We start from the raw sequence: 72089 nt of genomic DNA, 5'->3' as shown, positions 1-72089 counted from the left end.
AACTAATGGTCTCATTAATGCACAATGATATTATCCCATCAGTAATGACAAAACCATGTAGTTGATTACTTGTAGTGATACCGCATGTTTCACTGCAGCTTTTTCCTAGTTTTAAACTTTGTACTGCATTCAGTTTCAGTCTTCTTATTGCAACTCCCATATCTACTAAAAATATTTATCATAATTTTTAAAATTATCACTTATACATTTATGAAATTATAAAAACTAACCTGAAGCTCTTTTGTGAAAATCATCTTCTTTGAAATGATCACTACAAATTGTAGACCACTTTGTAGGCCTTTTACTACAATTACTAGAATTTGGGAAAATTACTGATAACCATAGTTTTAAAACTGACTCGTTAAGCGGAAACTTATAAAAAGATATATTTTGGCCTTTGGAGTTACTTGCTTTATTATTACAAGGCAACACCGAGCAGCATCGACTTCCAGATTTCCGCATTTTTTGCCGAATCCTCTTAAATCTTCAAGACTCTATTTCAGCTATAATAGCAGACGTCACACACACCAGCGGTGGCGAGATAAATTCGGCTCCGCAGCGCCACCTAGAGCCGTTTCGGTCGCGTATAGAGAACTCCAAAAGACCCTTGTTAAATGCTCTTTCTCTTTTTATCCCCCCCCCACCCCCCACCCAACAGAATTTTACTCGGATCAAAACGTCACAGAAGGAGACGGCTACCGCCATCTAGTAGTTTTCACTTCTGAATTTTGTAAACCATAGCAGACTGCCAGACAGTTCTATCTCAGTTTATACGACGGTCTTTTTTGTGTTGCGATAATACGTTTTATGATAATTTTTTAGCATTAGATTATTGGGAAAAATGAAAATCCTGAAAAAGTGATTCAAGATACATAGAATTATGTATTTGTACCCCGCCGTTTCGCTAGGCACTTCGGCGGCTTACAAGACTATCCAGTCAATAGTAGACCATAAACAGTTAGATTCGGGAGGAAGGGAGCGAAAATTGATAGAAAGTTGAATGGACAATAGAAAGAAAAGAAAGGGAATTTAGGGAAATTCCCCGGGCATGCACGTATCCCCTCCAGGTCAGATACAAGGTCATAGGGGTCCAGTAAACGCGACGAGAGCCGCACCAAGAAAACGACCTTGCTCTTCTCGCTTCCTGGAAAATTTATAAGGGGTCACTAAATTTGTAAGTTTGAGTGTAGCTACACTCCATGGTTGTAAGGGCCACAAAATTCTTAGGGGCCACAAAATAATTAGCCCACCTAAGAAAAAACCTTAGCGCCGCTACTGGTGAACTATCGTGAACTCTCGAGAACTCTGTAGAGTTCGAACTCCCGGTGTACAATAAAACATAAGTGTCTTACCCCTCAGCTTCATTCCAAATTAAGTCAAACCGTTCAGACCTATTTACACCTAAGCAACGGCTTTCGTTAATACGACTTTAGATAATTGTTTCACCTAACACTTCATCTAAAGCCACAATTTAAGTCAAGTTGCTGAAGCTATTTAATTGGGAAACATACACGCGACAAGTCTCAGCGTCTTTCTCGGGTTATCCGTTTTTAACCATATTCTGCAATTCTATAATTATGGAATCAAACCTATTTCTATTTAAATTAGGACCTTTTTTCTCGCTCCACCATCTAGTGTCGCGGCGTTGTGGCATTTTGAGAATTATATTATAACCCTGATCTTCACGGAGCTCTTCAAAACATTCACATCTAATACCTGAATTGCTTTGAAAGTTGTAGATACGTTGCCGCTCCTTATATATTTTTAGAAATCGCCGCAATGGCGTTGGTTGACTGTTTTCCAGACACTATTTTTTTTCTTTAAATGATTTATCATATAAACGGCTGATTATCGATTCAAAGAAATCGTAGGCACTGCCAATATCGGGGGGGGGGCGTATACTTGTCTTGGCGATAACCATGTCGTTATGGAGAAATCGAGAAAATATCGCCATAACGACATCGCCGGCGAAAACCTTATTCTTATCTCCAAAATTCTCTTCGACATCGCCGTATCGCCATTGAGTTTTATCGATAGGGTTAGGGGTGTTGAATCGCGTTTTCTTGTTGTTATAACGTCATTTATCGCTCTGAATCGCGGTATTTTCAAAAAGGCTGCTTTACAGTTCGAATGTTTTGAGTTCTTGCGTGTTGCGGAGATGGAGGAAAAGTAAAGTTTGAGACGAAAACGCGAGATTGGGAACCATTCTAATTGCGGAATTAAAAGAAATATTGATGTCTAACGTGTCCGGCTCAATAGGCACGGATCTTCCTGTAGATTCCAAAGTAGACTGATTGTTTTAAAAAAAATTGAATTTGTGAATAAAGTTTTATTAATCATATGTTGGTGGGAGTTACGCTGTTGGTTGCTCCCAAAATGCTAACGGCCAAGACTTGTTGTTAGTCAAGGAACTGTCAGCCACTGTTTGCACCAAGTAACTGATGTAAAAATGGATTACAATTCCTCAAAACAACGTGGAAATGGAAGCCGTTAAATTGAGATAATTATTTAAATATGAATTTGGTAGAGTATGGATGCATAAAATTTTTATTGAGCAATGTAACTAGAATTAAAAAGCAATCCAAATTTCCCGAGGCAATTTATTGTACGTAAATAACTATAGTTTCAAGCAGTTTCTATACATAAGTAGAAAAGGCTACCATTCATTGAATGTTCAAATGCTATAAAGATTTGTGATTGTGATTTGGTAATTAGTAACGTGAATGCCAAGCTTCCAGGAAGTACTCATGATGCTCATATTTTTAAGGCATCAATTGTTTCAAGTTACTTTGAAAAGAGATAGCCAGCAACCAAGAATGCTCAAGTTCACGGTTCAAGTAAGTTATCGCTTTTTTAATATAAAGGTAAGTAAGAATAACAAAAATAAATTCTTGCAAAATTTAATAAGTTAAACCGTAAATATTCTACAAAATAAAATCTTACCAAATATATTTGTATTTTTTAACTTACCTTTTTAAAACTAATCATATAAAGTATTGAAATGGATTTGTAAGTCGCGTTTGTAATCACCTTATTAGCCCAAACACATAACGCACCTCTTTTCTAAAAATTGAAGAAAACGTTGTTTTTATTCCTCTCTAATACTTACTTTTTTCAGCTGCTCTAACATAATTTTCTACTTGAGAATGGTGTGAACTTCCTCGGGACTGCTGATCAGCCATTGAGATATTTGGCACTAAGAAATTGGGGATTTGTTGCGTTCATTATGAATGCTGACTAGCGGTAGGGGTTTTTATTATTTTTATTACATATTCATACTATAAAATATACCTTCTTCCATTATTTAACGTTTTTGCTGCCCTTCCTGCAAAAGCATTAAGCCTTTCAACATGCTTATTCCACATGGCGGTAAATTCGTCATTTGTAAATACTGCTTCAAATTTCCGCGTCTTTTTGTTTGCTCGAAGACCTATCGGTACGAGCAATTGTAGTAAGTTTTTAAATTTCTTCAAATTTGTTTAGGGTTTAGCTTTATTATCCCTTTTCATAATGGACTAATTTACTTATTCGCTAATTTTATCACGGAAGTTTATATATTTATCTTATCTTAATTAAAAGGGGTGGGGCGTCGTTTAAATAATTTTTAAGTTTATTTTTTTCACTTTTAATAGATTTTATTTCAGGATTAAACCATGACTCATTTTTAAACCCTTTCTTTAAATGATTTATGATATTCAAAGAAATCGTAGGCACTACCAATATCAGTATATTCAGTTAGAGGAGACCAATCAATTTTAGATAGGTTGTAAACAAAGAAATTTATGTTTTTTGGGCTAAGATTAGTCAATACGGTTAGGGTAAGGGGTCGATCATTTTTAAATCTGTTAAGACAATAATATTATTACAGGTATTGGAGAACACATTGTCCAAGTAAGTGGTATAGATGGAGAGTAATTTCAGAGATCAAAACCAGCAAAGAGTTGGATGAGTTTAGAGGAGCATTGGGTATCTTTGAAAAAATATATATTAAAGTCGCCCATTATAAGTTTATCTATTTTATGGGGTAATTTATCAATAATATTTTCTGAATACAATAAAAACGTGTAAAAATTACTACTATGCGGTCCATAAATGATTACTAATTATTGGTTAAGGGTACCATTTTCGATAACCTAATTTCAATATGGATATTAAATAAAAACTAATATTGTCAATAGGGAGAATATCGAGATCTTTATGACAGAAAAATCCTACACCACCACCTTTGCGATCTCCAATACCATAAAATGAAAAGTTAGATAAATACGGGCAATTTTCATTACAGATCCAAGTTTCAGTAAAAGCAATGATAGATAAGAAGTTGAGGTTGGCAGTGAGAGTAGGAAGATTACAATTAACACTTTTGGTATTTGCATAAATTATAGACATTAAAAAAATAATAAAATCGTTTTGTATCAAGTATAACATAAATGGTTATTCTTTTCGGACAATTGATTTAGATGTTTCATTATAATAGTATTTCTTAGATTCAAACTCAACTATGAAGTTCGATACAAATTTGGCCCGATCTTTACCATTTGCTCTAATAGTTGCTCCCTAAAATTACTATTAACGCTTACCTCAGCAAGCTTTTATGGATAGGGGAAACTAAAAATCCCGGGGGAAAACCCTTTAAACCAGTGGGAAGACAACTTGCAAACTCAACGCAGAAGGAGTTTGTTCGAATTTTAAGCCAATACCACAAGCTGGGATCGCAACCGGCTCCTCTTGTTGCGAGCGAAAGTGCTAACCACTTCGCCACCCCACCTTTTTCACACTCGGTTTGATCACCCCATGCATTTCTATTTAATAATCTATTAAGAAGCCAATCTTGATTTTTATCACAAAGTTTAGCAACAATAAAGGCAAATTAACACCAGCCAACATTTTTGCCAAACATTGTCGGTCCCCACGAATTGGAATTGCTCCTTCTGAATTGTGAAAATATTTCCAAAAAGTTTGCCACAAAGACACATATGTTGGCCAGGTTGTAAAGAACGGGTCTTTTTTTGAGCGAAGCTTAGTTTCAAATATTTAAGTCTTATAATTTCCGTACTCCTTTTTTTGATTGAATAAAACCAAATGAAAATAAGAATATAAAATACCTTACATAATATGAAATCAGATATTTTGCGATAGTTTTTTTTAAGAATTGCCAGTGAACGAAAAAACTAGATGTTTTGCGAACTACAGTATACTATACAACAGCGGTTCCCAAATTCTAGTGGAACCCCAACTAATTTTTTTACTTATCTTAAAAGACTCTTGACACAAACAAAGATTAGATGGCCGAGCTGCGAATTCTCGGAACCCCTGTGATCCTTCCACGGAACCCTAGGGTTCCGCGGAACACCTTTTCGGAACCGCTGCTATACAAAATTGGAAAAAAATTGCTCACGCGAATAGGCGTTAACATGTAGTAATTTAAAGATTTTTGGTTTACATTGAATATAGATCGAAGTGCGCTAATAGCTTTATTTGAACTTAATGTCATTGGTTTTCTGGACAGCCGAGCCGAGACCCAGTTTGAAAATAATTGATTCTATCAACAATTTCCGAATTATCCACGAATTGGATGAATTTCGGTTTTGACCTAGAAAAATTAATAAAGTCCTGTCAATTCGTCACCCTATTTTATTTCAATTAAACCCTGTCTTTCATGAGAGTTCTGTTTTCGATTTTGAGCAGCATAAAAAGTGATAACGTTCTGCATCCCCTATATTTGTTTGGTAATCAATAGCTTCACGGTTTATTACATAAATGTGGATCATACATTCATTAATACCAATCAAATATTTGACAGAAGGATGAACAAGGTTGTAAGCCTAAACTATAAATCAATCTAATAATTTTTTTTGCCAAACCCGAAAACATATCCCTTTAAAAGCGCGGTTTGGAACCCATGCTGGTATCAGTGACTTCCAGTAACACGCAGGAGCTCCTCCAGCAGTTCAAAATGAATCTCACGTTCAGTACTCTCTTTATCCTGTCTGTGGCGTCGGCGTTAGGTATGATTTCCTTTGATTACATTCACTTTTAGTTGTGTTTTCACCTAGAAGGCTGCTTTATTCCATTATAAAATTTGCTTTATTTCCCATTCTTAAGTTATAAGCGTAGTTTATGGTACCATATTCAAGGGTATTTATGTCCACTTGAGGGCAATAACTATGTTTAGACGATTTTTGCCATATCTGCCAATCCCCCTCACGCTGTTTATTTGAAAAAAAAATCAAATCAGAAAGCTATCTCATTGATTCCCTCAAACCGACGTCTAGTGCTGTAGGGGAAATTCTACCGTGATGCTGCGGATTGCCTTTTTTCGAAGTATTAATAAAAACATCCTTGGTAAATTGAAATCAACTTGTTCGGTCATCAAGTGACTTTTAAAGCCATTAAACCAAGTGACCGAGTTACAATGTGTAGTAGGGTGGTAGCAAGCCCTCTTTTTCTTATTACGAACATCGTTCCTTAAAAAGAGGAAAATCGATATAACGTTTGCCATATTGTAAAGCGGCAAGTTAACATTTTAAAGGTTTATTTCAAGGTTTACTGTCGCAGTTTAATAAACAGCTAGGCTAATACCCAAGGCACCAACTTAGGCCTATGTCATCAAGCGACATTTATAGCCAGTAATTATAATAGTTGTGAAAAAGTAGACCCGCCACAAGATGTATGAATCTTGTCGAGACAATATTGAACTATTTGAAAATCGAAATTATAAAGTTGATATTATAAGTTTAAAAGCTATTAGAATAACTCGTAAAACCCGATATAATGTAAGGCCACCACAGATGAAACTGTACAGCATTTCTTTATAAATATGGTAATTTTAAGTTGTGAGAAAGTGGATGCGCCGATGTTTTAAAGATATTAAAATTTGTGCTTATGCGAATAAAAGTGATAAAACGTTATCTTCATTACGTTTAGCATTTCTTAAATATGGCTTTAACTGCGAGACAAAGTCACAAACAGTGGAAACATACACCGTGTCCTTCATTTGGCCCGATCCTACTTACCCCTCCAACAAAACTCACCCCTCATTTCATTTATTCTTTTTCTGTAAAAATTAAATATTTCATTAATCTTGTTTGGTTTAGCTTTATCTCCGAGAGAAAGTCACAAACAGCGGAGAGGTGCATGCTATGATACGCCTTGTCCACCGACTCCACCGAACCCACCAACACCTCCTAATCCCCCAACCCCACCAACACCACCTAATCCCCCAACACCTCCTAACCCCCCAACCCCTCCTAACCCCCCAACCCCACCAACACCTCCAACTCCACCCACACCTCCAACTCCACCAACACCTCCCCCTTGCCCTGCTAATTGTACAGGAGCTATTGTGGTTCCATGCCCTGATAATCCAATGGGAGTCGTTCCAGAGGTCAATAAATTGCTACAACAGATTAACGGCCCACTGCAACAAACTCTTGGAAATCTTTTAGGATCGTAAGTTGTATTTCATTTATTTTTTAGAAATCCAATTTTTAGGCTATTTAATACGCTGGAATTACTTTAGGTACTCTTAGGATAATCTGAATTAAATTAATATATTAATAACAAACAATAATACGCGATACCTCTGATTTTTAGGGTATACCTTTAAAGTAAGGTCAAAAATGTATTTATTTTACGATTTGTTTCCGACATTTTATTACAGAAGCCCTACAATTCAGGCAATTTTGGGTTTAGTGGATCAGCTGCTTAAGGGTCTAACTGGATGTCCATCGAACGCTGGGGACTTTCCTCCAATGCCGATGCCATCTCTCCTGAGTGGAGTTGCAGGTATCTTAGGAGGAAAATAGGATGACTGATGTCTATTATCATTGCTTTCTTCTGTTGGTTCTAGTGAAATAAATATATTGAAGAATTACGCTACTGTGTCTTTACTAATAGTTTCCTTAAAATTGCCTTCAATATCCCGAATTTACTACAAAGACAGTCCAGTAAATGTAAAGGACACATCAATGCGAATTGATAGTTATTTTCCCTGACTGCATCACGGCTGTTTTACATTATGGCAGTCTTGTGGATTTAATGATAGTTTTCTTATAATTTTGCCTGAATCGTTTCTTTATCTCCAATTTCGTGCATTGATAGTCCGACATGGGTGAGGAACCCTTATTTTCATAACGGTAATGGTAATCCCATACTCGTCGAAGGTTTAGGCTAGTCTTTAAAAATACAAAATTGCCAAAAAAAATAATGATCAGTCAAAAAGGACAGTGAGCGTGTGAAGAAGATGCTGCTATCTAAATATTGTAAAGCCTAGGCTATGTCTATAACAGCCTTTCCCTTTACTTCGGAGAGTTATCAATTATTTAAATAATATAATTATTTTTAAATTATTAAATAAAAAATTAATTATTTATATAATAAAATTATTTTTAAATTATTAAATAAAAAATCAATTATTTAAATAATATAATTATTTTTAAATTATTAAACAAAAATTTAATTATTTATTGGGAAAAATTAAAATCGCGTAAAAGTGATTCAAGATACAGCAGTAAACAGCATATGAGTAGAGCTACAAAATAAAACCAATATTACAATAGAGAAATTCTGAAATTATGAGCGATAAAAAGGCTGTTTATTAAGCGTTGGTTAACACATACCAGAAACAAAATTGACATCCAATTCTTTTTTTTTTTCCTTTTTAGGTGGAGAAATGAACATCTTTTCATAAGTTAAAGGGAATAGAACCTCCTACGCGTTCTTTATGGAAGACCCCATCAATTTCCTTTATTCCCTTCACAATCAGCGATTATCAGCGCCGCAGTTGTGAAAAGCCATGGGAGGCAGCGGACAATATTGGAACCCTCGGAGGGCGACAGAAATAACAGAGGTTATATTCCCTTTAATGAAGAAAAATTCATTTCCTATTTACTTCAAATTGAGAAGGACAATTCTAGCTAATTTAAATCCGAAAAACGAAGCTTTACGCGCCACAACATGGTAGCCATCTGGACTAGTTATATGTTCTTTCCCCCTTTTTCTCATCCCCGTTTGACCCTAGTTTTACGTTAGTTCTTAACTTTACAGCCAAAGCGCACATTAAACAATCGCCCGAAGCAAATATTCGGGAACGCGGTGTCCCTGTGCTAATTAGTCCATGCTCGAAGCCTAGGGACCCCGGCATGGGTTAGCACGGCACTGCCGCCGGTACCTGAACATGGCAGGATTCTTACAACTTTCAAACGCCTCGCAATAGTAAACAATATTATTAACCGCTCCAACGGAGCCCTGGCCCCGCTTATGTCCGCCATCTCGTCTTGGCGTCGAGCTCCGCGCGGAATGAAATCCGCGGCCCTCATTCTTCCTGGCTTTTGACTCTCCGTCCGCAGGCCCTCCTTCCTCCCCTCTTCGATCCGTGACTGGAACTCTCTCCCGGACTACCTAAAGTCCATTCCCAACCCCAAACAGTTTCGCAAGGAGCTAACTGAGCTAACTCATTTACATGTAATAATGTTCGACATAACTCCTTTATTTTGTATTATTTCCATTGTATCTCCCTCACATTGTACTGTTTCCCTGTACATACAAACTGTATATAATATCTCCTCTGTATATGTATAATTTGTATTGTCCACTGTCTTAACGTGATGGGTCTTAGACCTCTTGTTGAGCAATAAAAGAACTAAAGAACTACCGCTGGCGGGGCTACTGTGTACATGATCACTTAGTTGCAAGACTCTTGAAACTAAGTGATCATGGGGGACACTATCGAACGCTTTTCTTAAGTCCAAAAAAATTCCCAAACAAAATTCACTCGAATTCAAAGAAAGTGAAATCTTTTTAAAAATCGCCGCAATGGCGTTGGTTGACTCTTTTTCAGACACAATTTTTTTTCTTTAAATGATTTATCATATAAACGGCTGATTATCGATTCAAAGAAATCGTAGGCACTGCCAAAATCAGGGGGTGGGATACTCTTGTCTTGGCGATAACCATGTCGTTATGGCGAAATCGAGAAAATATCGCCATAACGACATCGCCGGCGAAAATCTTATTCTTATCTCAAAAATTCTCTTCGATATCGCCGTATCGCCATTGAGTTTTATCGATGGGGTTAGGGGTGTTGAATCGCGTTTTCTTGTCGTTATGACGTCATTTATCGCATTGAATCGCGGTATTTTCAAAAAGGCTGCTTTACAGTTCGAATGTTTTGAGTTCTTGCGTGTTGCGGAGATAGAGGAAAAGTAAAGTTTGAGACGAAAACGTGAGATTTGGAACCATTCTAAAGCTTTTGAAACCGCCAAAAAGCAATTTAGAAGTTAATTTGTTTCGGTTGAAATAATTGAGGAATTAAAAGAAATATTTATGTCCAACGTGTCCGGCTCAATAGGCACGGATCTCCCTGTAGATTCCAAAGTAGACTGTTTGTTTTACAAAAAAATAAATTTTTCAAAAAAGTTTTATTAATCATGTGTTGGTGGGAGTTACGCTGTTGGTTGCTCCCATAAAGCTAACGGCCAAGACTTGTTTTTAGTCAAGGAACTGTCAGCCATTGCTTACACCAAGTTACTGATGTAAAAATGGATTACATTTCCTCAAAACAATGTGGAAATGGAAGCCGTGAAATTAAGATAATTATTGAAATATTAATTGGTAGAGTATTACTATATAAAATTTTAAATAAGTAATGTAACTAGAATTATGCAGCAATCCAAATTTCCTGAGGCAAAAGAGTGTACGTAAATAGCTATAGTTTCAAGCAGTTTCTATACATAAGTAGAAAAGGCTACCATTCATTGAATGTTCAAATGCTATAAAGATTTGTGATTGTGATTTGGTAATTAGTAACGTGAATGCCAAGCTTCCAGGAAGTACCCATGATGCTCATATTTTTAAGGCATCAATTGTTTCAAGTTACTTTGAAAAGAGATAGCCAGCAACCAAGAATGCTCAAGTTCACGGTTCAAGTAAGTTATCGCTTTTTTTAATAAATAGGTAAGTGTGGGGTTGTATGAATAACAAAAAGAAATTTTTGCAAAATTTAATAAGTTAAACCCTAAATATTCTACAAAATAAAATATTACCAAATATATTTGTATTTATTTATTTACCTTTTTAAAACTAATCATATAAAGTACAGAAATAGATTTGTAAGTCGCATTTGCAATCACCTTATTAGCCGAAACATATAACGCACCTCTTTCCTAAAAATTAAAGAAAACGTTGTTTTTATTCCTCTCTAATACTTACTCTGTGCAGCTGCTCTAACAGAATTTTCTACTTGAGAATGGTGTGAACTTCCTCGGGACTTCTGATCAGCCATTGAGATATTTGGCACTAAGAAATTTGTTTCGGTCATTATGAATGCTGACTAGCGGTAGGGGTATTTAGGGCCTGTGAAAACTCACGATATATGTTTCTTTATTTTTATTTGTTATTTTCCTAATTCTAAAAATAGCTAATATTAAAATTACTAAAGTTAAATAATTCCCTTAATAAATATAAATTAATACCTAAAACGAAACTATTTGATAAATATATATATAATCTAATAAAATTGTATAAATTAAAATGTTCGCGTAAATATCTTTTGTAACAGTGTATAAGTAACGGTCAAAATTCAAATATCAAACTTTATCTCTCTATGCCTATATAAGGAGCGAATTTGTTAAAGAGGATGGCGATATGTTAAAATTATTTATCACTTTTGAAATTGTATATTTTTGTCATCACGAGAAAAAAAAACTAAAAACGATTTCTCGTGCAGTTACGACTTGGACTCTGAAAAAGAAAGGAGTGCAAGATCCGCGCTCGTGGAATTAATTAAAAATAATTTAAAATAAAATAAGTTAGGGTTAACATTTTTTCAGTCGATGTTAGTACCTAAAATATAAGTCTCTCCCATTTAGAGCGCGAACCTAAAAAGTAAATAAAATAAGTAAAATAAGCACAACGGGTTACAACATGGTGCCGAAACCCGGGAACTTCAACTAACAGTACCCAAATAAAAGAAAAGAAGAGAAAGGACGCGTTACAAGCGCGATCGTAAAAATAAATTCGTAAAATAAATCAAGCTGAAAACAATGGCCGAAGCAAGCTCTAATAACAACCAGTTAAAGAAATTAAAAGCGGTGAGAGCACCGGTTAGAGGAAGTATAACCGCAGCGGTGAATACGCTGAATACACTGCTGATGGCCGATTCGAACGACCTAAGGACAGGAGAAGTGGAGGATCAACTAGCCATTCTAGCGCTAAAAGAAGAAGATCTACGACTTGACGGACGCCGACGATGACGATTTGAGTAAGGAATGCGAGGCCGTGGAAAAATACAGACAAGATATCCTGAGTGTGAAGATGAAGGCAAAAAGAAAGCTACGGGAAGCCGGAGTGGTCCCAGATGACAACAGTAGCTCAGTTTGTTCAACCGTATCAAGTGCTGACATTACAAACTTAATAAACGCAGCGAACTCGGACTCTAAATTACCAACCCTGATAATAAAAAAGTTCAGCGGTGACGTAACGCAGTTTAAGGGATTTTGGAGTCAATTTGAACAAATGGTAGAAAGTAAAAAGAGCCTAAAAAAGGTACAATTATTTTTCTACTTGCAATCGTATTTAGAAGGTGAAGCGTTAGATATAATCTCTGGTTTACATCCTTCCGATGCAAACTACGATGAAGCGGTAAAAATTTTAAAATTAAATTATGACAGAGATGAAGTTATTGCTCAAGAGCATTTAAAACGTCTACATAAGTTGGAACCAATACTGAGTTCGAGGGATTTGGTCGCCTTAAGAAATTTTCATAATGAATGTCAGACAAATATTAGAAGCTTAAAATCGCTAGGCTATGATACAGCAAAAAATGGGGCGTTTTTGTGTCCGAAGCTAGTAGCGTGTCTCCCGAGAGAGCTTCGTCTCGATTACACAAAAGAAAGGGGTATAGCTGGTGATCTAGACATAGATGCGTTTATAGAGTTTTTGCGTAAACAGCTGGAGTATAGGGAAACGTGCGAATTAATGGGAAATATGCAACCAAAACAAAGCCGTCAATACGAACCATCGCGAAAGCACGACTGGCAACCCCATAAGCCCAACGTACGCGATTCGGGACCTAGGCTGAAGCAGAGGGCATCTAGCGCGTCCGTGTTCAACGCGAACACCACCGTAATACCCAAAAACATTTTTCGCATTTTTTGTAAAACAACCGCGCATCCCACCTACAACTGTAAAAACTTCACCTTAGATGAAAAGAAACGCATTATAAATGAAGCTAACCGTTGTTACATTTGCACCAGATTCGGTCACGAACAAAATGACTGTCCGTCTCCGTATAAAATCTGCAAAATTTGTAAAAAGAAACATAATTTGGCGCTTTGTCCCGAAAACGAAGCAAATAAGACCAAGCCTTCTCAAAATAGTTGGAAAGAAAAACAAGAAGTCCCTAAAGACGATAAAATAAAGGTTGGAAATAACTTGGTAGCCTGCGGTCAGACGGTCTTACTACAAACGGCCCGAGCTTTAGCGAGACATCCAGATAGCGGAAAACCGGAAGAAATTAGATGTCTACTTGACCCAGGTAGCCAAGCCAGTTTTATACTGGAAGATATCTCTAGAAGATTGAACTTACCTCTGATAGGAGTCTGTCCTATTGAGATTACTAGTTTTGGAAATGAAATTCCAAAAACCGAAGTAAGAAGACTAGTAAAATTAACTCTAGAAAACGTCTCGTATCCGAGCGAGGTCATAGAAATTACAGCAATAGAAGTACCATATTTGTGCGAGGCGGTGACCATGTCTAAATGCAAGGATGTAGAATATTTAATGATAAAAAATGGAATGCAAATAGCAGATAAACCTAGGTCAGGGAATCCAGATGACCCGAGCGTAGGATTTCTCATCGGTGCCGACCGATATTTTGACGTCGCGACGCGAATTACAAGACGATTATCCGAAACTTTAGTCGCCGTACAAACACACTTAGGATGGGCGGTTCAAGGACCGGCACAGACTGGGAAGAGCGTAAATGGTACCTACTCCGTAAGTGTCACGAAAATCAGTGTCGAAGCGCAAATGATATCGAAGGCATTAGAATCCTTCTGGACTCTAGAAGGAATGGGAATTTGCGACGCCTCGGAAAAGGATCCCACTGCGGATGAAATCCTCGAAAAGTTTAAAAAATATATAAAAATCGATAAAAATGGAAGATACAGTGTTCGATTTCCTTGGAATACAGCGAAAAGTAATCTTCCAGGCAACCTGAATGTAGCGAGGAGAAGGATGGACGGTCTGATTAAAAGATTCCAAAGAGAACCAGAACTCTACAAAGAGTACAAAGCTGTAATAGAGGGCCAGTTGGCGGAAGGGAAAGTCGAGATGGTCGAAAGTCCAGAAATTTCTCCAGAGGGAACGCACTATATTCCTCATCAAGCGGTAGTAAAACGATCAAGCTCCACTACTAAGTTAAGGGTGGTTCTGGACGGTTCTGCCAGCGGAAAGGGTTCACCGTCTCTAAACGACTGTATGGCCAGTGGTCCAAATCTAAACCCATCCGTGTTAAGTCTCCATTTATAATTCCGTGGACACAGTATTGCTGTTACAGCTGATATCGAAAAGGCCTTCCTACAAGTAGCCCTAGAGCCGGAAGACCGAAATTCAGTACGCCTCCTATGGACCGTCGAGGACGAGAACGGAAAAATAAAAGAAAACGAACACCAAGTTTTGCAGATGACGCGAGTTCCATTCGGAGCGACTCTAAAGACGCATTTCGAGAAGTACAAACATGAAGATCCAGAAACCTACGACGTTCTCAACGAACAGCTCTACGTAGATGACTTGCTAGCGGGAAAAGATGACGTTCAAGGAGCTTACCAGTTGTCACAAAATTGTTCAAAAATGATAGGAGAAGCAAAAATGCGCCTGCGAAAATGGCAAACAAATTCGTCTGAGCTCAGAAATTTATGGAAAGAAAATTCAGCGGAAAAAGACTCCGTTGTTAGGTTTGAGGGATCAGCCGAATCTGTAGAACAAAAGGTGTTGGGCTTAATTTGGAATCCTGACACCGATGAATTATCGGTAGATTTATCAAAGTTGCTGATCGTTATAGAAGCAAATCAAAATACGAAAAGGTTTCTATTAAGTACGTTAGCGCAAATCTTCGATCCGCTTGGCATTTTAAGTCCCTTCACGATAAGGGCGAAATTGATGTTTCAACGACTTTGGAAATATCAGGAAAATCTAAGAGAAGAAAAGAAGCGACTATCATGGGACGACGCGCTCCCAGAAGAAATTAGTCAACAATTCTAGACGTGGTGTCACGAATTAAGCGAAGTTAAAGAAATAAAAATACCAAGATGTATTTATCAAGAAAAATCAAAACACATCGTTGGAAGAGAGCTTCACTGTTTCACCGATGCTAGTTTAAAGGCCTTCTCAGCGGTCGTCTATTTACGATACGAGACCGATGATGAACAAATCAAAGGCGCCTTTGTTACTTCCAAAACGAGAGTGTGCCCCACAAAAGGACTATCTCTCCCGAGACTGGAGCTAATGGGGTGCCTTCTAGACGCTCGACTGGTGACTAAAGTGCGAGAGGCATACCGAAAAGAAAATATGGATATCAAAATGTGGTCCGATTCGCAGATTGCGATTTATTGGATAAATAATCCTCCGAAAGAAAACAAGCCTTTCCTTCAAAATCGTGCAGCGGAGATAAGACAGTTGGTCGAACCGGCCAACTGGATGCACTGCCCTGGCGCGGAGAATCCCGCCGATTTGCCATCACGGGGAATCAAAGCCAAAGAATTACGTGAAAATCTTCTGTGGCTCGAAGGACCCACCTGGTTGAAGAAAGTGAAAGAAAACTACCGAGCGACAGGATAACCGAAGCCGACGCCTTCACTGCTGTAGGGGTCGACTACGCGGGCCCTCTTTTCGTAAGGAACGGGAAAAAACAAGAAAAAGCGTACGTTTGTCTCTTCACGTGCAACGTTACACGCGCTTGTCATTTGGAACTAGTTCCAACCTTGACAACCCACGAATTTCTTATGGCTATGAGGCGTATGATTGCGAGGCGAGGTATACCTTCGGTGGTGTATTCGTATAATGCAAAAACATTTAAACGAGCAAAACAGGATTTAAACTTAATGTGGGACAATATAGACGAAAAACAAGTAAAGCAATTTTTCGCGAATAAAAACATCAGGTGGAAATTCATAGTCGAAAGAGCCCCGTGGCAAGGTGGATACTATGAACGGATGGTTAAAACGACCAAAAATATTCTTCGAAAAACTTTAGGAAAAGCTTACCTAACATACTCGGAAATGGAGACGGTACTCCAAGAAACCGAAGCGGTTATAAATTCCAGGCCGATAACGTACCTGTATAACGACGCCAATGAGCCGGAGCCATTGTCGCCCGCTCACTTCTTTACAGGAAAGAGATTGACTACTCTCCCACCGCAAAATTTAAAGATCCCGACACTACCAAATACACAAGAAGAATTAGCGAAGAGGGTTCGATACAGAGAATCATTAATGAAAAGACTGTGGGAAAGATGGAGAGTCGAATATCTCTTGGAGTTAAGAACGGCACACCACATTCAATTAGAAAAGCGGAAAACAAATATTAGAGTAGGTGATGTCATGATCGTCTACGAAGAGAAAGTTCCAAAACAAGTGTAAAAGCTTGGGGTTATAGAGGAAGTAAACGTAGGGCGAGATGGAAAGGTTCGATCTTGTTTAGTCAAATTAGGAAAGAATAATGTAATAAGGCGACCAGTCCAACACCTCTACGCGTTAGAAATTAACAGATACACGAATGATTTTTAAATGTATAAATGTATGTTTTAGGAAAATACTCACGTATTTTCGCCGGGAGTGTGAAAACTCACGATATATGTTTCTTTATTTTTATTTGTTATTTTCCTAATTCTAAAAATAGCTAATATTAAAATTACTAAAGTTAAATAATTCCCTTAATAAATATAAATTAATACCTAAAACGAAACTATTTGATAAAAATATATATAATCTAATAAAATTGTATAAATTAAAATGTTCGCGTAAATATCTTATGTAACAGTGTATAAGTAACGGTCAAAATTCAAATATCAAACTTTCTCTCTCTATGCCTATGTAAGGAGCGAATTTGTTAAAGAGGATGGCGATTTGTTAAAATTATTTATCACTTTTGAAATTGTATATTTTTGTCATCACGAGAAAAAAAAACTAAAAACGATTTCTCGTGCAGTTACGACTTGGACTCTGAAAAAGAAAGGAGTGCAAGATCCGCGCTCGTGGAATTAACTAAAAATAATTTAAAATAAAATAAGTTAGGGTTAACATTTTTCAGTCGATGTTAGTACCTAAAATATAAGTCTCTCCCATTTAGAGCGCGAACCTAAAAAGTAAATAAAATAAGTAAAATAAGCACAACGGGTTACAACAGGGCCGGATATTTACTCGGTTGGGGGGTATCGAGGTATGCCTTGTGAATGCTGGCCAAAAGGAGAAGAAAGTGCAGAAAGAGTTGAGTAAGGTGTGGCCGTGATAGAAGAGGCCGCGGAACTGCATGTATAAGTGTGTCAGAATTTATGGCCCGGTGTACCGGTAAGCTTAAAACCACACCACCGGGGGGTCTATCATCATAGTGCCCTACGCCAGCGTCCACCTAGCCCGGACAGGTGGCAAATCCAGCATGGGTAGTAGTACCCTACTACTGATGGTCGCACCTCTGACGCAAGCCAATCACCCAGCAGAAGGTGCAACAATGGGACGACCAACCCCTCACTTCGCACACAGCAGTGGGATTAAGAGCGGATGCTATAGCAACTCCAGCCGACACCCTACTTACGTAGGTAGAGAGTCATACCCTTCGGAAAGAGTGTCTAAAGGGGAACGACGGGCATGTTGTACCAACTTGACAAAGAACCATGTAAGGTTCGAAACGTTGTGTCGTTGCCGCTATAGATGTTTTGTTTTAGCATCACAGCTCTTATGTTTAATTTTTAATTTTATTATTAAATATTAAATGTGTTTTAAAACTCATGAGTATTACGTTATCAAGTTATTTCACTTCAAATTCATGTTATACCAACCAATTTTTCATCCATGCGTTGAATCAACCCTTGAAATCATCCTTCTGATACTTCATTAAGGAAAAAATGTTCCTCCAAGGCCAATAACATTTAGCCGGCGCTCCTCAACCTTGGAAAATTGTCCGGCATTTTGAGCACCTTCTACAGCTTTCTTTATTTTGAGTGCCTTTGCCCTATAGTTAGGGACTTCCAATCCGTTAAGCTATGTAAAATTTTTATTGTTATTATTTATATAAAAGTACACTTATTCATACTATAAAATATGCCTTCTTCCATTATTAAACGTTTTTGCTGCACCTCCTGCACAAGCATTAAGATTTTCAACAAGCTTATTCCACATGGCGGTCCATAAATGATTACTAATTATTGATTAAGGGTACGATTATCGATAACCTAACTTATAACAGTGGGGAGAGAACTTTCAAACTCAACGCAGCAGGAGTTGTTCCAAGTCGTAAACCAGGTGGGATCGAACCCGGCTTTTCTTGCTGTGAAGTGAAAGTGCTACCACTCCACCAACCCAAATGAACATGTCGTTAACGAAATCGTAAAGAGATTTGGCATGTGAGTTACAGTCTTCCCCTGGTTTTTCGGAAATACCGAAAAAAAAACCAATTGTTGCGTCGCACTTTGGTGGCCAAATGACCTATTTCAAACTAAAGGTGACTAATCACTTTATCTTTTTCAGCTATAGTTGCAAATTTACATTGTCAGACATATAATCTATTAAATAAAAATGCTTTTATCAAAGCAGTTGGAAGGTTGATTTAAGGGGTAGTTCGGAGCTATAAAGGCGCAGATATTGGAAATGTTTTAGAATTAAAGAGTTATTTTTTGGAATTATTTTAAAAAGCAAAATATATTTCTAAAATAATTTCAATCAATTTTTCCTCACCTTTTATATATTTTAAAACCCTTTCCTTAAATTTGAGCCTTGAAACTGTAACAGTAAACTGAGAAAATTTTAAATTGTAAAGGAGTACGTGTGTTTAGATCAGAATTATGTATATTCTAATGGAAATATTTAAAATGAATTTTAAAATCGGCCGCCATGGATATAAAATAGGGCTGTGCGATAAAAAATTCAAAAGAGAAAGACATACTACGAGCTGAATTATAGGCACCATATTTTTGAAACGCTTATTTCTGGCATTGATTTTCAATGCTATAGACGCAGTGTTTCCATATGCGGGGAATTTTTCCTTATTCCGGAATTTTCAACCTTTAAAAATGCTAAAAGGGAATAATGTAATTTAAGAGGGAAAACGTGGAAAACGATGGAAATTTAATAAAAGGTCATAATAAAAGTAATGAAAGTCACGATCTAAATATCTAAAGCAACTTTTGAGGATATGTTTATGCAAAATTATTCAAATGTAAGTAATTTTGTAATATATAAAACCTTAAATTTGGATTCATTTTCAGAATTAATCTGAATATCTATATAAATTAGTATTAAGAGCGTGGGATACAAAATGGAAATTTCTAGGTCAAAAACGCGAAAAACGGGATTTTTCATTTAATGAAATTATCGTAAGAGGAAAATTTTAGATATCAAATGTGGAATCCCTGTATAGACGTCTGCTATGCTGTCATAACTGGATTCTGCAGTTTTGGTTCAAACTACTACTCGCAAAATATTATAAAATTAATTAATATGCTGTTTTATATGTTAAATTAAAATTTTTTATAAATACATATGAAATTAAATGGCCAAAGGAGTTTGCAACTTTCTATGTAAGCTAATTCTCTTAATGAATTTAATTAATTTATAAAACAGACATGTACTAAATTCTATCTATTCAAGTCTGCACTTATTATTTTAAACTTCTGGTTTAAAGTAGAATTATTCATCAGTATTTAAATTTGGCATACATCATGAAAAACTGAAGTCAAGTATCCGCTGGTAGTAAAAAAGAGTGACATTAGAGTTACATTAAAATGACCACATTTCTTTCTAGAAAGGCCTGATGAAATGTGTGCAGTTACACTGCAGTAGCCTGTTTGAATTGTTAAAGGGACTTTCAAGAAAGACCTAGTCGAATTGAAATAAGTCATTCAGTCGTAACTTTTTGTTCACAATTTACGGCAACTGAATTACGTATTTTAAATTAACTAGAGCTAGGTCTCTTGAAAGTCTTTTTAATAAAAGAAAATTCATGACTTATCTTTTCTAAGCTAAAGGACAAGACGCATTGTTCTCCTTGCACTTGCAGGCTCTCTCTATAGGTAGAGAATATCATCTGTTGATTGTGACATAGCCGCCTAGATTTAAAAACTTAAGCGCACTATAATTTAGTTTTGCGCAACCCATCCTTGGGCAGACCAAGGATAATTATTTTTAACGTCGACCCCGAGACTTCAAAAGAGGATCTCGTAAGCAGATTAATTGAATGTGAGGAGAATGAAATCACAGTCAAGTATTTTATTCACACTAAGAAAATGCTAGATAAAGAAGCAGGAAAGAATTGGGTCCTGGAGGTTCCTAATACCATTTTAAACGTTCTAAAACAAGGCAAGAAGAAGCTTCGTGTTGGGTGGCAAATACATGGTTGGAGGGAGTACCTTTTTATCCCTAGGTGTTTCAAATGTATGGGTATAGGACACGTTATGGCATTCTGCGACGAAGTTAATACGCATGTTTGTTCTCTTTGTGGGTCTGAGGAACATAAGTTCACAGATTGTAATAATGCCATCAGAGGTTGCGTCAATTGTGTCAGAAGCAACGAGGATAAAAAGACTAACTTCAACTCGGAGCACTCCTCTCTGGACAACCTCTGTCCGCTTTACATGAGGACAGTAACATCAAGCTGATCCAAATTAATCTTGGCAAAGGGAAGCTTGCCACATCTACCAAGGCAGACTTGTCAGGAGGGCGGAATCGAGATCGCAATTATTCAGGAGCCTCAATCATGTGGTGGACGGTAGGTTGGTAGGTCTCCAACTCTCATCCAGGGTGGTGTGCTCCGACGAGAACACAAAGACAGCTATTGCCATCTTTAATACGAAGTTTCACGTCATTAATCTTCTCAATAACGACAACATTACTATTTTAGGTAAATAAATAAATAAATAATCAGCTAGGCTAATACCCAAGGCACCACCTTAGGCCTAAGTCATCATGCGACTTTTGAAGCCCTTAATTCAGGTGGCCGGGTTACAATGCGTAGGAGGGTGGTGGCAAGCCCTGCATGCCACGAGATCGAGCCAACAGCGGGGGAGTTATCTTTTCTAGTGTTCTCCATTTATATACCTCCTAACCCGTCGGAGGTCTAGGAAGAACACTTGAATCTTATCTCTGACAAAATTAGAAAATTTGCTGGCCGTAGAATGATAATTGGCGGTGATTTCAATTAGCTCAAGCACCAACGGAAATAGTTGGATTGATCTAACGCTGGCCACTATGAATATGTTTAATATGGTCACTGGTTGGGAAGTGTCTGAGGACATTTCCAATAGTGACCAATATTTTATTTGCTTTAACATATCCGTTACGGCCTCTGTCCATGGTGAAAGGTAAATGAATTTAAAGGATCTGGACTTGGATCGTTTTCGTGACCAGATCGGTTTGCCTCTTGAGGCTCTTTGTGAGGTAACACTTGACTCTAGAGATCAGATCGATGATGTTGCGTCCTCTATTGAGGAAATCTTTAAAGCTGAAAGTGAGGTTAGTAGGAAGCGTAGTGCCTATGCCAAGACATAACTCGATTCTCTGGTGGAACGAGGGTCTTGGTATAAAGCGAAATTTAGTACGCACAGCGCGAAAACGTATGCAGGTGGCTAGGGATCCATTGGTGAGGGAATGCTACAAACATGAATTCTTGACTCTCCAAAGATAGTACAAGAGCCTCATCAGTTCCTCAAAGCTGGAGTCTGGGCGGAACTTCTGCTCTTCTGTGTCGAGGGAGGATCCTTACTCTCTTCCTTATATATTGGCAACTGGCAAGACGAAACGTAAAAATGCTGTATCCTGTGTGGAACGAGAGGATGGCACGCTGACAGAGGGACTCACTTAAACATATGAGACTATTCTTAATTATCTTTTTTTAGATGACTCGCAGGAAGATGACCTTAAAGTACACAAGGAAATCAGAGAGTCAGTCGAAGCTCCTTACGTCGAGTCGGACGATGTAGAGTTTAAAGAAGATGAAGTACTAAATGTCATTGATTCCTTCAAAAGGGGCAAAGCTCCGGGTTTTGATGGCATTACTATCGAATTTTTTATGATTATGTTTTTGGTCTGTTATTTTCTATTATCCCTGACTGCATCACGGCTGTTTTACATTATGGCAGTCTTGTGGATTTAATGATAGTTTTCTTATAATTTTGCCTGAATTGCTTCTTTATCTCGAATTTCGTGCATAGACAGTCCGATAAGTTTGAAGAGCCCTTATTTTTGTAACGTCAATAGCAATCCAATTCTCGTCGAAGGTTAAGTAACAAGCCTTTTAGAAGGAAAATCAGGGCTTGCTGGGACTTCAGCGGGGCCAGACGAAAATAGTATTTTCGGGGTTTATGACTTTATAAAACTTTATTAATCTGCCTCCCACCTTTTACCATAACAGATTTTTAAAGAAAACCAATATTAATAAACTTCATCATTAAAAACAGTTGTTTTTATTTTGATTAATTTTTGTTAAATCACAACATTAAATTTTTAATTTATAGAATTGGCACCTAGCTCTTTTTGCCGAAAAATCTTTTGTTATGCCATTAAATTCTAATGATTGGGCTTTTCCAAAATGTTTTTATGCATACTCTCAAGTGGTTTTGAAGTAGAAAATTAAATTCGGTAGGGCGGAATGAAATAGTTGGGACCGGATATTAGAGATAGACACGAGGGGTCGGTCATTTGAAAAAAATCCAAAATCCAAGAATTTTGCTCACATAGACTTTGTATGACAAATCCACAATAAAAAATCCTGGATTTTAAAAAAATCCAAAATCCCGTACACAAAACAGGCAAATGTCCGACCACTCGGATAGACATCTGCATTTTCGTTCTCAATAATGGGAATTTCCATAGCTTACCCATGGAAAGTTTTAAAAATTGAAATACGTACGGTGACGACTGACTTTCCACTATTTTAACCCCTCCTACTGTTTTTTTTACTCCGTTTGGTTTGAGATTCGGAATATACCGCATAAAAAATTTCGTTTTAGTAGCTTTTTAATTTCCCGAGGTCCTTAAAATTCCTCACCGGCGCGGCCAGGTTGCGACTGCACTCTTTGAACCCGCTTCACGCCGGCCCTGAGGGAGATAGATGTTATCATTTTCTGTTGCTTCTGGTGTAATTAATGGATTCCTTGAAAAAAAAATGGTTTTGGTTGTTTAGTTTCTTAATAATTGACTTTTAAGTCGTTTAATATCGAAATTTGGAAACACTACAGAAGTTACTTCCAAACCTTTTTTGAAAACTATTTACGTTCATCATGAAGAGTTATAATTTGAGAAGTACAGTTCTAGACAAAAATAAATGCTCAAATATCTTAAATATTCACAAAAAATTAACAAAAGTGATAAGTTTGGAACAACTTTGTGTGTAATGTCATTTGGGGCTTATTGACAAATCAAGGCAAATAGCCCCCACAAGTACAGTTTCATCTCCACGTTGTTCATGGCAAAATCGAAGGCTCCTCTTTTTTAGAAGTTAATCTAGCTTTGGAGTACATAAATCAATCTCCTGGAAACGACATTAGTAAAATTTAAATTTAAAAGACAATTTAATTTATTTTGAAATTTACAATTTCAATATTTAAAATAATTTACAATTTTAGTCCTTGAATTCGGATAATTCGTTTTAAATTACAGTTATATTTTTACACTAAACATTTGATAGTATTTCAGAAACCCTCTTAATGATCTTGCTGAGAAGAATGAATGTAGAAACTTTGTGTTGTGTTAAACTTTATTTCAGTCAACAAGACCTACTTAAAATTAAAAATACATTTTCAGTTTATAAAATCGAATGAAATTGTAGTGTATCAAATTAAAGCTAATTTTTTATTGGTTTTTACAATATAATAAAATGGTCGAAGAGTGGCTGTACAAATGATATTTTTTCTTGAAAACGAAAAATATAGATGGATTTACAATTTTTAAGGGGCAGAGGCAACTTTAAAGGGGTAAAATTCCTTCGAGGTAACGTGGTGATGGCGTTATTTGTTAGTAGATGGCGCTCTGATAGCAACATGACGTCATAATTTTGATTTTCAACGATTGGTTGAAAGTTTTCAGTGGAGAACGGTTTTGTCGAGATTTAAAAAACAAAATTATCTTCCCTGATTGGATAGTTTAAAATTGTATTATTGTGTCATCTATGGCGGAGATTGTTAACTACTGTTAAAATTAATTGTTAATTTAAATTACAAAAATTATATATTTTTAATAAGAAGTTAAAGTATTATAATTTAGTAATTAATAAATAACTTTTTAAAAAATATTTATTTTTCATAAACTTTATAGTTTCGCCATCTACCTCAAACATTATTAAATAGGAAGGTACCTCCAGCGAGATTGTTTTTCGATTGTTGCCACGCCGCCCCGCGCCTCTCAAAAGGAATTTTGGCGCCCCTTTCCACCTGGCCGCTGTCCTGGCGCCTAGAGCGACCGCTCCGCTTGCTCTACCCTAGGGCCGGCGCTGGGTACCTCGAGTGGATTTCGCCCCTTTTTGCAAATTTCCCTGCTAGTTTGGGGTGTCTATGCCCTCTCGCCGATATGGTGTAGGTGATACCATGTCAAGCTTCTTTACCATAAACACAGGGCGACTGTGAGTCAAGCGATGGGATTATTCTGATCATCTTTTGACGGGTAATACCCTCTATCGCAGGGTCTGAGTGAAGCGAATATACTTCTTAAGCCTCTCCTCGACCAAGACCGTCCAGGGTAGTCATCAATTGATGCTGCTTCCTCCCGAGGTGACTCCGGGTAGAGAAAACAATTTATCTAGCTAAACTGGCGGATCTAGAGTAGAGTTATTTACTCGATAAATTTTTGAGCTAAGCATCTCATTAAACTGTCGTGCCCTCCACATAATGTGTTTATGGGACCAACTGCATGTTCGGTCTGTTAGGTTAGTTGCTTCGGCACATAGGTTTCTTAGCTCTTCGGAGCTAGTAGTTCCTGCCAAGGGGGAACCTATCTTCGTTACTTTGGCGGCTGGTTCTTTAACTCCTCGGAGTTAGTAGTTCCCGTTAGGGGGGAACCAGGTCGTCTGCATTCCGCTTTAGTTAGCTCTCTGTCTACGGACATCCCAGCGGTTATGCTTGTGTTTGGGGGCTTATTCTTTAAGTTGAGAGATCTTCGTTTAAGTTACAACGAGGCTACCCTCCGGGATATAAAGGGCTGGCAACCCTCCTGGAGAGGGTGTTGTAAGCTTGTTTTGGTGTTTGGTGCTTATGAGCCTTAGTGTTAGGATTTTGGTACCGCCGAAGTGCCGTCGTTTGTGGTTGGTCTGGCCCTAAGTTAATCCCCTTAAAGTCCACGCAGGGGGATACATGAAGTACTGTTAGTGGCAGCTCCCTTCCTTAGTGTTTCATGGGGAGTTCAAATAATTATGAACACGTTTTTCGCTTTGCCTTTCTGGCGTGACAGAGTTCCCGCCAAGGAATCGTATTTTTGGTTGTTTTTTTGGACGTCCTGTTTCTTACAGGCAATTGGTTGGACATGCTGTTTTCGCCCTTTCGTTTGCCGTGAAAGGCATTCTGTAAGCCACGGAATGGAGTCCCTGGGAGTTGAGTGGGAGTTGCTCTGCGGAACATACTTCTGCAACACGCTTCTTTGGTTCTGGACTGTGGTCCGACAGACGGTGCGTACTGGCCGGTACTGCACCAAGCGGCTCTCTCTTTGTAGCTAAGTTGCAGGGGAGTAGGTCAATCGGTGTCCATGATGGGTTCATGGCGCTGAGTATGCACTTTTCTTATCTCTGGCTTTCGAATGAAAGTCCCCTGGTCGGGCTCCGTGGTGGGTGGGGAGGGAATTGGGTGAATTACTAAGTTTTCATTCATGGATACTCAAATTAACCAGTCAGAGGTCTTACTGACACCTCTAGCTCCTTCGGGAGAATCAAGTTCTCAAAGTTCGAATGAGCGCAAACGCCCTCGCACAGAGGGAGACGTAGTTGAAATAGTAGAAGATAGTATAGAAGATCGGCTGTTGAGTCTCTCCTCGGAGATGGAAGCTATACTGACGAATGCTAGTAGTAAAATTAATATTGCCGTAGGAGCTAAAATACGTGCAATATATAAAAACTTAGAAACTCTAGTTATTAAAAGCCACCTTCAAATCGCTCGGTTGTCTGGCTCCAACGAGCAGAAGGACAACACTATTGCTTTACTCTCTAAGCTAGATCGTCAGATACCGACCTTCTCCGAGATAGCCTCAGCAGCCGATCCGACCCCGGCCGAATCTATGGGCCAAACTGGACGGCAGCGCCTGAAATCGACTACTAGAAAGCCTTCGGTAACTAGTAAACCGAAGACTCCTAAAATTAAAATTCCTCCAAGACAGGAGAATGTAGTATTGCTGTATCCTAAGTATAAGGAGGAAACCTCCGAGCATTTTAGGCGTAGACTCGAAAAAATCTTAATCCCTCGAGTCATAAAATTAAAAACATAAGACCCTGTAAGGGGCAGGGCATGGTCGTTCAGTTGGAGTCCATAGAGGAGGTCGACAAACTCAAATGTTCTATCGAGGCCTCAGAGAGTTTAAAGGACAATGTGGTGCTTAGACGTCCCTCTCTGGGGAAACCTCGAATTCTTGTTTTAAAGGTTGACCCCGAGATCAGCAAAGAAGAGCTTGTTAGCCAAATTATAGATTGCAATCATCTTGAATGTGGGGAGGATGAAATCACTGTCAAATATTCCGTCCACACCAAAAAAATTATAGAAAGGCGCTACGGCAAGAATTGGGTGCTCGAAGTTCCTAATGCCGTACTTAATACCCTTATCGGTCACGTAGTGGCAAACTGCGATAAGCAGAAAAATCAAATATGTTCTCTTTGTGATTCCGAGGAACATGGGTACGCAGACTGTACCAATGCCATTAGGGGCTGCGTGAACTGTGCCCAAAGTAACCGGGATAAAAAGACTAATTTCAACTCGGAGCACTCCTCCCTGGACAACCTCTGTCCACTCTACATGAGGGAACTGCAATTTTTGCGATCAAGAACCAACTTTAATTCTTAGCCTGATGGACACTTTCATCAAACTAGTCCAGGTGAACCTTGGCAAGGGGAAGATTGCCACTTCTACTCTTCGGCAAACTTGCCAAGAGGGCGGTGTTGATATCGCAATTATTCAGGAACCTCATGTGGTGGATAAGAGGGTCGCGGGTCTCCCGCTTTCGGCCAGGGTGGTGTGTTCCGACGCGAACCCGAAGACCGCTGTTGCCATCTTCAATACGCAATTTCAGGTCATTAATCTTCTTAATGAAGATTATATGACCATTGTAGGGTTAAAGGCGGGGGTGCTCTCATTCTTGGTGTTCTCCATTTATATACCTCCTCCCCCGTCGGAGGTCTTGGAAGAACACCTGAATAATACATCAGAGCATATTCGTAAGTACGCGGGGCGGAATATTATAATTGGTGGTGATTTCAATTCTCATCATACTCTCTGGGGCTCGAGAGACAATTGTCCTAGAGGTGCTGCTTGTGTTGATTTTGTGGAGTCCATGGATCTGGTCGTGCTTAATGACCCTGGTTCGGATCCAACTTTTTCAAGTACGAATGGCAGTAGTTGGATAGATTTAACTCTATCTACTTTAAATTTTTTCAATATGATCACTGCTTGGAAAGTCTCTGATGACGTAACCAACAGTGATCATAATTACATTTTCTTTGATATCTCAACGACTATTGCCATTCAGAGCAGTAGTATTATTAACTTGAAGGATCTGGACCTGGATCGCTTTCGCGACCGGATCAGTATTCCTCTTGGGACTCTGGCTCAAGTAGCACTTGAAACTAGGGATCAGATCGATAGTGTTGCTTCGTCTATTGAGGATATTTTCCATGACGCTAGTAAGTTTAGCATTAAACGTAAGCCAACTACTAAGATATATAACTCGGCTCCCTGGTGGAACGAGGGTCTTAGTACGAAGCGAAAATTAGTACGTACAGCGCGGAAACGTATGCAGGTGGCTATGGATCCTTTGGTGAGGGAACGCTACAAACAAGACTACTTGGCTCTCCAGCGAGAGTAAAAGTGCCTTATCAGTTCCTCTAAGTTGGAGTCTTGGCAGAATTTTTGCTCTTCTGTGTCGAGGGAGGATCCTTACTCGCTTCCTTATAAATTGGCAACCGGCAAAGCCAAACGAAAAAATGCTGTCTCCACTGTGGAAAGAGAGGATGGCACGCTGACAGAGGGACTCACCGAAACATATGAAACTATTCTTAATTCTCTTTTTAAGGACGACTCGCAGGAAGATGACCTTGAAGTACACAAGGAAATCCGAGAGTCAGTCAAAACTCCTTACGTCGAGTCAGACGATGTAGAGTTTAAAGAAGAGTAGGTACTCGATGTCATTGATTCCTTCAAAAGGGGCAAAGCCCCGGGTTTCGATGGCATCACTATCGAATTTTTAAGGATTATGTTCTTGGTCTGTCCCTTGGTTTTCGTGCGCCTCTACAATGCATGGCTGACTCTTGGTCACTTTCCAAAAATTTGGAAGGTGGCTAGTATTTCATTGATTTATAAGGAGGGGAGGGATAGGCGTAATGCTAGGTCATATCGCCCGATCTCCCTACTTTCAGTAGTGGGTAAGGTTCTTGATAAACTCTTGTCAAGAAGACTGTACCACTCTCTTCATATGAGAGGTCTTATGAACTCAGCCCAATATGGGTTCAAACATGGCCGATCTACGACGCATGCTCTATATAACATCGTCAAGAACGTTAAGCATAATAAAGAGAATGGTCTGCACTCCAGACATAGAGGGGACCTTTGACAATGTCTGGGTTCCGGGTGTTCTGTCGAGACTTCAACAGGTTGCTTGTCCGAAAAATCTGTACTATTTGTACAAGAGCTTTCTGAGCAACAGAGTCGCTTCAATTGATATAGGCAGTAGTGTTCTTAGTAAGTCGCTCACCAAGGGGTGTCCACAGGGTTCTTGTAGCGGACCCCTACTCTTTAATTTAGTGATGGATGGCGCTCTGAGTCGGGTTTACCTGGCTGCGAGTGCTATTCAGGCCTTTGCAGATGATCTACACGCGATGGTCTGGAGTTCTTCAAGACGTGGTCTTGAGGTCCTCGGTAACGAAGTTCTGGATACTCTCAATAGTTGGAGCACAATTTATAAGTTGAAATTTTGTGCAAAGAAGACCGTTGCTATGACCTTTGCTAAGACAAAGGTGATGGAGCGGCTTCCAATTTTGTCTCTCAACAACGAGATAATCCTTAATGTCAAGACTGTCAAGGTCTTCGGCGTTACCTTGGACCAAACTCTATGTTTCTTGCCTCACTTAGAGGAGGTAAAGAACAAGGTAACTCGTATTGTTCAGTCCATTGCCTGCTTTGCGAAGGTCGAGTGGGGTCTGGATTATAGAGCCTTGAGAGTGGTATATAAAGGTTGTATTGAGCGTATTGTCACCTACGGTGCTGGCGCATGGTGGCGCGAGACAGAGAATTCTTTAATGATTCGAAAGCTCAGGTCAATCCAACGAATAGCAGCTCTTAGAGTCTGCTGTGATTATCGTACGATTTCTACCGATGCGTTATTGGTAATTACCAACTTAACCCCGATAGAATACATTGTAAGTGAGGAAGCAACCATCTTTAGGTCTTTCTACCAACAGATGGGAGCTAAACACTGTGATTACAATGTTGTAGGTGGAAATTTTCTTTACCCAAGTGTCCCTTGGATCCGGCATCCAGCCTCTCGTGTAGAGATTTCTCGTGGAGACGCTCTTCCCACTAATGCAGGACTAGAGACCTTGTCCGATGGTTCGCTATCGGAAAATGCCGCAGCTGCGGCATTTGTGGTCTATCACCAAGGTTTGGAACTGGTGGCTAAGACTTTTCGTCTGGACACCTGTTATAAACCTAGTATTTTTTATATTGAGCTTTACTCCATTTTGGAGAGCATTAAGTGGTTCGCTAGGGAGTGACTCCACGTTGAAGAGGTAGCTATCTTTTCTGATAGTCTATCTTCTCTACGGGCCATTGGAAACTCTTCCAACCTTATAATGGTATGTGTGCAAACATTAGGGATTTGATTCTTAATCATGGCGCCAAAGTCACCCTTAATTGGGTTAAAGCACACAGTGGTATTTTGGGTAACGAGAGAGCGGATGCGTTGGCCAAGGGCGCATTATTAAATCAGGTGGTCCACTCTATTAAACCCGAAAAGGGTAGTATTAAAAGTATTTTGAGGGGCATTACCAAGAGGTATTGGCAGAGAAGTTGGAGCGACAGCACTAAGGGCATTGTTACTAGGAATTTTATTCCTAGAGTGGGCGACAATGGTGTCAACCCTAACCACTTCTCAACGCAGATTCTTAGTGGTCACGGTAAATTCCCTAGTTACTTGCATGGTTTAGGTCATGTGCTCAGTCCTGCCTGTGTCTGTGAGTCAGAGACAGGCGATTCTGAGCTCTACTTAGCTAATTGTCCTCTTACACTCCATCTGGTCCCTAGAGCCAACTTCGGAGATATGAAACTCACAGACAAGATGATTGTATTCGAGAAAATCATGCGCTTTATAATCAGTCACTTCGGGGACTTATGTCCAGGTTGATGACTGATTTCTCATTGTCTTTTAATTCTACACTTCCGTTTTATTTTCTTTTATTTTCTTGCCCTTTTATTGGGCTTTTATAAGTGTTGACTTCCCTGTTTAGGTTTTATCATTAGGCCTAATAAAAAAAAAAAATAGTGGGACTTACGCATTCATTTAACCATTCTTTACAAATGTAATTTGTAAATCTAGTGGTACCCCCCGTAGTGCCTAGCGGGACGGGGGTATACAAATTAATAACTAAATGTAGGCAATATGTGAATGCGTCTATTGTCTTGAAATTTTGTTCTTTCCGATTAAATAAATTGTAAATGTGTCTAAAATTGATGTAACACGTAAAGGTAGAATACTTTAAGCAGCTCTTAAATGGTTAAAACTGAAGTATACGATTTAAAAAAGCTTCGTTTCATTCATTGAAAACGGATAATAATATAAAAGATATCCCCGTCCAAAGGAAGGGGGCCTAGGCCAATTTTACCAGTTTTCACCTAAGTGTATTATCAAATATCTCAAAAACCGGCCATCGTACATTGAAAATATTTCAGAATTCGGCTTTTTCATACAAAGGAACTCCTAGAACCAATTTCTCACCTAAACCAAAAAGTTAGGGTTGACACCTTTGGGCATATTGTCGTGGATTGACCCATCCAACTCTTCACACTTTTCTTATCAATTATAGCTGGAGCATTCACAGCAGCCAAGGTTGGTACTGCATTACCTCAGCACGACTGTAGTATTCTCCTACTATCTAGGTCTTTAATTTAATCGCGTCGGAAAGCGTCAGTTTTAGGGAACCTATGTTAGCGAGGTTGATGGGGTTCTAGGGGTATGCTTAAAATTAAATGATTTAGAGTTGCCATTAATATAATTAACAAAATAAAGTTTAATGATTTAGAATTAAGTTAACTTATTTAAAACTTTGACATTTACGATACTTATTTGAAGGATTCGGTTCGAGGTCCATACTGTCGGCGTTTTAGCCCGCACTCGTCCGTGGACCATACGGTCGCGTTTCAGTCCGAACACCGCACACACTTGCCGACTTTTCTCACTGCGTAGATTCGCCCCTTCAGCACTCGGAGGCCATTTAGGCGCGAGTTAACTTAATTCACGTCGGCGACTTACGGAATAAGTCTGAACGACCGCCACTTGTGGCCGAGGAGTTTTTCGCTCAGGTCACTGTCGTGGTCTCGGTGTCTCCGTGAAACCCAGTCAAGTACTCTCAAAAGGGCACGAACACCCCGGTTTTGTTCATGGCCTCGTCACGTGGTTTTCGGTCGCGCGAACTTTCACCCCAATCAACCGGCTCGAGACCAGTCAACCTGGCCTGACCCAACCAATCATCACGATGGCGACATGATGTTAGTTTTCATCACTTGTTAAAGGTAATGTCAAACCTGGCACCATCAAGTCGCCATGTATTCAAACAATAAACTATCAAAAATTCTTAACATATACAACAACGGAGAATTTCTCCGAACCACATAATTGGCAACCCTCAATTCGGACTGGCAATAAACTCACAGGGAAGATAAAGGGTTAAAGGGGACTCGCGACGGCATAATACAAAGAAGTTGGGGACTCGCTAATCCCAACAGTGAGAGAACGGAGAGAGAGAGAATAATAAAGGGGAGGGGAAAACCCAGGATACCTTTGACCACGAGGTCACCTATGACGAACCCTTCCCAATGACCGTCCGTTGCGCGGTCACTTCAATTAGAACGATGGAGCTATAAAAAGCTTCACCCGGGCGAAGCATCGCCGCCAGAGTAGTCCAAAGCTATACCAACTAATAAATTTCTAAAACAGAGAAAAGGTCGAATTTTGAAAACGTGGAAAGAAATTATATTTAGAATAAAACAAGAAGTTTAAAGGAACTGTAAATAACGAAACTATAGAAGTTTTAAATTGGTCGCTACATGTATTACACCACTACCAACAGAAAACACTAAAAAATACGGAGTACGCTTTCCTATACACTAAATGGCACGAGTGTAGGCTATAGTTTACAATATAAATATTTATATAACTGGGTCTTCCGAGTTAGTCGATATCCAGATAGCAAAAACACATATATACTACGTGTCCTATCGAAAACACGTTTGGTAAACGTTGCTCATGTCACCAGTTAGCACGTGTTTTACCGCATATTTGTGTTAAATTATGCATACCTACCGATTATAAAACGCACCTAATAAGCTAAATTCACATTGAATTTTTAAACTATTCCATGTTTATTTATTAGAAATATACTGTATTAGCAGCTGTAGCATCGCTCCAGATGGACGCAATCGGAGACGTTCTCGATTTTATTTAGAACTTTATGATCTTTAGCGAATTGTAACAACTTTGAGTGTTGAAAGTAGTCGGGAATATCGCTGATATAGAAGTTGAAAGGAGGGGTCCAAGTGACGACCATTGAGGAACGCCACAGAGGACATCAAATCCAATAGGGGTCAGTTAACCGTTACATTAGATAAGGTTTTTCCGTCCTGCGAGATAACTTTCAGTCCAAGTTAAGAGAATCGGGTGTTACACGTGGTTGAAAGATTTCGATAGGTCTGTTGAATTTTGAAAATATTTTGATAGACGAAAAGAATACTCCTCGATTAATGTGGAAAACAGCGATAGTAGGAGAAGCAAAGCCGGGTGCAGATAGTGTGGTACGTTCGTGCGTGGTTCGTTTACCAAATGGTATTCGACTTAAAGGACCGATACAAATGTTGTATCGTTTAGAAATTTCATTGTTGAACCTAGTTCAAGGTGGGGAGAATGTTGAATTTTGAAAATATTTGTATATATATATATATATATATATATATATATATATATATATATATATTAAGATTTCATAATTACTGTAAATAATTTTTATTACCACTCCGAGGGGACTATTCACCGTTTCGGTCGTTGGGTGTGGGTGTGTGTGGGTGTGGGTCGTTGTGTGTGTGTCAGTGGGTCTGTCTGTCTGTCTAGGCTGCGAACGCGTACGCATTTTCGGGGCAAATTGTAATCGCTACGTACGCAGTTTCTTAGAACTAGGGAAAATGTTTTTCCAAAACAACCCTCTTTTTGTCATAGGGTATAGTATAAATATTTTTCAATTTTAGTTAGTACCCTCCTGCACGACAGGTAAGCGTTCTACCACAGAACCACGGATACATGTTACGCGTCACTGAAAATTAGAAACTCCTCCGAGGAGAGCCATATTTTGGCTTGCCAATTTGTTTGTATTGAGCTTTGTGCGTGATTATGGAAATGGATAAAGAAATGTTACGAAATATGGAAAAACCCGAACGGGAAACTGCAGTACCCTATAATGGCCAAATAGTGGACAGGCGCGGATCTTAGGAGGGGTAGAGAGAGGAGAGGGCAGTCATGGAAAGTTTTGGTTTGGTAGGGAGTGACGAGTTGCTAGAAGTCACTAGTTAGAATATAAAGAGAGCTTGAAATGAGCGGAGTAATAATTTAGAACCTAGAATTACCTAAAATGTGTAAAAATAAATTAAAGTTGTGCGGTTTAAATAAAATTGAGCTGGCGCAAGTTGTGCTAAGCTAAGACATGGTTGTCCTTTTTTTCATCAGAAGTCACATACCCGAACAGGGGTGCCCCAACCACGGGGGCAGCGGGGGCGACTGGTTGCCGCTTCTGTTGCCGCTACCTTTTTCAAGGGCAGACTTGGCGCAGAGTTGTAGCTCACTCCGGATACTTATTTTCCATCTGTCAGGCCGACTAAACACGCGACACCCTTGTGTTTGGTTTTCTATCTCTAGCATTTTTTTGGACGCAGCCTATTTAACAAGGTATGTGCTTATAATATTGTTTTTGCCCCGCTGTCGTAAAAACGTTGGCATGCCCCTGTACCGGAACCACAAGTAAATAAAAATGCGCAAAATTTCAGGGTTTCAGTCCGCTAGACGTTTTTAGAAGGTTAGCTCTCCCAACGGATTATTAATCCACATCAAAGTAAATATAAATAACGTCAACTACGAGAAGTAATGGCTAGTTGAATAGTTGAGAAAGGCTTAATTATTAGTTCCACGAAACGTCCTTTGACGAAGCTGTGTTTGGTAAGTGACATGTGTACTTGAAACCATTTAAAAAGGTATCCTTGCAATATAAACTTAAGGCGCAAAGGATTGAAATGTGGCGATAATTCACAGAATGACTTCGGATCAGGGTTCGGCAAACCGTTAAAATTAACATTAAAATAAAGGGTTAACTATGTCTATGATTAACCGCAAACAAAGATAACTTTCATCGTTTATTTATTCTTTTGATATAGAAAAGATAATGTTTTGAGAGACAATTCTTTGAAATATATATTTAACAAATTGGCCAGTCAAAATATGCATCCCCTCGTAAGAGTTTCCCTGAGATACTTTTTATTTTCAATAAAGTGACTGACTCAGCGGTAAACAATCCACCTGCTAAAAATATGACCAGGGTTCGATTCGTGGCTACGATTGTATTTTATATTAAACTCATTAATTTATTTTAACTTAATTTATAAATATTAAAAATATTATAGAATAAATTGACGTTAATACGTTTGTAAAAGCGTAAAAGAAAACAGATTTGCGCCAAAGCGGTTTTTCTACATATCATTGTAGCGTAATATGTGTTCTGTGGTAGAACACTTGATTAGTATTTCACCATATCAATTGAAACCTCCGCTTTCAAGAAGTGAAAATCCATTTCTAAAACCTATAGTACACTTGGTACCTATGGGCTCTAATCAAATAAAATAAATTTTTAATAACATGTAGAAGTTTTTTTGTGATCTTATTTGTAAACTAAAACATTAATGTTACGTAACCTACGCTTATATCACACCACCAAGTAATATCTAGCCCCATACTTAAATACAAAACTTACTTGTAAATGTGACCTCCCGGGGGCTCCTCTCGATCTCTATCTCCACCTCTGGAAGCACGTCAATAGTTGGCGGGCAATAGTTCGCACGCCAACAGTTCAGTAGCTCGCCAACAAATAGTTCGTCTGGAAAAAAGTTCGCCTTGTCAATATTTCGTATACTAAAAAAATCACGTTTATTTCATTAATAAAAATTAAATAGTCAAGATATAATAGTCTTAAATTAAAATGTAAAATTATGAGCCTCTAAGACGTGTCATAGAACATCTAGTGAAAAACCTGGGCACCACTTTCGAACAAAATCTTGTAAATCCGCTAAGTGATCCAATAATGCAAAAAAGCAGTGTACAACAAATATCAATATGCGAGTCAAAGTATACCGATCTGCAATAATTACCTTACTATTTTTCCTATATAATGTCCTATATTTTCCTACAAGTCGCCTATTTAGTTTACAATATTATCCTATAATTCGTCTCTAAAATTCCTATTTTTCCTATATCATTTCCAAAGCCTTCCCTGGTCACCCTGCACTAATGGATATCGTAAATTATTGACGTATCTAGGTAATTCTTCACCAAGTCAATCGTTGGAATTAAAGAAACGATTAACAATTTCCGGCTTATCCATAATGTTTGTTATTGACCTGTAAAAATGAATTGGGTCCTGTCACAAGGTTTACCATGAATAAAAAATAATTTATGACAATTTTTCGTTTGTTATTGGCCTGCATAAAAAGCCATTACGTTCTGACATTCCTTGATTTGATTGAAACCAATAAGAATCTATGATGAAAATTGGTAGCGTCACCGTATACTGAAATGTGGACCAGTGGATCAGGGTAGCATGAAGCCCATCATGAGTATGACAGAAAGTCGTGGTAGTTTGTGAGCTTCAAGTTCAACTAGATATTAATTTTGGTCACCTAGTTTTCATAATTACTAATCATTCCTATAAAAAGCACAGTGCGGGAGTTCGTTTAGTATCAGTATACCTCAGCTAGTAATACGAGGACGTTGAATAGTTCGAAATGAATATCAAGTTTAGTACAGCCTTGCTCCTTTGCGTTGCTTACGCGTTTGGTAAGTATTCAAATATTTTACCATAATACCATAACATAATCATACATAAGTATGCTATGTACATTCTTCACGCGGTATGAAGTAAATTACTTTGTGTAGAAAGAAGCGTTATCAAATTTATAGAAGGGAATCTAAATTTAGCGAATTGGCGCTTCAATAAATGGCTCTCTCTATTTCTTTCGTCTCTCCTACACGCATGCGCGAGTCACTGATTAAATTAGTCACGTGTTTATATTAGATTTATTTGTAAAGGTAAAGTTGATGGCGCATGCGCATTTTCTTTCTTTCAGGAGGCTCGTGCGAAATTGAACGAGCCCTTCAATATTGAAACATTAAGCAGCGCGCTTGAAAATATAACGCGTTTACAAGTATAATAATAATAATAATAATAAGCTAGGCTAATACCCAAGGCACCACCTTAGGCCCAAGTCATCTAGCGACTTATAATGCCTTTAAACAGGGGGCCGGGTTACAATGCGTAGGAGGGTGGGAGCAAGCCCTTCATGCCACGCGAGCCAACAGCTCCCTACATTAACTATTACCGTTAACCTAGACAAGTTTTTATGGAAGGGGAAACCGAAGAGCTCGGAGGAAAACCCCTTAAACCAGTGGGGAGAGAACTTGCAAACTCAACGCAGAAGGAGTTATTTCGAGTTTTCACCCAGTACCACAAGCTAGGATCGAACCCGGCTCCTCTTGCTGCGAGGCGTAAGTGCTAACCACTGCGCCACCCCAGTATGTCCTGGTTCTCAGTATTACTACTTCTAGGCAAATCGCTGAACAGGTTTTATTTAAGCTTCTATTGTATTTTGAAAACCTACGTCTCTGCCTTTAAAGATTTACAGTTTAGCTCGTTCCTTCCAATTTTGTTTCCATGGTAACCTTTTCAATAAGCGAGTTTCAACTGTTAGAATGATATTGGTCGCAATAAAGATAATCTGACGTCGCTAGGTGGAGCCATGCTGATTTTTTTTTTATTATTATATCAACCATTCAGTAAATAGTGTGTGCTCGGCGAAAATAATTCTCAGACCTTGACCTCTGGGGACCATCTCTTTGGATTATTTTAAAACGGCCTGCGCAACCGTGGTGACTGACCCGCCATCTACGATCAGAAAAGAGAAATACTAAGTACCATAAGTTAATTATAATGCCAGTTGATATAAGTACTGAAAGCTATGTGTGGAGTTACGTAGAATAGACCTCATGTGATAAAAATAGTCAACACAAAGACAAATAATCACCCACCGATGAACCCTGCACGAGCTCACTATGACGTCAAGGCAAAGACACTAATAACTTAGTCTGAAGGTGTGGTCATTCAAGAAGTGGCTCTCAATAAATATTTAACCCGTGGAACATAGATAACTTACACTTTAATACGAAAAAAGAATTATAAACTTACGTTAGAATTAATTTAATTCTGTTAAAATCAAATATAACATTAATATATTAATCATGTTTTGTCTAGCTTTAGCTGCGAGTGAAAACCATATTCAGAAGAGAAGTTCTGGTCCCAACCCTGGTCCCTGCCCTGCTAATTGTACAGGAGCTATTGTGGTTCCGTGCCCAGAAAATCCAATGGGAGTCGTTCCAGAGGTCAATGAATTGGTAAGACAGATTAACGGCCCACTGCAACAAACTCTAGGAAATCTTCTGGGAACGTAAGTTTTTTATTAACAAATGAGAATAACCAGGGTTGTAGAAAGATGGTTCGATCACTTAGAAATTCTACCTTGGAGAGTTTGGCTAAAGAAAAAGTGGTAAATAAATGGCGGTCCCGACACTGTGTAGCCCCTTCAGATACTTATGGGCGTTCCCCCAATTCATGGAAGTACTGAGGTGCAGCCTAATTTATAGGAGATAGCGGGAAATTTAAATTTTACAAGCTAACTGCGATCGCTTCAATTTCTGTTTCGTTTCTAAACGTGCGAATTTTAAAGAAACTTACTTTTTTAATATTTATAATTAATTAGCTAAATTTTAGTTTCTCAAAAATTTATTTGAACTGAAATACCAAATTTGTACTAGAATTGATAAAGGAATATAACTGACCGTAGTTTTGCCTTCTGCCTATTAATTAGTTTAGGTTTGCTTAGATTGTTTGCAATTTTCAAAAAAAAATTGTTAATGAGCTTATAACAAAGTGACAATTAATTAATTTGGAGATCATAAAGAACCGAGATCGATGGACACGAAAACTTGGTAGTGTTCCCTTTCCTTAGGTTCTCCAGTGTAATGAGGTAAGATCCACAAAATATCTGGAGGGGCTACGTAGCGTCAGTAGCGCCTTCCGTGGTAGAAAAATATTTCGTCAAATAAAAAATTTAAGTGATCGAACCATCTCTCTACAACCCTAGAATAACTAACTTTTGTTACCTTATTTCGGTAGCCGTATTCACAAACCATTAAAAACACAATAGTTTCAGAGACATATTTAAATGCATTTCTTTTGCGATTGGTTTCGGACATTTTATTACAGAAGCCCTACAGTTCAGGCAATTTTGGCTTTAGTGGATCAGCTGATAATGGGTCTAACCGGATGTCCATCGAACGCAGGAGACTTTCCTCCAATGCCGATGCCATCTCTCCTGAGTGGAGTCGCAGGCACCGCTCTAGGAGGAAAATAGTACTGATATCTATTATCATTGTTTTCCTATGTTGGTTTTAGCGAAATAAATATATTGAAGAAATAACAATACTAATAGTTTTTTTAAAATTGCCTTCGTTATCCCGAATTTACTACATAGACAGTCCAGTAAATGTGAAGAACACATCGATGTGAATTTATAGTTTTCTTCTAGTTATCCCTGACTGCATCACGGTCGTTTTACATTATAGCAGTCTTTCTGTGGATTTACTGAAAGTCTTCTTATAATTTTCTTTGAATCGCTTCTTTATCTCGAAATTCGTACAGAGAGAGTCCGACAGGGACGTCATTTGGGTGGGACAAGGGGGGCATTGGACCCCCTCTGAGTTTTTAAGAGTTAAAAAAGTTCACAAATTTTTCTAATACCAACCGATATCGGATCTTTTGTTCTGTCTATTATCCTGAAAATCCCTAGCAATTATGCAATACCTATTTCGATTAAAAATCTAAAACTAATTAAATTTGACCCGTTTTTGCCCCATAAAAAAAACAGTTTTCGAGAGCTCAAGTTCTGCCCCCTCCTAAAAAATCGTTAAATGACGTCCCTGCAGTCCGACAAGGGCGAGGGACCCTTATTTTCGTAACGTCAAGGGTAATACAAATCTCGTCGAAAGTAAATTCAATAAGTGTGATTGTGTATTTAAGTATTACATATTAAGTAGGACACTAAAACGTCAAATGTGGGTTTGTGACATTGGGTTAAAACTCGGAACAGCTCCTGCGTAGACTTTTGCAATTTCTTTCTTAACTGGTTAAAGGGGTTTTTCCAGGGGTTCTTCAGTTTCCCCTTTCCCTAAACACTTGTAGAGGTTAACGGTAATAGTAAGTGTTGTCTGGCGTGGCATGAAGGGCTTGCCACCACCCTCCTACGCATTGTAACCCGCCCGCCTGGGATAAAGGCGATAAAACTCGCTAGATGATTTGGGCCTAGGGTGGTGCCTTGGGTATTAGCCTAGCTGATTAATATTATTATGTTTTATACGTATTGGGCTCATTAATTTCTTTTTAAAGCGATGAATTTAAGTATTAAAATCGTACAAGCTAGATGTCTCAAAATTCCAATATGATGACTTTCACAAAGCCACTTAAAATACATTTATTAACCTTATTGGAGTACCTAAAGGAAAATAGGATAAATATAATTTAAATAAGGTTGGTATTCTAATTAATCTAGAAAGCGTTTTTGCTTGTGTATAATAACGGCGAAATTATTTGAAAAAACTACTATTACACAATAAAATGTTTGGGCTAGCACGTTTGGCGTTAATAAGCCCTATTCACAAGAACTAAAATTTTTGCAAAACATTGGGGCCGTTGTTCCGTGCGAATGGAGGCAAAATTTCCACAGCGCACCGGCCACACAAACGTTTTGGTAGGATGGTTATTGCGGATAATATATAACTCAAAATATTTAAATCTGATAATTTTCTTACACAATAGCTGGTGGCTTTACCGGGGAGTCGGGGTCCGTCGCACTGGGAGATGTTAGCTCTGATCAAATGGTCCTATCTCCACCTCCGACTTCGGTTAGGTATGGGCTGGAAACTGGGCTTCAACTCAGGCTAACCGAGAGGGTCCAGGCAAACTAGCTGCCTCGGAGGACTGGGTAGCCTGCTGTGGGACGGCGGGTCTGCGTATGAGGGGCGCGGTCCTGTTTCCGGGCCATTTGGGGCAACACCGGGTGTCTGGTGCCAGCTGTGCCGGGTTACTTGCGCCGCTGTGTGCCCGTTGTTCCCCTTTAGGAGCTCTTTCTGAAGGGTATGGCTCTCTACCTACGAAGGTAGTGAGTCGGCTGGAGTTGCTATAGCATCCGCTCTTATTCCCACTGCTGTGTGCGAAGTGAGGGGTTCTGTCACCTGTCCGGCTGTGGACGCTTCGCTGGCGTAGGGCATAATGATGAGGATCTGTGGTGGTGTGCACTCTGTTTGCGGTACACCGGGCTACAAATCTGATACACATTATCCACACCTGTTCTTGGAGTGCGTGAACGAAAATGTACCGTCTTTTGCAAACTCGAATCGAAAGTTTGGCAGAAATGTTGGCCCTTAGCAGTGGGCCTTTATCCACCGTCTCATTGTAATATCATGTCTAAAATATTTATGGTAAAGTTAATCTTTCTCCATTTTCATGCGCTTATAGGTAATAAGAAATCTAAAAGCACCGTCAACCTTCACGCAAATACGGCTATAAAAATGGGGTGGCAGAGTGCTTAGCACTTTCACCTCGCAGTAAGAGGAACAACTCATTCTGCTTAGAGTTAGAAAGTTCTCTCCCACTGTTGTAAGGTGTTTCCTCTTCCATAAAAACTTGTTGAAGTTAACGGTAAAAGTTTGTAGGGAGCTGTTGGCTCGCGTGGCATGAAGGGCTTGCCACCACCCTCCTACTCCGGCCCCCTGAATTAATGGCTTTAAAAGTCGCTTGATGACTTAGGCCTAAGGTGGTGCCTTGGGTATTAGTCTAGCTGATTATTATTTTCATCAAGAACGTATATATGTATAAGAACGTTGAACGATCAAATTGGCGCCTGGTGCCATGATGCAATCGGTTACAGAATAACTCCGCCCAAAAAAACGCGTGCGGAGCGCGCTAAAGGTTAAAACCATAGACATAATAAAGAAATAGACCCAAGATTCTACGGGGGGTAAATACGGGAGCGATAACTTATTTAAAATCTTTTTATAACGAAACCTACAATACTTTCTCAATGGACAATTGCTGTAAATCGCGACACATTCAAATCATGATTTAATTTGTAATGATCACTTTTTAGAACGGGATATACAAATTGTAAATGGCAAAAGGTGGGTCACACCAAAAGCCATTCCAACTCTGGTTTGGTTTCCATAGAATTAAAACAAGTAACAAAAGTCTAAATAATTTTTTTATTTAATTTAAAGAAATTACATCCAGTTGAAAGTGAAATAGAAAAAACCGGTGATGCTAACTTCTCACCTTTAAATTTTGACCAAGGATCATTTCGTGTAGGTTTAATTATGTTATTATAATTTGAGTAAGATCTCCTTGGTTTTTAGCCAATTTTGTTTAGTTGTTATGAAGAGATATTCCTATCTCTATAAAAGAAATGTAGTCTTGCTAGAACTTGCTGTATTACGAACTATTGTTGGCATGGACATCTTACCAGATCACCACGAACATGTTTGATCCTGAAGTTGGAATCGAACATCATCATTAAGAAAGTTATTAATTTATATTGCAAGCTCAGACTCCACAAATTAGCGAAGGACAAAAATCTAGAAATGAAGGGTCAAGCCATCAGACTTAAATTGTCAAAGCTAATTTTATTTCAAGGACAATAGCTACATACCTTTAGTAGAATCATTATTAATCCAAGGTAGAATCATCCTTTTCATCAAAATTCCATTTACTTTTGTTTACAATTTAGAATCTCAGAATATTCCCATAACAAGCCATAACCACAACAAACCGGATAGTTACTTAAGCCTTTGACAAAATATCATTTCGCAATTAGAATTTTTTGTTTTTAATTATAAGATCATCTGCTGCTTTTTATTTGGGTTTTGAAAGAATTAATTGACTTATTTAAAAATTATAATAAAAATTTACCTTATTTTAAATTCTCACAGCCAAAAAATTCGCGAATCACGTCAGAGTACCTAAAAGATTACAAACACGAACATATGTGACGTGTCACGTGATGATTTTGTATTTTCTCGCCTAATCGACAGGCGTCGCTTAAACGTGGTACCACAGGAATACGGAACAAATACCGGTTGTCTGCTAGTTATCGCTCCCGTATATTTTTGGCAAATCAAACTCCGCGTAAGGTGTCTATTTCTTTATTATGTCTATGGTTAAAACCATTTCTAGTTCAAGCACGCGCTGCACGCGGAATTAAGGGCGGAGCTATTCTGAAACCGATTAAATCATGACCCAAGCGATGCCTTTTCTTCAACGTTCTTATACATATATACGTTCTTGTTATCATTAATATCAGCGATTGAAGTCTTTCCCGCAACAATTCGTGATTTATTTGAATAGCTGGAAACATAAGCAGAACCGCATGTAGTGGGGTGTTTGGTTTTCGAGCGTCTTAATAAATATTAAGATCAATAGAGTTAATTAACTAAATTTGATTGATTTAATTACTCACTTTTGAATTAAGTACGTACAAAATAAACCAAGGCTTAGGTCTCACTAAAGATGGCAATTGTCTAAGATGGCTTTTCAGTCAATGTAATCTCGGTAGAAGAGATGGCCACTATTCAGCGTGGGGTTCTGGAGCGAATAGACGGGATACCTGCGGGTGACCCACTACCTCGCTTCTTCAACTTCGAGCTGAGTGGAGGGCCTGTTCTCTACCTTTGTAAGGATGAACTTATAGCAGATTGGTTGAGAAGTGCGTTCGACCAGAATGAACAGGTTCTTGGGGGCGCGCGGTTATCAGTATTGAAGGACAGCGACCTACATACCAAAGTCGTTCTCTCACCTGTTGTGGTGCCTGGTGGATTAGCTCACACGGAGGCTGATTAGGGGGGATGTCACTGATTCGGTTACGCGGCTTACGCCGATGATATTGCCATCATTGTCACTGTGAAATTCCCAAAGACAGTTAAGGATGTAATGAGGAGAGCTCTGACATCAGTCCAGGGATCGTTTAACGGTATTTCTTTATTTGGAGCAAACCTAGTGGAAAGCACAGAGTTGAAAAATCTCGGTGTCTTCCTTGACGGAAAATTAACATGGAAACCACATCTTGACTATTTTATCAAGAAGGGCAAAATGTTATTTTGGAGAATTAAGAGTACAATCAGTAAATCCTGGGACCTTAGTCCCAGATTTGTATACTGGCTGTATACTATGATCATCAGACCCATTCTGTCTTATGAAGCTGTGGTCTGGTGGCCAAGGGTTACTTTAAAAACCGTGCCGTCTAAACTGCGCACCTTACAGAGGCTAGCTTGTGTTGGCATTACAGGAGCTATGAGAACCGCCCCATCTTTTTATAGAAGAACCTGCTGCTTTTGGTGACTATAGGCTTAAACAAAATGGGTGGTGGAAGACTAATAATTGGAAAAATAGCCACACCAAGTTCTACCGAGATATTTCTAGTCAGCTACCGGTACTTAAGATGGGATCTGACATTTCGGCTGCTAAATTAAACTTTAGTAAGCCTTTTGAGGTTAACTTCCGAAGCCGCACGGATTGGTCTAATATTTTCCTCTGTACCAGATGTGAGGTGGTCTGGTTTACCGATTGGTCTAAGACCAATTCTGGTACAGGCGCGGGGATGTACTGCCGTAATAATAGCTATGGTTTTTACACGCTACCGTTTTCCAAGCAGCAATCGCTGCTATTTGCTTCTGTGCTGACTATTGTCTGAAGAAGAAGCATAGTGGGACGGTTATCAAAATCTATTCTGATAGTCAGGCCGCTCTTAATGTTCTTAATATAGTATCACTTCTAAACTGATTCTTAGCTGTTTTCATCTCTTTTTTTTCTTGGGACGCACAATAAAGTTCAACTTTATTGGATACCTGGTCATAAAGGGCATCACCGGAACGAAAAAGCTGACGCAGCCTAGTCTATAATTATATGTTGGATCGTCAACTCAAGCTCTGGCTTGAGATGGATGGTCAAAGGCAGGCGAAAGAGTTTATCCCAGGTCCTTCTAGGCAGAGAACAAAAGAGTTACTTTCACTCTCTAAGACTAATATAAGATTGGTAACTGGCCTACTTACAGGCCATTGCCAATTTAAAAGATACTTAAATCTTATTGGAGTCAGTGATGACCCAATTTGTAGCGCTTATCTAGCTGAAGGGGAAACGGCATCTCACAATCTTTGTATTCAGCTCAAAGGTTTGAGCATCTCGATATGCACCGGTTGGAGACGCATGACTTCTTCAACATCCCGTCCAAGCGGATACTTAGCTTTGTGTCGGAAATAGGACTTTTTACTTAAAGTCAGAGGTTGGGGGTTGCACAATGGTCGAAGTGCGCGGATTTCCACCCCTTTCAAAAATAATAATAATAATAATTATATTGCGTGTGGTTATGGATCGAAGTTGCTTTAGTACAGACATTACAAATATTGACCAAAGATATAAAACGTTTACCAATCTATAAGTTTTTTTCTATCGCGTACCCGGTTTTACTATTTTATTTTCACTTCTGTTATCATTCTCCTTTACAAATCGAGAAATTCAAATTTTATAGTACGATACTGGCAGATGGAACAGATTTAGCTTATAGAAAAGGATATATTAACTTTCAGGAAGATTTAGTTTGTGAATTTAATTTTATCATCGCGTATTCGGTTCTATTATAATTTTTTTCTTTCTGTTGTTATTCATCATTTCCGAACCGTTACTTAAATAACTTGGTAGTATCACATTGGCAGATGGAACAGATTTGTCTTATGGAAAATAATATTTGAAATTTCGGTAAGTTACTTTTTTAGAATCAATCTTTATATGATTGTTTTAATCTGGGAGACAAGTTTGTACATAATTTGGATGATTTTACCAAGGAGATGGTTTTCCCGACCGACTGGCTCTTTTGTGAGGCGTTTCCATTTAATACACAAAGTTTTCGTGAAAGATGCCATAGCGTAGGATTTGTTAGTGTGGCAGGATACGCGAATTAAGTAAATATATGTGGCTTGGACGCTACTAAAGCGAAACATTGCTTTATAAGGCGATAAAATTTTATATTAGTGAAAAATATATTAAATAATTTTTTTTGCTTGCGTTACTTAGGTTTAATTTTTAGAATTTATTTATTAGTATTCCAATATCTTAAATTGTATAATTCCTTTTTTTTAGAAATGACTTCTAAACATCCAGATCCATCTTTTCTCACTAACGTATGGAACATTATCACCGGCAGTTTAGATGTTGTGGAGGAGAACCTCCCTGTTCAAGAAAGCGAGGAAGTTAATGATAGCTCCAACGAGACCAATGAAATGATCAAAAGTGAAATTAATGACGCCTTTGGTTCTCCAAATATTAACGAACGATTAGACTTATTACTGTTTGAACTGTCCGAAAAATCGCGTGATTTAGAAACTCTGAAAAAAGAACATTCCAATTTGATTGGGGCAAATAGTCTTCTTAAAGAGCAACTAGAGGAGGCTATCGACCAGAATAAACTTCAGATCCCTTTAGTCGAAAAATACGAAAACTTAAAAAGAGAATTCGAAGGTTTTAAAGAAGAGGCCAATAAAAACACCGATAACTCTTTGGAAGACTTCCGCGCCATAAACCGAAGAAGAATCGAGAGGCATATCGTGGAAAGAAATTCGGATCGTTGGATTTTTCAGAACCAATTTCAAAATTTGGAGCGCGAGTACGAGAAAAGATTTGAAAATTTGGAGCAAGATTACCAGGAAAAGTGTAAAAGTTTGGAGCTACAATATGAAAATAAGTTACGAAACGAACTAGACGACAGCGCAAGACTAGTCAAAGGGTACGAATTGAAACATAACGACCTGACTATGAGAAACGAAATCCTGAGAAAGAAAATTGAAGAGTTAAAGCGATCCGGGGATACCGCCATTAGCGAACGCAGACAGGCCTACCAGCTGCTCAACGACAAAGCGATAGAACTGTCGCTGTCAACGAGTCGTCTCCAAGAAATGGAAGCCACGACACAATCGAATTTAAGCGAAGTCAAGGAGGCTTGCCAACTCGAAGTGAGCATACTGCGAAGTCGACAGAAAGAAAAGGAAGAAGCCTTGATGGCGGAGCTGTTTTGCCCCATTTGCACCGAAGTGTTCCGTGAAGCGGTGACGCTCGATTGTTCTCACACGTTTTGCAACCAATGTATTTGTACGTGGGGAAACACTAGTCAAAGCGGCGGGATCTGCCCAGTTTGTCGAAAGAAAATAGAGTACAAAGTTAAGACGCTAGTTATTAATACGTTTGTAGACAAAATTTCAGAACTTTCCAAGCAGTAACCACTTGATTGTACTAACGAAGAAATATCTGAATTTACAAATACCCGATTATCTTACAGCTGTAGCGCTTGTTTCTATGATTATAAAACTAAAATTGACAGATTTTTAGGTCAAAAATATTAAAAATTTAATTTTTGAAAATATATTGAAGCAAACCCTTGTCAAGAGCGGTAAGGCATCGGACAAAATGAAAATAATTGAAAAACGTTATAAGAGATTCTCATGAAAATATCTCACTTTGTGAAGTAAAATTCGAGGAATCTGTTTGTAATCTTGTTTTGGTCCTACGTAATAAAGCATTTAATATTTCGCGAGTGGTACAAATTATGACGCATAAGGCCAAGAAGTCCAACGTTTCAAAATTTCATTTTCGCATTTTTCGAATACCTGAAGACATCTGTCAAGTGATATCTGTTTATTTTCTGGTAAATTAAATTTTTAAAGCTACACATTTTACATAATTGATTTCAAATGAAAAAATAGCAATTTTATACACGTCTTTTACCAAAGACCAAACTTATCAATTGATAGATATTCGAAAACTGCAAAAACAAATTAAAGTTGGACCATAATTGTGCCATAGTTTGGGACCCTCTACAAAATATTAAACACTTTATTATGTAAGACCAAAACCAAATTGCAATATTCTGAGCACATCATCAGATTAATCGGAGATTTTCATAAGAACCACTTAAAAAAGCGGGTAAGCTATTTTCATTTTCCTCCGGGACCCTGAATGCTTGTCGGTACCATTATTACTATTTTAAACTAAAAATCTGCCAAATAAGCTCCCAAAATTTCATTGAGATCCGCCGACGCATGGTGGGATGACAAGGTGAATTCATACGACCCAGATTACCTTATTTTCGTTCGTCAATCTGAAACAGGTATAAGTTAACTATAGGCATTGGTCGCTGAATAAATTATTCTTGAAAGCCCAATTGGGGGTGAACCCAAATCCTAAAACCGTTCTCGTAATATTATTTTCATATTTTCTACAAACATTTTTAAACTTTAGAGTTTTTAAATAATAAAAAGTTTAATTGCCGGTGCAGTTCAACGTCACGTGAAATTTAATCTATCGAAAGTAATAAGCAATTTTCTAAAATTACTTTATAAAGTGCCTAAAAAAGTAAAACGACCAAATTGCAACATCTGCATTCCGAATTAATTTCATACACCTTACTACTTACGATACTGGTGTACTGAAAATTCAATTTTGTTTTAAGAGATTTGGAGTCTGAATTTGTTACAGTTTGTATAGCGTTGCTTGAATAATATCTAATTTTATATGAACTTTATATATAAACGATCCTACTATTGGAAAATTAATTTGGTAATAAAATATATATTGATACGCATTTTCTTCAGGTTTTTTTTAGAAAACATGAAATATTCCATTAGACAAGCCTCGTTCACATTTAAACGTAGTAGTCTGCATAGCCAGACAACAACGTACAAAATAAATTATTCTAAAATAAATTAGGGAAAATCCTATGTATGTAGGCGTTATTTTTGTGGAAAAAGATCAAAGATTCATCTGTTAGGAGTCATTATTACATATGATACTATTAAAGGTTGAGAAAATACCTTGGCCTGTGCCTGGTAGGCCTAGTCCTTAATCCGGCACTACAAGCACCACCTTTCAATTTCATTTAAACCACGCCCCTCCGCCTTTGCCTGTGTAATCTTCAACCCTTTCTGCCGGTTTAGTCATAGCGCGCGCGACTAGCAGGCGTTCTAGAAAAATCGTATATTCCTCAAGAACGCGCTCGTAGACTTGTAAAAGTAAGAGACAACAACATCTACATTAAAACAATGAGGCCAAGCTACTTTATAGAAAGAGCTATTACGTTGCCAATGTAAAATAAAAATAAAAATTTTAAGTTTTATTTACAGTTCTGGGTAAAATAACTGAAGCACGGGATATGGAAGTCATTGGAAACATATATAACATCATCGGCCGGTAAAGTGCCCAAAAGATAAGATAATATAACATTTACTATTCGTTACGCAACAGGAAACGGCTGGAAGTTTTAGTTTTGAATTCGCTTCCTGTGTACTGATAACGAGGAAGATTTTCGTCGAACGTTATCGTCTCTCTCGTGAGGTAGAGTCCCATTTTACGATGGTTCTCCGTTCGACTTGATTTTAACGTCGGGAAATTTCGCCGGCGCGGCGCACCTAACACAATACATTTCGGTAAGTTGATCATTTTTAAATTAAAAGAGTACCGTACGTAAAGGCACAAGTAACTAAATTAGCATAAGTATGGAAATAATTTTTAACGATAGTCGGTTTTGCTAATGACCATATAAAGCATTATCTGAGAACTCTCCGAGAGCTGTTGCAAATTTTTAGAATCAAAGTAACGCTTGGAGGAGAGAAGGGGTTTCTGGAGGGGAAAATATGACGTATTTTTTTGCTGCCACCATTGAGGGGAATTTGGAACTATATTTTTATTTTTTTCCTATTTGACCTTGACCGACAACATAACGCGAGCTAATTAGGACGCTAATCGGAATGTTTTTTCTAGTCACCACGTTTTTGATAACGTTAAAAACTTGAAATGGAAGATGAAATATTTTTAAAGTCGATTGTTTGCCAAGAGCATAAAAACACCTGTAAAAGTGAAGGTAATTAGTAATTTATTAAGAAAGATAAAATGTTGTGGCTAAGCCTTTTTCTGAAATATTTTAGAAGTTGAAAAGAAAGGCAAAATTTTTATTTGGTTTAACCACAATTTTTTTTCTATAATCTAGTAATAATTAGTTACCAACTAAACTTTAAAATAGTTCAAAAACAGAAGAATAATTCTAAGAGGAGCAAGGTAGACGTAACAGAGGAAGAATTTTTAAGAACGAAGAAACTTTACTTAACTCTAATCTCAATGTTATTGAAGATAGTTTTTTTTTTATAAATTTCTAATTAAAAGCGTTGCTGAAAAGATGGAGAGTATAGATACCACGTATCTTACAAGGAGACGACCCGAGGTGATAATCACCGATTTTGTTCAAACTCGGGTATAATGTACACCTCTATGTAACTTGAAAAACCTGCAAAGGAAAGTTTCGACGGGCTTTCGTTTTGCCAAGAATGTATTGAAGTTACTAAGAATATTTGAGCATAGCATTAACCGTTGGTACCATCCTCACAGCGTTTGTGGAGAAAATTCGTCTGCATTCAAGGTTATACCATATAGCAAACTTGAATGGGAAAGCAGACGAATTTAAGCTACAAAGGCTGCGAGGATGGGAATCAGAATCCTGTAGTCCAATATTCTTAGTCACTTCAATACATTCTTGGTTTTGCCATGGCAACCGAAAACGTTATTTCCATTGGAAATAACATGGGAATCTGAAGGATTTTAATTTAAAAAATTTAAAAAATTTTAAAATTTCAAAAACCGGAAAAATACATTAAAATTGATTAAAAAAATTAAATTTCATCAAGTTTAAATGCATTTTTGGTCAATTTGATCAAAATGAGTAAAAAATTACCAAATTGAGTAAAAATGGAAAACATTTAAAAAAAAGTGATAAAAATATTTACAATCTTACGTAAAACAGCAATATTTTTCAAAATTGATCAAATTGATCCAAAAATTAAAATTTTGATCAAAATTTATAACATTTTATAAAAACAGATTAAGCTTGATTATTTATTGATAATCGGGTAAAAATGGATAAATTTAATTTATTTGATCAAATCTTGACCTATTTTGATCAATGTGATCAAAATTAGTTAAAAGTAATTCAGAATGAGTTAAATGAATAAACATTTTTAAAAAATTATAAAATTTTAAATTTTTATTATTTTGATTAAAATTGATCAAAAAGGTAAAAATTGTCCTAGGGGCTTTGTCTGCACCTATTGGAGGTTCGTCTTTATTTGATTTCAATTTAGAAAATATTAACATTAAATACATATAATTATTTAAATATAGAATTAAATATTTAAATACATATAATTATTTAAATATAGAATTAAATACATAAATACATTTAATTATTCGTGTTTAATTAAATATTGATATTAATATTTATATTCATATTCATATATTTATCATAATACCGATATATTACTAATTTTGATGTTTGTCGTAATAATTATATAAAAACGTCGACTAATTGTGATTTGGTCAAATATATTAAATTCATAAATATGTTTAACTAATATAAAGTAATTATTCAAGTTTTATTAAATTTTTATCAATTTGATAAAAAAATTAAAAAATATAATCGAAATTGATGAGATTTAACCTATTTTATGAATTTTAAATATTTGTCCGATAATTATATCCTTTTGTTTATTTTCACTAATATTTTTCTATTTTTATTATTTTTATTCGTTTTTAACCTGTTCTGATCAATTTTGATCAAAACTATAAAAACCGGTTCTAAGTTGGTGAAATTTGGCCGATTTTATCATTTTTGAAAAACAAAAACCAAATTTAAATGAAATTTGAGAAATTTTTAATTATTATAGCACTTTTTACCCATTTCCTTTTCTCATTTTATAAAAATTGATAAATTTAATTTATTTGATTAAACTTTGCCGATTTTGATGAAATTTATCAAAGTTCGTTATGATTTGATCAAATATATTAAATTAAAAAATATTTTTACCCAATATTAGGTAATTATTCAAATTTAATAAATTTTTATCAATTTTGATCAAATTTTATCATATTTAAACTATTTTATAATTGTTTTAAATTAAATTTGTTTTAAATAAAATTAGATATTTGTTCGACAATTATATCATTTTCTTTATTTTCTCTTATATTTATTCATTTAACTCATTCTGAATTACTTTAACCAATTTTGATCACATTGATCAAAATAGGTCAAGATTTGATCAAATAAATTAAATTTATCAATTTTTATTCGATTTTCAATAAATAATCAAGCTTAATCTGTTTTTATAAAATGTTATAAATTTTGATCATAATTTTCATTTTTTGATCAATTTGATCAATTTTGCTGTTTTACGTAAGATTGTAAATATTTTTCAAATAATTGCCCATTTTATGATTTTTTTTAAATGTTTTCCATTTTTACTCAATTTGGTAATTTTTTACTCATTTTGATCAAATTGACCAAAAATGCATTTAAACTTGATGAAACTTAATTTTTTTAATCAATTTTAATGTATTTTTCCGGTTTTTGAAATTTTAAATTTATTTAAATTTTTTAAATTAAAATCCTTCAGATTCCCATGTTATTTCCAATGGAAAAATTTCCAAATGATGTTGTCAAAAACGTTTTCGGTTGCCATGGCAAAACGAAAGCCCGTCGCAACTTTTCCTTTGCAGGTTTTTCAAGATACATAGAGGTGTACATTATACCCGAGTTTGAACAAAATCCGTGATTATCACCTCGGGTCGTCTCCTTGTTAGTGAAAATATTAAAGTAATTATTTTTGTTAAATTATTCCAACTTCTAGAACGTTCCTACGCCCCTGCTATATTATCTTTGATACAACATGCGACACCTTTGTTTTTAACTGAGGAAAAGGATATACTTTTAAATGATAATATTTGGATGTTGCTCGTCGTGGCGAAATCCTCGGAAAGTTGCAGCCTGGACGAATAATTATTCGTCCAAGGTTCCAGAGCGTTATTGTTGGAAACCGCCTATTCGGGAAACCGCGTATTCGGGAAACCAGTCACTTCGGGGAAACGTGGCGCCGCCAGCAGTAGGCGCAAGTAGGCACATCCTAGGCGTGCCTACGTTGAAAATATTTGTGCCTACTTCAGGGGCCTCCAAATTTTGGAAAAAGGGCCTCCGATTTTTTAAGAAAATATAATTTTATAATATTTGTTTTCTGAAATTCTGATATCTATCATCGCTTCTCGTATGGGGAATATAGCAAATATAATTTTTCAGGCGATATATGCGTCGAAAAAGATGTCTTAAGTAAACTATTTACACGCCTATTTAAAATATTATTATTTTCCTAAATAGAAAATGTTATACATATTGTTACTTCTCGAACATCTATATTAAAAGAAAACTTCATCTTCTATCTGAGACAGAGACCAGTCATCAAAACATTTAATGAACTAACTGCAAAATAATGGGCTTCATCGCATTACAAAAAAACTAATTAAATAATTCTTAATTTAAGCTCCTACAAATTAGATTACAAATATCAGAAATTGCCTTATTTCGCTTTGCTTCAACAAGATAATTCTAGTTTAAGGTTGGATAATAGGCACTTTTCACCTCTCCCCCCCCCCTCCACCGCTTTTATCATTCTTGCACGCGAGAGCCATCTAGGAAATTTAAATTAATAAATAATTAAATTAACAAAATATAGTTATGCAATTTATTTAAAATAAATGTTTCTATAGCATATTTTATTTTTAATGTCATAAAAGTAAATTAATTTGGGGATTAATAGTCCCCACCAGGAGCCGCTAGAAGTGGAGGACTATAAAATTGACCAAGATCAGATTATTCGCTTTAAAAAACTGGTTTTCTTTTCGTTTCCTTCAGTCTTTTTTTACTATTTGGTTGGTCAAAAAATAGTTCCCTGACATGCCTTAGTTTTTCAAACTTTTCAACCTGATTCGCAGTTGAGAAAGCCATCTAAAAATGTGTCTGTTCCTGATCACATTTGTTTATTATTTATCATGCGTTTCTACTTATCCTGCGTTTCTACTTATTCACGGTAAATTGAAAGGTAAATTATTAATTGAAATAAAACATCAGTGCAGTGGCGCACCCAGAAATTATTTGAAGGTGGCTTGTAAATCCGTATGCTCTAAAGGAGGCCAAGACCCCCGCCAGGCTGCTACAAATTCCTACAATTCATCGGGGTCTATTGAACCTTGGATTAATAATGTACATTATTAATCCAAGATTGAACATACCAAGAGGTGAGGGTGGCATGAAACGTTCTCCTTTTTCCTACCTCGAACTTGCAAAACTTCAGAGGAAAGCGTTGGTATCTATTTTACCGTCTATTTCTTTTAAATGATAGTGTGTCTTGTTATCGAGGGGCTGACCACCATCCGTAATCGATGTACAAGCCTGTAGCTTCGACTGTACTAAAGTGATTACGTAATCCATTACAGATTTAGCACTACCAAAGGCTCTACTCGCTGTAATCGGTGTACAGAATTTAACCCCTCGCTTGTTATTGTGCATATAAATAATTAGCTGGCTAAGAAATGACAGCTATTGAGATGTTACTAGTCTTTGGTAGTGGTTAGTGACGATGCCCGAGGGGGGTAATCACGCGTAAATATTTTGTACACCTGATTACTGATTTTCGTAAAATAATCGGTGATTGCTCATAATATTTGGTTGATTTGCAGTGACTATTCACAATCTTTCGGGGATTTTCTGTGATTTTTTAAGTGAATTCCCGTGATAACCTATGATATATACACCTGATTACTTCCCAGCAAACACAAGTGGTCCCTGGGACGTCCTACGAATGTCTCAAAGTGCATTATACGTCCAAGTCCAAACGGATATCCAGACAATGTCGTTGGGACGTGACAAAAATAATATATTTTAGAATTAATATCTAAAGTACATCCAAAATATCGCTTACCAATTTGGACATCTCCTGGATGTCCTTTACAGATCCAAAATATTTAGCGATATTTTGGATCTGTAAAGGACATCCAGGAGATGTCGAAATTGGTAAGCGATATTTTGGATCTATAATGGGCATCCTGGATGTACATTTTTAGATCTAAAATATCGCTAAACATTTGGGACATCTCCTGGATGTCCATTTATAGATCCAAAATATCGCTAAACATTTGGGACATTTCCTGGATGCCCTTTACAGATCCCAAATATCGCTAAACATTTGGGAAATATCCTGGATGTACATTTTTAGATTCAAAATATCGCTAAACATTTGGGACATCTCCTGGATGCCCTTTACAGATCCAAAATATCGCTAAACATTTGGGACATATCCTGGATTTTACATTTTTAGATTCAAAATATCGCTAAACATTTGGGACATCTCCCGGATGTCCATTATAAATCAAAGATATTCCTAAACATTTCGGACATATCCTGGATGTACATTCTTAGATCTAAAATATCGATTAATTTGATGGATGTTCGGAGAACATCCACTAGATGTCCAGAATGCCGGATTTCATGGAACTGTGAATGACGTCTATGTCCAAGAGCTGTACATTTGTAAATGTCAGGACTGACATTTACAAATTATTAATTAACACTTTAAATTAATGTGCGCCACAACTTTAATTTTGGTTTAGATTACTTTTTAAATTATTTAAGCCCGATTACTGGTAGCGCTTACGTCGATCGTCTTCCGGAAAATTAAGAAGAAAACGATCACATTTGGTCTGCCTAATTCTTTTTATTACTAGCAGTTAACACCGCGCGCGCGTGCTAGAAGGAGCTCAGATGTATGAGGTATGGTTCGACGTATATATTTTCTTTTCGCGGCAATTTCTTTTATTTGAATGCATGTAGTGTTTAAAAGGATAAATTCTACCGTAGAACGTATACTTCACGTCCTGTGAATGTCTCAAAGTCACCATTATATGTCCAAGCCCAAATGAATATCCTTAAAATGTCGTTGGGATGTGACAAAAATAATACATTTAAAGTTATATTCATATTACATACAAAATATCGCTAACAAATTAGGACATCTCCTGGATGTCCATTTTAGATCTAAATATCGGTGAATTTGATGCATAGAAATCTCATAGGTAACTAGAATGCTGCCGTGTAACTGGCAAATGGCCCAAACGCCGTGGCAGACGACGCCAGATCTCAGCCAATCAGAGCTCAAAGAGCGGTTCTGCCAAGAATTTAATGTCACCGGAGAGAATGGCGTCACTTATCTCCCGCTATAGTAACGGAACCAAGGAGGATTATTATCCTCCTTGGCGGAACCACTCTACGGCCTCTCATTGGCTGAAGGTTCAAGGCGAACTGGCGTCAAGCTCGGCCGTAGGCGGCAGCATTCTAGTTACCTATGAGATTTCTATGATTTGATGGACGTTAGGACAACATCCTTTTATGTCCAAAATGCCGGATTACATCGAAATGTGAATGACGTATGTAGGATGTCCAGGAGATGTAAGTTTTGAAATGTCAGGATTTACATTTGCACGCGTATGCAAATTAATAATTAATTCTAAATTAATGTGCAACGCCAATTTAATTTTGGTTTAGATTACTTTTAAAAAAAATATTTATTAAAAATATTATGTTACAATAATTCAAGCAGCTGGGACAGATTATTGCTACTAGCCCTTACGTCTTCTACCGAAAATTAAAGAAGAAAATGATCCCCTTTGTACAGCCCTCTTGTAATAGTAACAAAGTCGATACGTTGTCTGCTAGAAGGAGTCAAGGGTTAAGTGACATCGTGCCTCGTGGTTCTACATCATTTCTTTTTGCGGGAATTTCTATTATTTGAAAGCATATTGTTAATAATTAAACATTTATTAAGTGTGGATCTAAGGTAGAAGGTGTTCTTCACGACATATTACGTAAATCCAAATAATGTAATTTAAATTATTTATTATTTTGCTACTTCCAACCGCATTGTAGATTTCGCGCTGTTATTCCATTTTATTCCCTATCGGCGGAAATTAGGCTTAATCATGGGCCGATGGAGAAACGGGGAAAAAACGCATCTGTTGTCTGCTTTAACTCAGGAAAGTCGAGAAACTGGTTTGTTGTTGCGTATTTTTAAGTCATTGTGCTATTTTTCAGAGAAAAATATTTGTCAAATGCTTGAGATATATTTAAAAAGATAATTGAAACCTATAAAAAAAACTTTGAAACCATATCTAACTGCTCAATAGATATTTTGAAGTAATTATCAGGCACGTAGGAACGTTTTGGATTAAGGGGGGTACAAAATTGAATGTTGAATTAGGCACCCCATTCATCGACAGGTTTTTAGCACCCCTTTCAAAACAATTTGGCGCCCCTTCACAATTTCAAGGGGGGGTAGAAAAATGTCGATTATTTAATGGCTTTTTTCTTACTTTGAAGGTTTAAATTACCTCAAGAACTTGACAGTTATATTTTTCTCATGAAATATCATCATAACTTGAAAATCCGCGCAAACGAGTCTCCCGAAGTTCCACAGACGACAGATGCGTTTTTTCCGCGGGTTGGCTATCCCTGTCTTAAAATAATGCGATTATATAGGAAGATTAACACAAAAACCCTTATAATAACAATTTAATACTTTAAATATTATTTTTATCTACACATTTAATATTGCTTCAATATTTGCCTTAAAGGGGTTTTAAATTCTAGAATTTAGTGTTATAATTTTTGTATTAAACAATTATATTCTATAACAGATATGCCCAGAGGCTTCTTTAGCTATTAGGCGAAGAACGAGCGCGCCTATGTGCACCTCGTTATGAGGGGCGCTTCAGATTTCAATATATCCCATGAATTGCTAGTTAGAGACGAGGGGCTGATCAATACATGTAATTAGAGGTGAGTCGAGCATCCGGTTAAACTGGATTAGGCTGGTTGGGGACAAATGTTTTCGGGCCGGAAATGGGCGGGTTTTTAAAGTTGCATATTGGGTGGGCTTGGGTTTGGACCGGTTTTAACTATGTCGGGCTTGGGCATTTGTCTGTAAAACCCATTACCCAATAGGGACATGACACTGTGACGTTGCAACACGTCACCTATGTTTTTTCCTACATATTTAGGTATACAGTTTTTCATCCATTTGATATCCATTGGACGTCCTTTTCCAGGTCCAGTGGACGTCTCAGGCATATCCATTGGACGTCCTTAAGTACATATTTGGGTACAGTTTTCATCCATTTGATATCCATTGGACGTCCTTTTCCAGGTCCAGTGGACGTCTCAGGCATATCCATTGGACGTCCTTAAGTACATATTTAGGTACAGTTTTCATCCATTTGATATCCATTGGGCGTCCTTTTCCAGGTCCAGTGGACGTCTCAGGCATATCCATTGGACGTCCTTAAGTACATATTTGGGTACAGTTTTCATCCATTTGATATCCATTGGACGTCATTTTCCAGGTCCAGTGGACATCTCAGGCATATCCATTGGACGTCCTTAAGCATACCTTAATATGTACAGATTTCATACATTTGGTATCCACTGGACGTCTTTTACCAGGGTAGGTGGACGTCTCACGGACGTAGAAACCTGGGACATTTGGATGGTTTTAGTACGTCCCTTGGGCGTAATCTGCAGGTTTTTGGATATAATACGGATATCCAAAATGTCCAAACTGGATATCTAGTGGATATCCGTGGGACTAACTTGGGTTTGCTGGGTTAAGTAACTACCCCCTCGAAAGCTAGCTACCACCTGAAGATTTAATAAATCAGCCAATTGAAAATTACTTTTCCTAAACTAGAAAAGTCAGGTATGCTGCCAATTTCCGTATTAACAAGTTCGAAATATTTATATACAAACCTAATAAATACAGTAGATTGACCAACACGAATATAGGATTAATAAAAGGTTAAATTATTTAATTTAAAGGGGAAATTATTTATTTATAGGAATTATTTGTTACAAACGCTACCTTGGTTCTTAAACCAGGTAACTTTAATTAAATGGATTTGGATTTTTGGCGTTTTTCAAGAAAATTTCAAGCTTCATTTATAAAAAAATAATATAAATAGTCCCCATATAGTTTCAAAGTTATCGATTTGACTTTAAAAAAAACATTCCCCAATACTATATTTTAAAACTTTAATCATTTACAATTTTGGAACTAAAGTAGCAATATTTATATATAGAACTTTATTACAAATATTATAAATAATTCCAATATAATCCTTAATTTATTTTTCTATATTTCTGGGTTTCTATTTTCTATATACAAAATGTATAGTTAATAATAACATTTCAAGGGTTGTCTGATTTAAATCCTTTTGATTTAAAATTGACATTTTTATTTAAAAAATCGAGCAATTTTAAATAGCATTTCTGTTATTTATTTAATAATTTATAAATTAACTAATTTAAAAAACATTACCAATTATATCTAAATAACTGATCAAATAAATGCATTCTTATTAAATAACTAAATAACTGATTTAATAAATGCATTCTTATTAAATAACTAAATAACTGATTTAATAAATGCATTCTTATTAAATAACTAAATAACTGATTTAATAAATGCATTCTTATTAAATAACTAAATAACTTATTAAATAAATGCATTCTTATTAAATTACTTGTAATATTAATGAATTATATTTAAATAACTTATTATATTAATGGATTATAATTAAAGAACTTATTATATTAATTATAAAGTAAGAAAGTTACTTTTATTTATAATTACAATGAAGAGAAGTTACTTTATTTATAATTACAATGAAGATAAGTTACTTTTAATTATAATTACGATGAAGATAAGTTACTTTTAATTTTAATTATAAAGTAATTAAGTTACTTTTAATTTTAATTATAAAGTAATTAAGTTACTTTTTTGATTGTAATCACAATGTAAGAAAGTTACTTTTGATAATAATTACAATGTAACGAAGTTAGGGAAGTAACTTTTGTCCAAGGGGGGCTCACGCTTGATTTGAAATGATAAAATTTTTTAGCCTTTATGTTTCAAGGGTCTGTCACCAACGTCACGATTTTAAGAAGTTGTTTTATGTCCTCGGACTATATTTGCTCTGACTTTTGCCGTACCCAAGCAATGTATTTTTGATATATTTTTTAGCATTCTTTATTACGCCTGAGGCGCTAATCGAATGTTTTAGTGACGACGTCGTCAGACCCGGTCACTTTCATCTCGTCTCTTATTTGAAGGCTTCAAAAAGGGCTGCGCGAGCACACCTATATTAGCGTCTCTAGCAACCTTGACTTTTGTCAGGGATTTATATTATTTTAAATGTAGTTGCTATTTTAAAGTTTAGATGGCACTACTATCTCCATATTGGTAATCAGGGTTGGACATAAGGCACTAGTCACGGCATTTGACTACTAAAATAAATGTTCTGACTTCTAGAAATCAGGGGGCTCACAAATCAATTTGACTAGTGAAAAATTAACCTAAATATTTATAAATAATGGCGAATATGGCGTATCATAAATTCATCATTCATCAATCCCATTTTATCTAAAAAAAATTATGATAGGCCAAAATCAAGTGATTAAAAATTCCTATTTTAATTCTGACGTTTAAAGCAAAATTTTGGCTGTCGTTCTTGTTTTTATACCCCAACTAGTCAGTGACTATTAAAATAAATTAAAGTGGGAGGCTCACTAGTCAGGTTGACTACTAAAAAAATATTATTATGTCCAACCGTGTTGGTAATTGAAGCTTGATCACGTGATCAGATTTCCAAACCTTCACGAGGAAAAAAGACTAAGCGACACTCGAGCGCGACGTAATGTACTACCCTAATTCACTTTATAACTGTGTATAATTTCAAACTCAAAATAAAGTGTTACTTTGTCTAAAGTTACCGATTTTATTAAACAAAACCTAATAGTCCATGAGCCCATGACAAAATAAACACGTGATAAGGTACACGATGGGTCAAGGTATTTTTAATTAGGTTAGTGATTTGTAACGAAGAACTGTTTGTCTTACGGGTCAAAGTGGGAGCTTTCCGGAAATACGAACCACGTGGCGTCACTTCCGGTGACCTTGAAAATTGATATGACCTGATTTTGGTATCATTCGATTGGTCTCAACGTGCTCTTACCAAATATCGCTAAATTAACCTTCAAATCTGAACCAAACGGCGTATAAGACTAAAAAAGTAATTTTGTCTTATACATGTAAATTTGGGAGGGGCTCGAAATTAGTTTTTTAATCTTATACGCCTCTTGGTTCAGATTTGAAGGTTAATTTAGCGATGCTTGGTAAGCGCATGTTGAGACCAATCGAATGATACCAATATCAGGTCATATCAATTTTCAAGGTCCCCGGAAGTGACGTCACGTATTTCGTATTTCCGGAAAGCCACCACTTTGACCCGTAAGACCAACAGTTCTTTGTTACAAATCACTAACCCAATTAAAAAAATCCTTGACCCATCGTGTACCTTATCACATGCTTATTTTGTAATGGGCTCTTGGACTATAACACTTTTGATTATAAATACATTTTAAGGAAGGTTTTTCGAGCTAGCTTTAAAATTTCAAGATATTTCATGGCTGCCCCTAATGGCTTAGACCAAAATCTCAAAACGTTTGTAATTTAAAAAAATATATACTTTCGGAACCTTATAATATTCATATTTGACATTCAAATGGGTTTATTTTATAACAAGCAAAATATCATTACAATTGTTTGACTCATGGTACGAAGATAATTCGAACCTCCATGGAATAACTGCGGAGAGAACGTCACAAACCAGAAGTAGTATGTGCCCTACGCTTATTAATTCTAAAGGGAAATTACCTTACGGTAATACTTGTATACCACAGTGATTTGTCACGGTGCTGTTGAAATCCCCATTCATTTTCCTAATGCCAATACTTCTTAGTTACATAATCGTACTTGAAATATAAATAAAACATCAAGCAGTACAATTTCCTTTCTTCAACAGGTTGAAAAATGTCAAACGAAGCTGTAAATGAAAATATCGATAACCAAGAGGTCAACGTGACAGACAATGGCGTTGGACACCGGCAGTCCGTAATTGACGAGCGTATGACTGATTTCACGTTGATAATAAAATCTTTCGAGAATTCTGCAGAGGCTAAACCAGTTCCATGGCGCGAGCACCCGAAGGTGAAGCCAAAGCCGAATATCCCGAAGAAGTCCGACAAGCGTCTGTGGATCACCGAAATGAAAAGGAAAGGAATTAATTACGCCACGAATTTGGAAAACGAAACGTTATTTCCACACGTTGAATGCTACGCTTTGTATTTCCACGATCGATGTAGAGACTCGAGCAGCAAACGATGGCTGAAAAACCTTTTGCATTTATTTCAATTAGTCTCGGACAAAGAGGCGAGCAAAGACGACTTCGCCAACGCCAATTTAAGCACCGTTTTTTACCTGGTTGAACTAGAAGCGACGTCACCTTTGGACGCCTCTAAAATCGAGGACGACGTCGCAATTAAGAGATTCGTGAAGGGCAAACTGGTTTGCGACGACGTCTTAGCGAATGATTTAGCACAATCCGGTGCCCAAACAAACAAGGAAGAATCGCCGAGGAGGGTAAAGGACATTCCACCGAATGAAGACCTCTTGCGCCTGGCAACTTGCGGAGCCCAGTTCAAACAAATCGAAGTGGGAATTGGCATGCCCTTGAGCGTTTTCGAAGCCAAGAAATGTCTCGTTTTGGAAGTTGAACTTCCAAATTCCGCGATAACCCCCGAGCAACAATCGTATTTCAAAAAAAGAGTATCTTTCTTCTCGAACCTCATCGAAACCTACAACCATCCTGGAACTCCGCAAATGGAGATGGAAGATACGTACGATTTCTACGTCATTCAAAGGTACGAAACAACGATGAAAGACAATTTTCAAATACAGATTAGACAATATCAAAACGGAACGTTGATCAACGAAGATTTGTACGTCGATTTCGAAAAGTTTCAGGGGTTGTGTTTAGTTAAAACAACCAAAGTTAACGAAGAGTTTAACCTTCCTAGAAAGAAGGCTTTTCTCGAAATAACTTGCCCCTGTTACAAAAGCCCAGATCCCAAAGAAAACCTCAAGGTTTTTCGTGGATCGTCCGAAACGAAAAGATGGTCATGCGCTGATTGTTTCGAAGATTTTATTTACGGTTTCGACGGCTTTCTCTATTGCTTTTGCGGAAAATCAAACGTCCAAGAGAAGATTACTTTTCGATGCAACGAGGAAAACCACGGGCCTAAGTTCAAAGCGTTACTGGGAAAAGAGCTCAAACTTTACTTCAGCGAATTAAAAGAAATTGAAGAAATTAACATGCTGTTTCTAGGAGAAACTGGAGTTGGGAAATCGACGTTCATCAACGCATTTGCGAATTATTTTTCGTATTCTTCGCTGGAGGAGGCGTCAGATGGCGACTTAATGGCGCTGATTCCCACGTCATTTACAGTAGTTGATAACACCATGCAGCAAAAGCTTGTGACGTTTGGAGAAGACAGCAACGAATGCTGCGAGACTGGGCAGTCAGCGACTCAATCTTGCAAATCGTACGTTATCAAGAACGAAGACACCTTACTTCAACTGATAGACACCCCCGGGATAGGCGACGTCAGAGGAATCGACTACGACTCCAAAAACTTCGAAAATATACTTTCCTTCATATCAAACTTCCAACAAATACACGCTATCTGCGTGCTTATAAAACCAAATCATTCCAGATTGAGTACCGTGTTCCAGTTTTGCATCAAAAGTCTGTTGTGTCAGCTGCATAAGAGCGCTAGTGAAAATATCTTATTTATATTTACAAGTACCCGCGGTACCTTTTACTATCCAGGCGATACTCTCCCCGTGTTGAGGGAATTACTCATTGGAATTCGAGACAGCGAGCCTTTCGTTGATATTCCGTTGACCTTAGCTAATATGTTCTGTTTTGATAACGAAGCATTCAGATTCCTGGTAGCTATTCGAAATGGTATAATATTCAACGAAGACCATCGAAGGGATTTTCAAACGAGTTGGGAGAAGTCATCCGTTGAATCCAAGAGACTGTTGAATTACGCCACCAGTCTTAAGCCACACGCTGTTAAAGATACTATCTCTCTTAGTCAATCGCGTTCTCTGATTTTATCCTTGTCCAAGCCTTTAGCCGACATCTCGCAAAATATACAGCAAAATATCATTTTACTGGAAGAACAAGAAATCAATTTGCAAAGAGCTACTCAGGATATCTCCAATCTCCACGACAAACTGTACGTTCCAACTTTGGATTTCGACATTAAGAAGTTCGACCAACCTCGTACAGTTTGCACGAACGAGAAATGCGTCAATGTCGTCAATGTCGGAGGGATTAATATGGTCGATTACGCCACAGTCTGTCACAATCCTTGCTATTTAAGAAATGTCTCGGCGGAAGTCGTCAACTGTTCGGAACTGCTGCATTGTTGGGCCATGAACAAGAAGCAAAACTGTCGGTTATGTCATTGCAGTTGGAGAACTCATATGCACATTTACTACGAATTGGAAAAGAAAACGGTGAACAAAATAGACACGAACGTGAAGTACGATATGAACAACAAGGAGTCTATGTTTAAAGCGACGCAAAAGGTTATCGAAGAATGTCAGAAACGCAGGACAGAACTGGAAGCCGAACAAGAAGCGATTACAAAAACTTGCGCGATGTTTGCGCAATTCTTGAAGAAGAACGCCATCGCGCCGTACAACGATACCATCGAGGAATACATCAATTACCTCATTGAAGTAGAGAAAATGAAAAGCAGCCATTTGGACGACAAACAACGAAACATCGAGCATTTCAAAAACCTGAAAAGGGAGTATCTGGCGCAGATTCAGATTCTCGAAGATTCCATCCAGCACGGCGCCTCCTCTTCTTCTTCGGTGAAGCTAGAGCCGCAGGACATCGCGCAGACTGTGAAATCCCTGTACAGTTTGAAGTTGTACGGCCCCAACATTAGGAAAATCGAGGCGACAATGAAGGCAGCGACGTCTAACGAGCACAACGTGACGGCCTTTGACCGAAACACATTAGCAACCATTAGTATGAAGAAGAAGAAGAAAAATATTTTCAAGCAACTTAAGAAACAATTTTCGGCCAAGGAATCCAGAAATTCCACCCCTGTTTTTTTCGCGTAAATACGTCCAAAAGTAAAAACATTGTATAACGAAAATTGAAAGATAATTTTATTACTTTTGCTTTCTCTACTCTAATTGAATGTGTTTTAATTTAAAACTAATGCTACGTTATTTTAAAAAATATTATAATTAATTTTTTACATGCTAGTTCTGTTTTCTCTCATGTGATTAAATATTTTTTCATTGTTCTTTAATTTTTACTTTTTTTTTATAAATGTATTGCATGGGAGCTTGTAGTTCAGCTAGGCTAGGCTAGGCTAATACCCAAGGCACCACCTTAGGCCTAAGTCAGCAAGCGACTTTTAAGGCCATTAATTCAGGTGGCCGGGTTACAATGCGTAGGAGGGTGGTGGCCAGCCCTGCATTCCACGCGATCAAGCCAACAGCTCCCTACACTTACTATTACCGTTAACCTCAACAAGTTTTTATGGAAAGGGGAAACTCCTTTAACCAGTGGGGAGATGACTTGCAAACTCAACGCAGAAGGAGTTGTTCCGAGTTTTCACCCAGTGCCACAAGTTGGGATTTTATTTTATTTTAGAAATTAAGGAAATATGTATTCTTATATTTAAATTTGAGAATTTAAAGGAAAAAACTTTGGGTAAATTGGAACAATAGCCCCGCCACTCCCTTTCTTCCCCTTTCTCGACCCCCTTAAAGTACTTTTTACGGAGATTCCAATGGTGAAAACATTATTCCCCGCCAAGCATTATTAAAATTAAAAAGTTAATTGAAAATTGCCCAAAGACTATACATTGGCGCCCCCCAGCCCCGTTCTTATAATCATCATGGGTGCATATATAAACCCCATTAACTATATCTCCTTAAGTATTAATTCCCGAAAAATAATGTTTCACGTTAGAAAAGAAAAGAAAAAACTAGCGAAATGTGCTGACTAGTAAGTATAACCTCCTGCACAGCTACTTCTCGGCAATACTTATTAAACTGAGGCACATATTTTTCTGAAACATCGTGTGTTGCGGCAATTTGGCGCTGCAGACTGAAGTTGCATACGTAAAAGTACACCATTATGAATTTCCCGCAAATCGAGGTGGTGGTTTGAAGGAAAAAAAGAATTTTTCCGAATAGGCGATACTATAAAGTAAATTTGATCTTAACCAACTTGTTAAAATGGGAAAACAAAATCACGTGACTACCATTTCACAGCTAACTTCGATTCGGTAACTTGTGTTCATAGTTGGCCGTGCAACGGTAAATAAAAAAATATTCCTTCCAGATTCTGCAGACTGCTAATTAACTTCCACCTTTCTATTACAAGATGTTTTAAATAATAATAATAATAATAATTAGATAATTTAGATGAATCGATCAAAATTTAAACCGCCATTAGCAAAATAAAATGAATAATAGTTCGTATTTCTTAGGATAGATGGCGCGGCAGTTCTCCACAAAGTCACGTGACTACCATCTTTTCGGCCCCAGTAGAAGGAAAGTGAGGGTGTGGCATCGATCCCGGGGTCGGGGTCAGGTTCGGGATCGGGGTCCGGGATTTAAGGGGTGAAATGGGGGTTAAATCGTCGAAAAGTCAATGTATTTAGGGTATTTCTCGCGACGATTTGTTTTCTCATATATAAACATATTATGTCCAGGCCAACTTGTTCATTTATCTACGCTTATCTCGAAAGATAGTTGAACGTATATCTTATCAAGTGTTATCGTACGGAATAAGTTGAAATGATGTAAAAATTGATAACCTAGGCGACGCGTGCGCAGATTACCCCGGGGGACGCGGTTAATTTGAATTTAAGAGTGTTTTGACGTCATGGAATATTCGTTGTTAAAGTAGAATGGAAATATTTTTAAACTTCATTTTAATATCATTGTAGTACTTAAATATGCTTGGCACTTGAACCAATCTCACGAGTATTTCTTAAAACGAATATCTCGATCGCGTTTTATAGTACGAAATAAGTGGAAATTATGTAAGTTGTATGATTAATAACCTAGGCAGGAAGATAGCGCGCGCGTGCGCGGATTACCTGGGAGGCGCGGATTGCCCGGGCGCGCGGTTAATTTGAATTTAAAACATGGATTCCCTCTCCGAAATAATTCATGTACCCAAAATTGGACCGCAAGTTTTTTTCTTTTAGGGGAATCTCTATGGGAGTTTAACATTACAATAAAGCTAATAGGTCCAGTTTGGGGTACTTTTGGTCCGAAATGGGGTACATAGGGCCGAAAATGGTGACTTTGGTCGTTTTAAGGGTACTTTTGGTCTATTTTGGTCCATTTTTTGGGTGCATCAGAAAAGCAGTTGGAAAAACGAAGAGCCTTTTTTTTCCACCCATCTCCAAACTCCAAAACTTTATTGCTTTAATTTATTTATCGCTTCCGTAGGTATAAAATAAGATAAAAACCACTTACCTATATTTTAATTACGGTAAATTAAAAATACTTAATTAGTGTACTAAGTTACGTTTAAAAGAACCTTTTGTAACAATTCCAATATGTAAATATAGGTATAAGGATTGAAAAAATACTTAAAGTGGTTTTACTGATAAACTCTAAAGGAATTTAACTTTAAAGGGTATCTTAGATTATTGTTTTTAATTTTATTCAAGTTGAAAACGTATTAAGAGTCCTTCAAAGTACTATAAAAGGATTTTATTTACGAACTTAATTCATATTTTCTTCAAACTTTCAATTCGCTTTTATTACTATTTAAATACGGTAAAATATAATTCTTATACACAAATATAGTCAGAAAGATACTATAAAACACTAAAATTAAAATTAAATTAAATTTGTGTGGATAAGATTTGTAAATATCATTTTGAAACTAATAACTTTCACGCTTTATTTAAGTCAAGCCAATAAAAACAATTACCTATATTTTAAATACGGTAAAATATAAATACATTTCCGATATGTAAATAGGTAGAATAACACTATGAAAAGTTCCTTTTTCTTCTTTTAATACGACAACACACAACTCTGATACGCAAAAAATTTACTCTACGTTCGATACGTTAAAATACATTTCCGATACACACAAATATAGATAAAGAAATACTATAAAATGTAAAAAGGTAGAAAAATACTACACATTAACCATTATGAATTTAAGCTTACAACATCCTTCACGTATAGAGCATAACATATATGTTCAGAGTTAACTTGTTTCCTCGTTATCTTTATCGCATGTGTTTTAAATAGCGTATGGAATAAGTTAAGAATGTACTGAAATGGTGTATGTTTAAACCTCGTATTTTAAACTTTGTTTGTAAAAGTTTTTTTTGAAAAAGTTTAGTATTATAGTTTAAATTTATTAAATAAAATAAAATAAAATATAAATCATACATTTGGTTTAGTATTTTACTATTGCAAGTAAAATTAATAGTAATTTCAATTACTTTTTTAGTTTTTTTTTGACAAATATGCAAACTATTTAGTTATTTCAAAAACAAATACGTCGAATTATTTGGTATTCGAAATACTATTGGTTAGTTTTTATATATTTAATTTTATTTTTCAGAACAATTTCTCTTTGTCTAGCTTCTTCTAACTTTAATTTAGATGGCCTTAAAGCCAAGTATTTAATAAATTTTGTAATCAAGTAGATGGAGCTTTAAACAATTTTTCAGTCATGTAGTCAAGGAAATGTTCAAATATACGTGTATTTGGTCATTTTGATGGTCAAATAGCCCAGTATGGAACTGCGAGATGATAGTCAGACATTGAGACGCGGGTGGCGCCAGTGCCCCAGCGTCCGCGCCAGCCCCGTCGGTGCCCCATTTCACATTTCAGACGTCGACGGAGGCTCGGGGCACCATCAGGGCGAGGGCGCGGACGCTGGGGCACGGGCGCCACCCGCGTCTCAATGTCTGACTATCATCTCGCAGTTCCATACTGGGCTATTTGACCATCAAAATGACCAAATACACGTATATTTGAACATTTCCTTGACTACATGACTGAAAAATTGTTTAAAGCTCCATCTACTTGATTACAAAATTTGTTAAATACTTGGCTTTAAGGCCATCTAAATTAAAGTTAGAAGAAGCTAGACAAAGACAAATTGTTCTGAAAAATAAAATTAAATATATAAAAACTAACCAATAGTATTTCGAATACCAAATAATTCGACGTATTTGTTTTTGAAATAACTAAATAGTTTGCATATTTGTCAAAAAAAAACTAAAAAAGTAATTGAAATTACTATTAATTTTACTTGCAATAGTAAAATACTAAACCAAATGTATAATTTATATTTTATTTTATTTTATTTAATAAATTTAAACTATAATACTAAACTTTTTCAAAAAAACTTTTACAAAGTTTAAAATACACATTTTTAAAATTTAACTACACCAGCTCCAAGTCAGCTAGCGACTTTTTTTTAAGTAACTACTAACTACAATTAAAATCAAAGGATCTGCTATATTTTTCATGCTTTGAAAACAATTCATTAAAATCTCGAGTTTTTAAATATATGTAAAACACGAAGGAGCAGATCTTTTATCACAAATTTTCAAAAATTATATTTAATTTAGTTTATAATAATATAGGGAACTCAAACATTAAAAAACGAAAAATCAAAAAAAAATTACTTATTTCAACCTTTCTCCCAGTTATTAGTTTCGTTTTAAACTTGGTTTACGTTTTAGTTTTACTTTGCTATTCTAGAAAATTCCAAAATTCCTTTAGAGTTTATCAGTAAAACCACTTACTTTAAGTATTTTTTTTAATTAGTTCGGTCTAATAGTAGATTACGCACCTATAATCCATGATGTTTTCATTTAAATTCAAATTATAACGAATTGAAAGTTTGAAGAAAATATTAATTTAGTTTGTAAATGAAATCCTTTTATAGTACTCTGAAGGGCTCTTAATACGTTTTGAACTTCCAAAATAAATTAATGTACTAAGTTACGTTTAAAAGAACCTTTTGTAACAATTCCAATATATATATATATATATATAAAAAAAACCGTGATAAATAGTAAAACCCACTTATTTTTCAATTAATACATTTCAGATACACAAATTAATTAAATAAAAGTATTTAAATTAGAATTGCTTCACTAAATTATGCATTTGTACTTTAAATAATACCTGATTTTGAAATTATATTAGAATAATTATATTGTTAAACTTCTTTCATTTTTAAAAATGTAGTAGAAAATGAAAGATATTTTAATTAAAACATTTCTTAATTTCTTTATTACCTAAAAATATTTACAATATTTACAAATTTTTATATTGTTTAACTTCTTTCATTTTTAAAAATGTAATTGCTTGACTTAAATAAAGCGTGAAAATTATTAGTTTCAAATGATATTTACAAATCTTATCAACTCTAAAGTCCATTTTTCAGGTATTAGTAAGTATTTCATACAAACTAACTTCTAAAATATGGATTTAGTTCGCAAATAAAATTCTTTTAAATTACTTTGAAGGACTCTTTATACGTTTTGAACTTGAATAATATTAAAAACAATAATCTAAGATAACCTTTAAAGTTAAATTCCTTTAGTTTATCAGTAAAACCACTTACTTTAAGTATTTTTTAATCCGTTCGGTCTAATAGTAGATTACGCACCTATAATCCATGATGTTTTCATTTAAATTCAAATTATAACGAATTGAAAGTTTTAAGAAAATATTAATTTAGTTTGTAAATGAAATCCTTTTATAGTACTCTGAAGGGCTCTTAATACGTTTTGAACTTCCAAAATAAATTAATGTACTAAGTTACGTTTAAAAGAACCTTTTGTAACAATTCCAATATATATATATATAAAAAACCGTGATAAATAGTAAAACCCACTTATTTTTCAATAAATACATTTCAGATACACAAATTAATTAAATAAAAGTATTTAAATAAGAATTGCTTCACTAAATTATGCATTTGTACTTTAAATAATACCTGATTTTGAAATTATATTAGAATAATTATATTGTTAAACTTCTTTCATTTTTAAAAATGTAGTAGAAAATGAAAGATATTTTAATTAAAACATTTCTTAATTTCTTTATTACCTAAAAATATTTACAATATTTACAAATTTTTATATTGTTTAACTTCTTTCATTTTTAAAAATGTAATTGCTTGACTTAAATAAAGCGTGAAAATTATTAGTTTCAAATGATATTTACAAATCTTATCAACTCTAAAGTCTGTTTGTTTTATTTAAAAAATAGGCTTGTTCACTTTCGATTATTTAAACATTTAACAATTTTTATTTAACTATTGGTTATTTAAATAAATACCACTTTTATTCAAATAAATGCTTGGTTGGGTAAAAAACACAATTAAATAAGTTAAAATGATATTCTTTTTACCAACGTTTTTTAAATAAATCGGAAAATTTGTGGATAATAATTAATCGACTGCCGAACACTAGAAGCAATTCTAATTTAAATGCGTATATTTAAATAGGAAAAAATGAACGATTCGATCGGAGGCATATCATTAATTTAACGTATTGAACGTAGAGTAAGAGGCTTTTGTAGTAATTACTACCTATATTTGCATTTCAGAAATCTATTTTAACATATTGAACGCCAAGAAAAGAGGCTTTTGTAGTATTTACTACCTATATTTGCATTTCAGAAATCTATTTTAACATATTGAACGCCAAGAAAAGAGGCTTTTGTAGTATTTTTCCTCCTATATTTACATATTGGAATGTAATTTAACGTATTGAAGGTAGAGTATAGAGATTTTGTAGTATTTACTACCTACATTTGTATTTCAGAAATCTATTTTAACATATTGAACGCCAAGAAAAGAGGCTTTTGTAGTATTTTTCCTCCTATATTTACAAATTGGAATGTAATTTAACGTATTGAAGGTAAAGTATAGAGATTTTGTAGTATTTTACTACCTATATTGGCATTTCGGAAATATATTTTAACGTGTTGAATGTAGAGTATAGAGAGTGTTGTAGTATTTTTCTTCCTACGTGACTACACCTGAAACGTCTCTGTGTTATTCGCTTTAGTAATCAAGCCGACTCTGAACATATGTTTTACTCTTTATTCTAC

The 72089-nt window shown here is 36.6% G+C and overlaps 4 protein-coding genes and 3 long non-coding RNA genes across 10 annotated transcripts; 4 read left to right on the top strand and 3 right to left on the bottom strand.

Moving 5' to 3' along the window:
- Positions 1-12315: 12315 nt before the first annotated feature.
- LOC149960284 (uncharacterized) lies at positions 12316-15840 on the top strand. Its single transcript, XM_090167430.1, has 3 exons — positions 12316-14518; positions 14561-15097; positions 15326-15840. The coding sequence occupies exons 1-3, from the start codon at positions 12316-12318 to the stop codon at positions 15838-15840; spliced, it is 3255 nt and encodes a 1084-aa protein (XP_090023556.1).
- Positions 15841-16004: 164 nt separating this feature from the next.
- Positions 16005-16640, top strand: LOC149960283 (uncharacterized). Its single transcript, XM_090167429.1, has one exon. The coding sequence runs from the start codon at positions 16005-16007 to the stop codon at positions 16638-16640; it is 636 nt and encodes a 211-aa protein (XP_090023555.1).
- Positions 16641-22741: 6101 nt separating this feature from the next.
- On the bottom strand, positions 22742-37594 carry LOC149960282 (uncharacterized). The gene is made up of 3 exons (XR_016478424.1): positions 37571-37594; positions 35671-35793; positions 22742-23361 (listed from the first exon to the last, which is right to left on the bottom strand). It is a non-coding gene; the product is annotated as an uncharacterized LOC149960282 (long non-coding RNA).
- Positions 37595-38150: 556 nt separating this feature from the next.
- Positions 38151-42643, bottom strand: LOC149960281 (uncharacterized). The gene is made up of 4 exons (XR_016478423.1): positions 42539-42643; positions 40833-42470; positions 39129-39364; positions 38151-38405 (listed from the first exon to the last, which is right to left on the bottom strand). It is a non-coding gene; the product is annotated as an uncharacterized LOC149960281 (long non-coding RNA).
- A 279-nt stretch (positions 42644-42922) lies between these two features.
- LOC149960280 (uncharacterized) lies at positions 42923-45953 on the bottom strand. Of its 2 annotated transcripts, none has more exons than XR_016478421.1 (4): positions 45496-45953; positions 45120-45391; positions 44916-45049; positions 42923-44064 (listed from the first exon to the last, which is right to left on the bottom strand). It is a non-coding gene; the product is annotated as an uncharacterized LOC149960280 (long non-coding RNA). The 2 variants fall into 2 exon arrangements; XR_016478422.1 differs by having other exon boundaries at positions 44916-45046.
- Positions 45735-47698, top strand: LOC149960279 (uncharacterized). The gene is made up of 2 exons (XM_090165215.1): positions 45735-45822; positions 46204-47698. Exon 2 carries the CDS (start codon positions 46206-46208, stop codon positions 47334-47336), a length of 1131 nt encoding a protein of 376 aa, XP_090021341.1. The 5' UTR covers positions 45735-45822; positions 46204-46205; the 3' UTR covers positions 47337-47698.
- Positions 47699-49418: 1720 nt separating this feature from the next.
- Positions 49419-65230, top strand: LOC149960278 (uncharacterized). Of its 3 annotated transcripts, none has more exons than XR_016478607.1 (3): positions 49419-49538; positions 49873-49972; positions 50132-50203. XR_016478607.1 is itself a non-coding variant. In XM_090166643.1 (3 exons), the coding sequence occupies exon 3, from the start codon at positions 61902-61904 to the stop codon at positions 65073-65075; it is 3174 nt and encodes a 1057-aa protein (XP_090022769.1). In that variant the 5' UTR covers positions 49419-49538; positions 49873-49972; positions 61894-61901; the 3' UTR covers positions 65076-65230. The 3 variants fall into 3 exon arrangements, 2 of the variants coding, with proteins under 2 accessions (XP_090022769.1, XP_090022768.1); XM_090166643.1 differs by lacking the exon at positions 50132-50203 and adding an exon at positions 61894-65230; XM_090166642.1 differs by lacking the exons at positions 49873-49972; positions 50132-50203 and adding an exon at positions 61894-65230.
- The last annotated feature ends 6859 nt before the right edge of the window (positions 65231-72089 follow it).

This window comes from Leiobunum rupestre, chromosome 2 (genome assembly GCF_980474605.1).
Source record: "Leiobunum rupestre chromosome 2, qqLeiRupe1.1.hap1, whole genome shotgun sequence".
Classification (NCBI taxonomy): domain Eukaryota; kingdom Metazoa; phylum Arthropoda; class Arachnida; order Opiliones; family Sclerosomatidae; genus Leiobunum; species Leiobunum rupestre.
The sequence above is the reverse complement of the archived record's forward strand: the minus strand, read 5'-3'. Positions and strand labels throughout refer to the sequence as shown.

Excerpts from the sequence above, each read along its gene's own strand:
- LOC149960278 (XM_090166642.1), top strand. The coding sequence starts at position 61,902 with ATGTCAAACGAAGCTGTAAATGAAAATATCGATAACCAAGAGGTCAAC.
- LOC149960284 (XM_090167430.1), top strand. The coding sequence starts at position 12,316 with ATGAAGGCAAAAAGAAAGCTACGGGAAGCCGGAGTGGTCCCAGATGAC. Across the intron at positions 14,519-14,560 it reads TCTAAACCCATCCGTGTTAA|CTGATATCGAAAAGGCCTTC; the intron begins GTCTCCATTTAT and ends TTGCTGTTACAG. Across the intron at positions 15,098-15,325 it reads TACGAAAAGGTTTCTATTAA|AAAAATCAAAACACATCGTT; the intron begins GTACGTTAGCGC and ends GTATTTATCAAG.
- LOC149960283 (XM_090167429.1), top strand. The coding sequence starts at position 16,005 with ATGGCTATGAGGCGTATGATTGCGAGGCGAGGTATACCTTCGGTGGTG.
- LOC149960279 (XM_090165215.1), top strand. The coding sequence starts at position 46,206 with ATGACTTCTAAACATCCAGATCCATCTTTTCTCACTAACGTATGGAAC.